Raw genomic sequence first — 72,089 nt, 5'->3', positions numbered from 1 at the left:
GGTTATTCAGAGAATCAAATAATAGTGGTAATATCCAGCATTAATTAGGAAATTAAAGGTACTTGAAACTGAAGTAATACTGTAATCACGAGATACTTCAATCTCCAATTAGACTGAACAAGTCAAATTAGTACAGGACAAATTCTTGGAATATTTACAAGAGTGTTAAAAAGCAAGGGCTGTTAGGATGGGAAACAACCTCTTTCCCCAGGCCATGAGACTACTGGACTCTTTGTCACCACACAGGTCTCACCACATATGAAGATCCAGTAGCATTATACTGTTTACTGTTTAACCTATGATGTAAATGCACCTTACTATTTATTGAGTTATTTGTGGTAACATTACTTTATGTGTCGTGTGTCAGTTATACATACTGTGTTGTGCACCTTGGTCCAGAGGACCATTATTTCATTTGGTGGTATATTTGGTAGAAATGACATTGCACTTGAACTTGAAGATGATTTTATAGACCAGTACCTGGGAAATAACTATGGGGAAGGTTATTCTAGATGTAATATTATGAAATGAGAAAGGATTGATTAATAATCTTGTTGTAAAGTTTTGTTAGCATAGAGCAGGGTTTCCCAACCTTTTTTATGCCATGGACCCTTACCATTAAACAAGGGGTTTGTGGACCTCAGTTTAGGAATCTCTGGCATAGGGAGACCAAAACATCACAGCATGATTTAGTTCACTTACAAACAGGACTTTTAAGTTAGCTGAAAGTATCAATGAAGAACAGAAGCCAAGTGACTGGATTTGAAAGCTAAGATGATGACCAGTTAGTGACTGGCATTCAAAGGACAAACATAATATGCAAATAAAACCCATAAACTCAGCATGAGACATGATTGGTCCATAGCTGACTGGTGAAATTACAGATAATAATAAATTGAAGGGAGCCAGAAATAGCAGAATGGGAATATTTCAGAACTCAACAAAGAAAAAACAAAAATATAGTGTTAAGAAAAGGAAAAAAAGACATGAGAAATATAAGAAAGTCAGTAAGATTCTTCTGGAGGAATGGAAAAGAAGAGTCATGAGGGCAAATATGGTACCTTATAAACAGAAACAGGAGAATGTATAATGTATGATTTAAAAAATGAAGAGGAGTTAAACAATATGTTGTCTTTGTGGAAGACCTATACTTCAGAAGTACCAGAAAATTAAAGGTCTGGTGAGAATAAGAAAGTGAAGAAATTAGTCCTAGTAAAAATAGTAATGGAGGGGGTGATGAAAATGAAAACTGATTTTGAAGAATTTTGGAAGAAGTTGATGCATGGCCTTCAATCACATATCCCTACAAACATAAAGACTTCTTATTTCCACCATGAATCACAGCATCCATTGCTATAAACAGAGGGAGACATTTGTCCTGTTTAGTTGTTGCTGGCATTTGTAAGACCAATCCAGGTATGTCCATTTCTTTGCTCTCCTGCTATAGTGCTACACTTCCATTTCCTTTATGAAAACTAAATTTGAATTAATGCTTACCAATATTCTGAAAGATCTTTTAACATTGTGGCATATCACTTTATATAAAAGATGTGTTCCTTACTAATGCTCTCCATTCATTAAGTAAATGTACTCTAACTCAGAAAACTCAATACCATAAAGAACAAAACAGCTTACTCTTTTGGCATGAAGCCTATCTTCTAAAACATTCAGTTTCTTCATCACTGCTATCCTGTAGCTAGAGTATGAAAAGTCAATGAAATGCAGTGCAGCTAAACATTAAGGTTTCTTTGTAGCACATGATAGTCGACAATCTCATTCAGAGATAAGTATGTTTCACTAAGATCATGCATGTAGACTTGGGACATTATTATGTTACTTCAAAAGTGCTATGGCTGTAGTTTCTCATTGGGTCCGTTGATTAAGTCTACAGAGTGTAATTAAAGAAGCAGAAGATTTATTTTGCATGACATTGTGCAATGTGAATGACCTCTAAGATGTGCACCCTTCAGCAATAATTTGAATGAGGAGACTTATTGCCAGGCATCCAAATGTATGGCCTCCGTCAGTCGTGCGCCTCTGGTAGTCACTGGGAGTGGCTTCTCCAGGGCGTGAGCCAGGGCAGAGTTGATATGGAGATCCATTTGTGGGACCCCTGCCCCCCGCCCCCCCATGCTGATGACAGGTCCAAAGGAATGACGAAAGTCGATAGAGTTTGGTGTCAGCAGCATTGCAGGAGTTGCCGTGCCAATGCTGGGAAGTCAGCCGCCTTCGGGACTCCAACTCTGGATTTTTCCTCAGGGTTTACTCCCAAAATCTTTCCCATGAGCTGGTATAGCTGCAAGGCAGTAGAGGTTTGAAATTGGAGTTTTCCCTCTCCTACATGAGCTACCATTCATGGTTAATGAGCCCCATCTGCCCGGAGCAACTGGTTTTAAGGTGCCAGTGGCCCGCCTTTGCCCCTTCTCCTGTCAGTGAGAACAGCTCCGCTGGGCATAAAAACTATGCTACACATGAAGGCCAGGAGTTGGACTTGGTTGTCAGAGACAGTTTGAGACAGATGCCACGAAGAGCATTTGTTTATCAGTGGGAGCTCGTCCCCACCACCACCCTTCAGCTATGACTACCCTTGGAGCCCATGCATCCAAATGGTTTGACAGTATACAATGGGGTGGTGTGGATTGCAAGGAGGATTCAAAGATTTCAGGAGGATATCGGTGGGATAATGAGTGAGAAGGACTTGACAAATAGGATATAATGTACAAAAATGTGAAGTCACCCTCCTAAGCTGAAAAAGAAGACAGAACTGATTGTCAGATGATGCAATAGCCACAGCTCTACACACTATCCGTACACATCTGGAGAAGAAGGATGCTGTTCTTGGACTTCAGTTCAGCAGTCAAAACCATAATTCTCTCCAGGTTTGACAATAAGCTCAGAGACTTTGGCCTTCACCCTGCCTTGTGTAGCTGGATCCTTGACTTCCTGTCAGATCACCAACAGGTGGTAAGAGTGGACTCCCTCACCTCTTCTACTCTGACCCACAACACAGGAGCCCCTAAGGGCTGTGTACTAAAACCCCTCCCTTACTCTCTGTTTACCCATGACTGTGTCGCACCCACAACTACAATCTGCTAATTAAATTTGCTGACAACACTACACTGATTGGCCTAATCTCAAATAATAATGAGGCAACCTACAGAGAAGAAGTCATCACCCTGACACAGTGGTATCAAGAAAACAACCTCTCCTCAATGTCACAAAACAAAGGAGCTGGTTGTGGACTACAGGAAGAATGGAGACAGATTAACTCCTATTGACATCAATGGATCTGGGGCTGAGAAAGTGAACAGCTTTAAGTTCCTTGGTATACACACCACCGAGGATCTCGTGTGGTCTGTTCATATCGGCTGTGCAATGTAAAAGGCACAACAGTGCCTCTTTCACTCAGACGGTTCAGGAAGTTTGGTATGGACCCCCATATACTAAGAACTTTATATACGGGGCACAATTGACAGTATCATGACTGGCTGGAGGCAGATACTGCCTGGTATGGGAACTGTACTTCCCTCAAACACAGAACTCTGCAGAGAGTGGTGCGGACAGCCCAGCACATCTGTAGATGTGAACTTCCCACTATTCAGTCCATTCACAAAGATGGGTGTGTAAAAAGGACCCAAAAGATCATTGGTGACCTGAATCACTCCAACCACAAACTGTTCCAGCTACTACCATCTTGGAAGTGGTTCCGCTGTATAAAAGCCAGGACCAGCAGGCTCTGCGACAGCTTCATCCACCAGGCCATCAGACTGACTAATTTGTGCTGATACAATTGTATTCCTATCTTATATTGGCTGTCCTGTTTACATACTATTTATTATGAATTACTGTAAATTCCTCATATATATGAAAGATGTAAGTAATAAAGTCAATTCAATTCAATTGATGGTAGTGATAAGAAGATGGTATGTCCTTAGTGATGGACACAGGTACCACGGCAAGTGGCATAGTGAGCATAGCACTTTACAGTACCAACAACCCGGGTTCAAATCTCACCGCTGCAGTGAGGAGTTTGCTTTCTCCTCATGACAACATGGATTTTCTTTGGGTACTCTGGATCCCTCCCATAAAACAACAATTTACTAGTTGGTAGGTTACTTGGTCATTGTAAGACGCCCTGTGAATAGGCTAGGAATAAATAAATGGTTGCTGAGCAGTGTGGATCGAAGGGCTTGAAGGGCCTATACTGTGCTAAATCTCAATAAATAAAAGAAATATAGAACCAAATGTAAGAGCCTTAGGATAAGGACCCAGCCATTCAAGACTGCAACGTATAAAATAATCACTCTATGGGAGATGACATTTAGAATTCTCTACCCAAGAGGACTGTGGAGGTTCAGTGGCTGTGTAAATTTGAGACAAAGGCCAACAGATTCTGGGAAATTAAGCAAATTGAGCTACATGCGGTTAGTACAGGAAGGTGAAGCAAAAATAGAAGATCAGCCATGATCCTGTTGAAAGCAAAGTGGACACAAGGGAATGGACAGGCTACTTCTGCTTCCATTTTTTATGTTCTTATGTATTATTCAATAAGATAGAAATGATCTTGCAGATGAAAAACTAAGCACATGGGCAAGAAACATCCCAGGCAAAGGTACTACCTTTTTCAAGGGCAAGGTCACACACTAGTGCCACCAGGAAGTACAAAGATGAAAACTTTGATAAGCTGGCTCAGGAAGTTTGAACAAAAACTGGCCAGAGTATTTAAGAGTGAGGAGCTATCCCTCTCCATCTTGGCACAGGGACTTGTACAAATCATGGGATCCACCTTTTCCAGCATACTTTCTGTCTAGCTTTTGTGGTCTGGTTACTTTTTTCAGAACAGCTATGGGATTAAATGGCAAACAAATTCCACAGTGCAATGAGAGTGGAACTTACAAACCACAACATTTATTTGGAAAAACATACTTTCCTTGCAACATAACCTGTATCTGATAGCCTACTGCAAGTGTTTCTTACTGCAAAGATCATATCTCTGGACACACCTTGGCAAAGAACTTAACTGCACATCACAACAGACTTTTAATTTGTTTATGGATCAGTGAAATTACTACTGCAAACCGGAAATAAATTGAACAAACCTTTGATTACTGTTATCTTCCCCACACCTCATTACTAATTTACCATTGGCCTTCCCAGTTGCTTGTTGTAAGAGCAAAATAACCTTATAATTCATGTAACTCAAATATATGATCCCTCACATATTTAAAGGTATTTAAATACCAATAGTATTTGTTGGTTTTTTCCTATTTAAGGTTTTTTTTTTCATTTTCTTCCTACCAAAATGGATAATAATTCAGCTGCCATCTTCAAGCCAAATTAATTAAATCTACATCTCTCTCCAGTGACTTTGTTCTTTTCCATTTAGCCTTGTATCACCTGTGGTTCAATCCCTCTATTCTTCTCGAGTATCACAGGAACTTTGAAGCCATCTGTGTGTGTTGATAGTGTCTTCATTTAAAGTCTTTTCTGATATATTCCAATGATGCAATTGTAATTTACTAAAGTGTTAGCCTAGATTATATACTGGAACCTCTGCAATGAGACTTGATCACAGGACTTTCGGACCTGTAGTCATAACTGCAACTACTTGATCATTACACTATCAGCGTTCCATAATAAATATGTGAGGATCCAGGGAAAGGAGCACATTAAAAAAAAACATTGGACATTTATCTGATTCCAAAATATAATTATTTATTCCACAGTATTGTTTCTGTAACAGGTCATGTAAAATTCAGGGACTTGTTTGATCCAAGGTAGAAAGTATCAGTCAAGTTTTCTCTAGCAAATAACAGACACTAAGGTGACAAACTGAACTCAATTAAACTGGGAGAGTTAAAGCTCTTAGATTCATGATTCAAGATTGAACTTAATTAATTACTTAAGCCCATCATTCCTATTGGGACACAGACTACCAACAGCAGCTCGCCAGAGTCCGCTGTCCTTCACTGATAGAAGTTTGACTGGCAAGAGTCAGCATACATAGCTGTGCCAACATAGTATGCCTACAGAACAACACCGAACAACAGCAAGTAACAAAACAACAGCAGCAGAACAAACTCAACTCTTTCCTTCAGCCTACCTCCCCAGTACATCCACAGACCTTTAACCCCACGACAGGCTATCTTCAGCCTTCAGTAAACATGGACTCAGATTTGGTCTTTCAGCCATTGGTCTTTGACTTTGCCAGTGGGCTCACAAAGAGTCACAGACTCTGCTCCAGCAAATGGGTCTCAACTTCTGAACTTCCGATTTGACCCTCAGGCTTTGATTTCTCAGATTCAGATTCAGTTTATTGTCATTTAGAAACCACAGATGCGATTCAGTTAAAAAATGAGAAAATGTTCCTCCAGAATGATATTACAAAAGCATATGACAAAACAGACTACATCAGAAAATCCACATAACATTTGGCAACCCCCAATCCAGAGTCTGGAGATGCTGCTGCGTATTAATATTGCGCTACCATCTTAGCGCGTTCCCCGGAAAGGAGCTCCAAATCCACCAGACAACCAAGACCAAAAACTAAAGCTACCAGACCTGCACAAAACCACATAGTTACAACATATAGTTACAACAGTGTAAACAATAGCATAATTGATAAAAATCAGACCATGGGCACAGTAAAAATAGTCCAAAGATGTTAAAGGACTATAAGTTCAAAAGAAATCATCACACAGTTTCCACAAGTCCCCAGGGTCCCGACAGACTTGCCATCCCACGCCGGTGGTAGAAGGGAATACCCCCGTTATGGACTTCCATGGCACCACCCGACTCAGCCTTGCAGATGCAGCACACCAATGAAAGCTCTGTCGAACCCAGCCTCGCAGACATAGCACACAATGAAACCTCCATTGAACCCAGCCTTGCAGACACAGCACACACTGAAAGTGACCTGATCGTAGCAGACTCTGAGTCTGTCGAACCTCCGAGCTGACCATCCCCTCCGGCATAGCTTCTCCGAGGACCATCCTCTGCCGAGCATATTAAGACGGCCCCACCAACGGCCATCAGCAATGCGACCCCGAAGACTGGGGGCCTGTTCTTCTCAGCAGAGTCCCAGACCTCACAGCAGCAGCTGCAATGAAGAAGGTCTTCTTGGAGATTTCCCGATGTTCCTCCATGCTCCCATGTCCGTTTTCAATCGATTATGAATGCGTACGGCACCCCACTTCACAAATAACAAATAATCAGCTCCGGAGTGGCCGCTGCAAGCTGTGTTGCGCCGCCATCTTGGAAAGATTTTGGCATCATTCCCAGAATGCACCAATCACCGAGCATTAGGATACAATCTCCAGACTATTCAATGATAGAACACTGGGCCTCAATCTCCAGTCTCACTGATCTGCAAACCTAGGGGTTCATCAGAACTTGTTCCTCCTGCTTGTTTGTGATGCTGTCATTGCAACTCACAAACAACTTGCTGAACTGAGGGGACCCTCATCCATTTTTTGCTGGCCTGACATCTGACCAAGATGTAACACAAAGTACAAGAAGTAAAAGGTGATGCAGGAACCAACCAAAAAGGCATTAACTCGTGTTAGTTCTGTTGTAAATATCACAAGTGAAGTCCTCCAAAGGCCAAAGCTGGAGCACATGGAGCACACTGCCTATTGCTTGATATATTGGACAGCATTCCAAGACCCTATGTACAATACCATTCAATAAAATAATAAAGTCACCTAGAACCCAGGGCTATCAAAAATTTTACCTACACCCTTTGAGCTCATAATCCAAGAAATTGAATCAATATAATCCATATTAAAATAAGATAATTTCTGCACAGAGCCCTAGTTATGAGCCCAACAGTGAGAACTCTTATAATTTTTATGATGGTTTTGTCTACAGTTGTTTAGAACCTGGATTATTCCGCCTTCCTGAATGTTAAAGATAGCAGAGAAAACAGCATCAGAGTCACTCCTGATTTTTAAGTAGTGCAGTGCCAATGTAAAGATGCAGCCCATGAGATAAGCAGAGAAACTGTGGGAGAAACTCGTGCTGTGTTTCCATGTCACTTGATGAGAGCACGCCTGATTCCCTACCTGCTTACGAACAATTGTCAGGTGCTAAAATGCCCCAGTTGCTATCAAGATGCTGCAGTGTGCAGCCAAACTCTCACTGCATTAGCTAATCAGAATCGTCACATGCGAGTAATCAACAGCATTATGTTGTTGCCACTGGGATTAAACCTCAGAAGCAGCAGTGTTGATAGAAAAGCACCAAATGCTTGCAATTCTTTGTATACAGCTTCAGTTCTAAGGCACCTCCTCAGCATTATAAATGAAACCTTTCTGTGATAGAAAAAAGGTCATGAAGCAGCAAAACTACAATGTCGGATGAAGAGCTCTCTCATATTAGCACACCAAGGTCAAAAGAGAATCATTCAAAGGGAGTAACAATCACGGATTTTCCTTCAGACATCCTAACAACTTTGCCTGTTCAAAAATCTGAACTGCTGAATAGTGGTGTTTGTGATTCTTGCTTGAACTTCACTTGATGGAAACAGGGTTATGCAGGTCACACCTGATTTACAGCTTCCTCAATTTTCCGGTCTTTAATTTTAATGAAGGGAGCCAGGATCACTGGTGAATTGGCAATGCTGACCTCTATACTCAATTCTGCCATCCACACTCCTGTAATCTCAAAAAAAATAATATTTGAACTGATTTACTTGCTGGACCACTTCATTTTCAGAATCATCTTTGAAAACTTGATCCAGATAACAGCTGTTGTAAGATACCCAATTGCAAAATAAATGCATTTACCAGTGATCTGTCATTTCAACTCTCCATTACATTAGTTTAGAATTTTATTAATTTATAATTATTTACAGATTTAAAATTAATTAGCAATAGCATTAAGGTACTACAGGGCTTAGGTGTTCTAGGATTGATAGAAACCTATGATAACATTTTTCTCTATGATGTGCAGTAAAATCCATACATTGCAAAGATGTCAAGTCAATATTTCCAACCTTTCAATAACTAAGTAGGTTTACTAATACATTGTTTTCCAGATATTTATTAGCTTAAATTTCCAGAATATAAGCAATATTCTTTAAGAAGCTTACATGCTAACATATATACTTAATCATCTTTGGTCCTCTGGTACAAGTTTCTTGTTGAAATACGTACAACAGAGCATAGCTTTTTTTTTATTAACATTGTACTAAAATTTAATGTGACTATTGTGGCAATTACGTAACTCTCCAGAATGTTTGCTGTAGTTATTTGTTTATCTCAGGAGATTGGGCAGTAGAAAGATATCCCATTCCTATTATAAAAATGATAATTTTACTACAAAAGCTACTTCATTTCATGAAATCCCTCGAGACACTTGAACTGCTAAAAATGCAGAGATCTGTCTTTTGAGGTTCATTTGCTATATTAAGTACACCCAATGTGGTGGAATGTCATGTAACATTTTATGGGCTTATTTTAGACTATAAAAATATAAATATTACTTTTGAAATATTCAATAGGTGTCCCTTAATCTATGAGAAATATTGTGCAGATCAACTGGCTATCGGGATCATTGCTGTTTAGAGTAACATACTTAGTACAAAATAGTTTCTGTATTCATCTAGATAACTAAAGGCTCAGAACAAATTCACTGCATACAACGTTCCTTTTATTTATTTTTACAGCTGTGCAGACCAAACATTTCTCTGAGCAGGAAATTTTTACATGGCCTGAATATTTTTAAAATGTTCATTGAAACCGAATGTTGTTTTGTAATATGTGTGCCATCAATATTTAGAATGAAAATTGAAAAATCACATACTTTTGATTTCATTTATTAACTGCAGGGAGTAATGAAACAGAGTACAACAAAAAAAATCTTCCAGGTTTCGTAAATTTTTCTCTTCTGCCTTTAGTCCAACTGCATGGCCATGAAGGCTATGTGCACGTGAGCATTTCAGTTACTGTGCAGTAGCACATCCACACAGCTTAAAAGGGAACAATAATTGCATATGAAGTAAAACGCCACAACAAATTACAAAAAAATAAAATTTTATTTCAGAACAGTGTGCATGCAAAACAGATTTTCTCATTCAGTATTTTTATTAATATATAATAGAATATATAACAAATACAGAGTATATATATATATGTATATAAATTACTAACAGAATACAGACAATAGAAAAATTGAACCGTATAGGACTGAGTAACATACATGTATATAGTACTCCACTAATGATTACTATACTGCAAATTTATAAAGAGTATACATTAGGAATTTTATATATATATAAAAAAAATCTAACCCCTACCAAGAAAGCCAATGGGTAAGAACAAGAAATATTTTTAAAAAGTGTCGCTAAGTTGTTAACAAAGAATAACATAATTAATAACATCGACATAGAAAAAAAACTCACAAGTTAGAGTAGTAGTTCATAAAAGGACCCCATGTCGTATAAAAGTGCTGTACTGAATTAGAAATAGTGCACCAAATCTTCTCCAAACTAAGATGAGTCAGTAGGAGAGACTACTTCTTTCCATTTAAGCAAAATCCATCTTCTCGCCATAAGTGAGATAAAAGCTAGAACATACAAGTCTGAGGGAGTTAAAGTTATATCTTGAGTTCTGAGAATACCAAAGAGAGCAGTAAGAGGATTAGGTTCAAAGTTAGTGTTAAAAAGTTGAGAAAAAGTAGAAAATCCATCTTTCTGAATTTTTTCTAAACTGGGACGTAACCAAAACATTAACAAATTAATGAAGCATTGGCTGAATTACATCTGTCACAAGTTGGACAAATATCAGAACAAAAACAGGATAATTTCTCGGATTTTATCGGGTTAACTTTTAGGTTTCGGTTATTTGAATTTACGAATAATTTTGGTTGCATTCAACCAAACAATCTCCAGAATAAATACAAAGATAAACAGTCTTACTGTAACATCAAGATAAAATATTATGGTTATGAACACAAGAGTGAAGGTGTTATACTTGAACGAACACAGTACATGAAATGAGGGAGATGACCTTGTAGCCTGGTTAGAAATTGACAGGTATAATGTTGTAAGTATTACCAAATCATGGCTGAAAGAAAATCATAGTTGGGAGCTTAACATACAAGAGACACACTGTATCTAAAGGACAGGTGGGTAGGTAGAGGGGGTAGGGTAGCTCTGTTGGTAATGATACTATTTCTGACATGTTTTTCTAAACTCATTATTTAACCTGCGTACATTCTCTAGTTTTATTGAAGTGTTGGTCAGAGAAATGTGCCAAGCCATATGTCTATAATGTTGGCAGAATGATGAAGCTCAGCTGAAGGCCTACAGAATCTCCTGGTTGTCTAGTTTTGAATTCTTTATCTTTTAAGGCTCTTTCCCATTTCCCTCCACATTTCATGACATGAAGCACGATGGAAGTCATTCTCATTATCAAAATGGGAATTCTTACCAATAAATAATGGTGTAGAAGTTGTTATCAATAGTATTATGAACAAATACATCTGGACTAAGTAGATAGGTTCAGTTAATGTGAAGGCCTTTGGTTTTCAACCCCAAATTTGGCAGCAATTTTTATTGAATGCTAGGCCATTTCAGTTAATGATGGAACTGCTATGTCACTTTTGGTCTGAAATAAATATTAAGAACTACCAAGACCAATTCTTCCTGAGTATAAAGTAAATTATAGAGTGAGAGGGATGTAGTTTGATGCCACAGAGGAATAGAACCTGTGCTGTAGTATTCCATGACTCTACAAGAATCAGAGATATGAAGACAAGAGCTTTCACTGTGTGCTTGGCTGAGAATTCCTACTGTTTTATGTTCAAAACCTAAAGCTTTATAACTACTAGCTGGGAATCAAGGGATTTAAGTTGGAAGAAAGTGGGTTTGAGAATGACTTTATTACACTGATTGCAAAAATACAGGCTGATTCCTCGGTGTAACTTGAGGGTGTTCTTAGTCTTAATAGCTCCTTTTACAATTGGAGCCTTGATTTCCTCACTTGCAGACCTCAGTCAGTTCGGATTGGCAACAACATCTCCTCCACGTTCTCCATCAGCTCAGGTGCATCTCAAGGCTGAGTGCTTAGCCCCTGCTCTACTCACTTTACGCTTATGACTGTGTCTAAACTGAGCTCCAATGAGTGTTCAAGTTTGCTTGAACCACAGTCATAAAATAAATCAAAGGTGGTGATGAATCAGCATATAGTAGGGAGATTGAAAATCTGGCTGAGTGGTGTCATAGCAACAACCTCTTACTCAATATCAGCAAGACCAGGGAACAGATTATTGACTTCAGGAGAAGGAAACCAGCTAGTCCATGAGCAAGTCCTCCTCAGAGGATCAGAGATGGAGAGAGTCAGCAACTTTAAATTAATCATTGTTATTATTTTGGGGTTCCTATTCTGGGCCCAGCATGTACATGTAGTAATGAAGAAAGCATGGCAGTGTCTTTACACCCTTAGTAGTTTATGAACATTTGGCATGACATATAAAACTTTGACAAACTTCTATAGAAGTGTAGTAGAGAGGATATTGACTGGCTGCATCATAGCCTGCTATGGAAACACACATAATGCTCTTGTACAGAAAGTCCTACAAAAAGTAGTGGATACAGCTCAGTCCATCAAGTTTAAATCCTCCTAACCATTGAGCACATCTACATAAAACGCTACTGCAGGAAAGCAGTATCCATTATTAGGGATCTCCCCACCCAGTACATGTTCTCTTCTCACTGCTGCCATTAGATAGAAGTTATAGGAGTCTCAGGACTCACAGGGCCAAGTTCAAGAACAGTTATTATCCTTCAACCATCAGGCTCTTGATGCAAAGGGGATAATTTCACTCAACTTCACTTGTGCCATCATTGAAAGGTTTCCACAACCTATAGACTCACTTTCAAGGACTCTTCTTCTCATGTTCTTGACATTTATTGCTTATTTATTTATTGTTATTATTGCTTTCTTTTTGTATTTGTGTGGTTTGTTGTCTTTTGCTACTGGTTGAATGCCCAAGTTGATGTGGTCTTTCACTGATTCTGGTATGGTTATTATTCTATCTTGGATTTATTGATTATTGAGAAAATGAATCTCAGGATTGTATATGGTGACATATATGTGCTTTGAACTTTGAACATTGACCTCCCTCATTCTTCTAAACTACAACAAAATCAGGCCCAGAACCACCAAATGCTCATCACACATTAACCCTTCATTCCTAGACTAATTTTTGTGAATTTAATGCCATCAAATCTTTTCTGAAGAAAGGGGTGCAAAACTGATTACAATACTCTGAGTGTGGTCTGACCAACCTTGGTGGTGTAGTAGCTTAGCAATTGGAGCAACGTTATTACAGCTCAGGGCATTGTGGAGTTCAGAGTTCAATTCTGGTGCCACCTGTAAGGGGTTTGTATGTCCTCCCTGAGGAATTTGTGGGGTTACCCCAGGTACTCCAGTTTCCTCTCACAGTCCAAACATGTACCAGCTTAACTGGTCATTGTATGTTGTCCTGTAATTAAGTTAATTGAGTTTGTCATGGGTCGTTGGGGCAGTGTAGCTCAAAGAGCTGTAAGGTCCTACTCCTTGCTATATAGCAAAATAAAACAATTAAATAAACAGATACACATTTTAAAAATTTATAATAAATAATTTAAAATTAATTTATAATAAATAAATTATAAAACATGACATCCTTTTGTCTAACATTACATTTGTCTTCTATACCATTGACTCAACTTACAATTTAATCTTCAGGGTGTCCTGCATTAGTACCCCTATGTCCCTTTGCACTTACAGTTTCTGAATTTTCTCCCCATTTAGAAAAGAGCTATGCCTTTACAAGTGTTCCCTGTTTTTCAAATGTTCGCTTTACGACATCTCGCTGTTACGAAAGACCTACATTAATTACCTGTTTTTGCTAACAGAAGGTGTTTTCACAGCGCACACGCCAAGCAGCCGAGCTCCTCCCCGGAACTGCATTCTAGCCGGCACCGCTTAAACACGTGCCTGTGAGCATCTGTGTTTTATGTCGATTTATTTTATGCATCCATTAGCAAGATGAGTTCTAAGGTATTGGAAAAGCCTAAAAGAGGACGTAAGGGCGTTACACTTAGTGTAAAACTAGACATAATAAAGCATTTCGATCATTGTGAACGAAGTAAGGATATAGGGAGTTTGGCTAAGGGTTTGTGGAAGTTGGCAAAGATGATGTTGAAGATGTTTTGGCATCCAATGACCAAGAACTGACAAATGAAGAGCTGATGAAGAGGAAGGGTTAACAATTGAAGCCGAATACAGTAGCGAACAGTAGTAGAAAGTGAAGTTGTCCGGGAACTGAACGTGAAGCAACTATGGGAGATTTTCGCTGCAAATGACAATGCTGCAATGATTGCAGAAAAGTATGACTTTAATTTTGAAAGGGTACGTCGGTTTAGGGCATATTTGCAGGATGGTTTGAGTGCTTACAAAGAAATGTACGATAGAAAAATGTGCAAGGCTAAGCAGTCAAGCATACTGTTGTTTTTCAGCCTTCCACATCAGCCACAGAAAACGCGGAAACTCGACCTTCGACATCGAGGCAGGCAGGCATAGAAGAAGGTGACCTGCCTGCCCTGATGGAAACAGACAATGATGAGATGATACCCCAGTGTCCTACCACCCCAACCTCCGACGACTCAGCCTAACACACCATCTTCAGTGTGCTCACTGTCTTCCCGATTCCGGTAAGTGAAACTACACTGGGTGTACATTATTTCTACTTTATATAGGCCATGTGTTTTTATGTGTTATTCGGTATGATTTGGAAGCTTCATAGCCTAAAGGTTACTGGAAAGAGTGTTTCTGCCAAGAGCGCTTGTGCTGAGTCTTTCTGCTGAGAGCACTTGCACAAGATTTTTGCTACGGTGGACAGTGCTGCAATAATTGCAGAAAAGTATTCCTACTTTATATAGGCTGTGTATTTATCAGATCATTCCTGCTTTTACTATATGTTACTGTTATTTTAGGTTTTATGTGTTATTTGGAATGATTTAGTAGGTTATTTTTTGGGTCTGCGAACACGCACAAATTTTTCCCATATAAATAAATGGTAATTGCTTCTTCACTTTACGACATTCCGGCTTATGAATCATTTCATAGGAATGCTCTACCTTTGAATAGCGGGGGAAACCTGTATTCGTTCTACAAAGTATATCATCACACTCTTCCTTACATTATATTCTATCAGGCATGATCTCTGCCTAAGGAAATCATACTGAATTTGGCTTCTTTTATCATGTGCCTCCAAGTATCCCAAAAACTCATCCTGAATAATGGACTCCAACCTCTTCCCAAAGTTGATAAATTGTCACTCAGATATAAAGGCTGTGGACTGCTCCATGTTGTTCTGACCAGTATTGCCAATTTCAAATTTTGAAGTACATTTATTATCAACCATTACACAACCCTGAGATTCATCTCCTTACAAGCAGTCACAAAACAAAGAAACCTCAAAAGAACCCATCTTAAAAAAAGACTTTCAAGCACCCAATGCACAGAGAGAGAAGAAAACAAATCATGTGGACAGCTTCAGAACTGAAGATTTACAAAAGAGCTGAAGCCAGGCATCACTGCAGCTGGAGCAGACCACAGCCTCAGTTCAGTGAGGAATTGAGTAAACATTGCAGAGCAGCGAGCAAGATGGAGCAGAACTGGGCAGAACCATACAGAAGTAGCCAAAGGGTCCTGACACTCTGACCTTTTCTATTTTGCTTAAATTGTCCAAATTTTGGGTCATTCCTTGCTCTGGAACTGCTCTGTGCAGAAACCCTGCTGCCAAGATTCTTCCCTTACCTGACCTTTCCAATGCAGCCTGGCACTTGAAAGGATCAGACATTGGGACTCTCCACGCTGTTGGGGAAGCCATGGCTCTGCCTTGACTTTGCTTTGACTCAATCTCCAATTTCACTTGCCTTAACTATGCCTTCCCTGCACCTCCACCTCTGCTACCACCATCACTCACCTTTCCAATGTTAATGGTGATCATTATTAATGAAGTGTTACTCATAAGGTATTTAGTAATTTGTTTTGTTTTTCGCTGATGAAAAGAAGTCGCTGGGTATCACCAGCACTTCTTAAACTGGAATATTTGTGTCTTAGTTTACATTACTGAAATAAATTATATACACAGAAAGTCTTCAAATGCTGGAAGTCTTTGAGAATCACACATAAAATCCTGGAGGAACTCAACAAATCATGTATTATCTATGGAGGGAAATAACCAGTTGACACTTTGGGCTAGACTCTACAATTGTTGGCTGTTGCATTTCCAACATTACAGCAGTGATAATGCAATAAAATACAGTATTTTTAAAAGGTTCTTACCTGAGTGTGAAGTGCTTCAGGCGTTTTAAAAAAATTTCTTTATTTTGTTGGACTTAATGTGTCGGTTTCCTCTATCAGGCTCAACTTAAGGTCACACAATTACAAAGCCCAATGGCAAGTTTCTGTGTATTCAGTATTTGATTACTTCGATGGCTGATGAGTCTGGGGCAGATACCAAAGACAGTCATTCATTACAGCTGGCTAGGTCTGCTGAGAGTCCCTGAACCAGCTTCTCAGACACTTTGAATGCCAGATTCCTGGTAGAAGACCAGGGCCGGAACCACATTTTTCAAACCAGAATGGTCCAGGTGTGGTGAGCAGTGATCCCAGAGCCAAAGAGTATTTGTCCAAATGTACCATCTTTAGACCTGTAATTACTTCAGATAGACTTTTCATTCCCTGAAGGCAACTGCAGTATAAAAATGGGAGTGGCTTGAAATGATCATGTCGCAAGTCACTTATGTGTTTACGTGGTCTGTTCTTTGTCAGCTGTATGGAATTAAAATTTATATTTTTCCTTTATGTACCATTAAAGATTGGATTGAAAGACTAGGAATCAAGGTAGATAAAACAGAAAAATAAAGAAGAAAGCCAAACTAGTTTTAAAATCATCCTTAAAACATGATATTCATATCAAATCCAAATAGGATACAAACATATTTTTGCTGATGCTAAGATAATGAAATTTTTCTATCATCTATACAATTCCCAATACGTACAAAGCTCCAGCGTGAAGCTACATATAATCTTGCACTAATTACAACAGGCACTAATTGGGCGACCTCACTCAAAGAAGCTGTCGGAACAGATGATGTGGGAAATTAAAATTTGCACAAGCACAGCAGGGGAATTTCTTCTGAGGATCCTGCAAGGTGTGCTCCTAAAGCAACAGAAGCAGCACTGTACAGCACCCGACCTTGAGTAGCGAAACTGCTTTATTCCCAATGTTGACACATCTCATCTCAACAGGCAGAAATCTCATATGTGTGAGTGATCTTTAAAAATGAAAGGTAACAACTTTGATTCTCTGATGTATAAGTGTGAAAACATTATGGGTTTGAAAGTGGATCCATTAGCACTTGCTTTTTTATGCACAAAATATGCACAGAAGTGACATGAGATTGTGAGACTGTGCTAGCGATTGTATTTGGGTGAAACTGCACACATTAGGAAATTAGCCTAGGTCATCTGCAATCAATTCACCTTGCAGAGTAAATATTTTCCTGGTCTTAGTGCACTTTTATTGATACCATGAGCTGCATCTGTGTGTTTTCTACCTGGTTGGCATAAACTGGAACTTAAAGTGTAACCCTTAGCTCTTGCTTAAAGCTCAAGGAAAAATTAGGAGTATATCCTGCTGAGATTGGCAAAAGGTTGTCAATTAAAGGATATCCACTCTGACATCCATATTTCGCACTCTGCTTTAGTTTCAGAAGCTCAGGAGATTTCACACTTCATCCCTGGCTGTTCCTTCACTGATGCAGCCTTTTTGCACTAATCGCGTCAAAGTTTTGTGCTGCCATCTCTGCCTCATTGATCATTTTGCACCTCACAAAAATCTGGGCTATTCAACCATGTAATTCGTTCAAGGCAGAGCACTGACTGTATGGAATGCAGCACACTGAAAATTGCCACTTCCTTAGTATAACATGACATGTCCTCGACGCCATGACAGCTTTAATGCAGCAGTTCTGCAATGCCTCGAGGAGGGGTCCATTACGTTCTCAGGCCCAACCCAGTGATCAAAGACAGGAGCTTCACATGTCATCTTTCGTTGTGAGTAGACAAGTCACATTTTAGTAATGAATCTCGTTGTTAATCACAGGTTTGAATGTATATTTGGCAATTTTCAGAATAGAGTGGACTCCAGGTAAGTGGCCATTGGTTAAAAAGGCAGCTGCTTATTTAGAACAACTCTTAAAGAACAATTTAATTGAGAAAACAGCCGGGATTTCCGTCATTTACTTGGAACACGCTGCTGCTCAACTAGGACAGGAGAGTGTTGCTGAACAGTTTCTAACAGTTGCATACGCTTGTGTGGCTGTCTGATACTACACTGTGCTTCGAGGGAACAGGTTTTAAATGGATTTGGTTGAATGTGTTTGTGCTCAGAAAGCAGTGCCACTGGTTTTGTCACTGATAGTTGGCAAGAAGTAAGCAACAAATCAATTCAAAACCGTTTTGCTCACTGCAGTTTCAAACATTCAGCATGAAGATGCCAGAAGTGGCCGGGAGTGAAAATGAAATGATCTCAATACTTCAGTAAGTTAGGAACTATGAATAACTAGAAGGAATCAACATCATCTTGAATGTTACAATAAAACTGAAGATTTGGAGGATGCAATCATCGAAAACATTATATGAAGACAGTCCATTATCTGCACTTGCAGTCTGCGCTGATTATGTTCATCTATAGTCAATCAAAATAATATGGCTGTGTATACCATGTGAATTCCTCCATCAATAACTATTAGAAACTAATACATAGTTTTATATTGCTGTAATGGTATTGGTTTATCAATTCTTATAACATTTTAACTATTCAAATGAAAATTTAGCTAATTGGGCAGCCTGCTTAATTGGTCCCAATTAAAATGTATTGGTCCCAATGTGTCCCAATTAACCAGAATCCACTGTTTTTCCTGGAATCCATAGATCATAGAGCAGTACAGCATAGGAACAAGCACTTCCACCAAAAAATGTGTTGAACTAATTAAGCTAATGACACCTGAATGCACTAATCACTTCTTCCTACATTATAAGACCATAGGATATAGGAGCAGGATTTGGCCATTATGCCCATCAAGTCTGCTCTGCCATTTCATTATTGCTGATCCATTTTTCCTCTCAGCCCTAATCTCCTTCCTTCTCCCCATATCCGCTCAAGTCCTAAACAGTCAAGAATCTATCAACCTCTGCCTTACATACACATAAATACTCAGCCACTACAGTTGCCTGTGGTAGCAAATTCCACAGATTCACCACTCTCTGGCTAAAGAAACTCCTCTTCCTTTTTAAAAGGGTTTTAAAATTTTAAAAGGATACCCCACTATTCCAAGGCTGTGTCCTCTGGTTTTAGACTCTCCTACTGTAGGAAACATCCTCACCACATCCACTCTATCAAGGCCTTTCACCATTTGATAGGTTTCAATTAGGTTGTACTTCATTCTTCTGAATTCCAGTGAGCAGACCTATAGTTTCCTTTCTTCCGCCTCTCTCCCTTCTTGAAGAGTGGAGTGACATTAACAATTTTCCAGTCTTCCGGAAGCATTACAGAATCTAGTGATTCTTAAAAGATCGTTACTAATGACTCCACAATCTTTTCAGCCTCCTCTTTCAGAACCCTGGTTTGTATACCAACTGGTCCAGGTGACTTATGTATCTTCAGATCTTTCAGTTTCTCCTGGACCGTCTCTTTAGTTATGGTAACTTCACACACTTCATAACCCCTCCACCTTACTGCCAATGTCTTGCACCGTGAAGACTGATGCAAAATATTTATTCAGTTTGTCCACCATTTCCTTATCCCCCAATATGATCTCTCCAGCATCGTTTCCCAGTGGTCCTTATTCCACTCCCGTCTCTCTTTTATACTTCATGTATCTGAAAGTGCAGAGGAACTTAGGAGTCCTTGTGCAAGATTCCCAGAAGGTTAACTTACAGGTTGAGTCTGTGGTAAAGAAGACAAATGCAATGTAGGCATTTATTTCAAGAGGAATAGAATATAAAGGCAAGGAGATTTTTTTAAGAATGTCGCACCAGGCAGCCAACCATTCTTGTCTGGCATGTGGTGTCAGGATTGGTCTCCTTTTTGATTAACCAGGTCACGGTATGAACGTTCCTGACTCGACCCTTGTTCTTTTTCCAAGGCCGAGTGGCTAGCTCGACGCTCAACCCGGCACGGATGGAAAGCATGCTCGGGGGTGGCCCAACTTGGATTCAAACTCGGGAGCCTTCACTCCGGAGTCCAGCGCTGATGCCATTGCGCCACCAGCAAGAAGATAATGCTGAGCTTGTCATAGTCCAGATCGGTTCACCTTTAAATTTAGTTAGGTTGTGTTATGATCCGGACCATTGGCTCTTTGTTCCCTTCTAATTCTGTTTCACGTGTCCCTTGAGCTTGGCCATTAAGTTAATCTACTCTCGACCCGAACCGGCAGCTTATAAGCCCCTGGCTTTAGCCATTCAGAGTGAGAGTGTTAGGAAGTATTAGCAAGTCGCCGTCGCTACCACTAGCCAGACTTCTCTAGCCTGCATCAGAGTGCCGGCCATTCGCCTTCCTTCACCAGAGTGGGTCTGGGCAAGGTCAAACTGCCAGGGGTGAGTTGAAGGCGGAGTCCTGGCTCGATGTTCATGCCCAGTGTCCGTGTCTGTACCTCGAAGAAGAGTCCAGGCTCGGTGCCTGAGCTGAAGGCAGAGTCCTGGCTCGACGTTCCTGTCCTGTGTTTGGTGTCCACGTTCTGGCTACGGCGAATCAAGGTCCTAGTCTCCAAGTCCAAAGTCTGCGGCGATCCAAGTTCCCAATGTCCAAGCCCAAGGTCCGCGGCGGTCCATGTTCCCAGTTTCCAAGTCCAAGTTCTACGGCGATCCAAGCTCTAGTCTCCTAGTCCGAGGTTCCTGTTCCTCTTTGTCCTCCTTGATTTCCCGGTTCTCTGTGTAGCGAGTAATAAACGCTATTTTACTGAACCTAAGAAAGACATGTTTGTGTCCTGCTTGTGGGTCCTCTCCCAGCACCCTTGTCCCCACCTTATAAGAAACTAGTCAGGCTTTGTTATTATAGGAGGACCAGGAATGAATGCAATACTTTAGATGTAAGCTAACTGGAACTTCATAAAGTAGCAACATAACCTGTTGAATTTTGAACTCAATGCTCAACTAATAATAGTAAGCATGCCTTATTCTCACCCTCCCAACTTGTGTGGTCACTTTCAGGAACTTTTAAGGACTAAGACTTCCTCCCCTAATATTCATGTCATAAAGAGTCCTGCCATTAATTGTGTACTGTGTACCATGTCTTTACTATGTTTCCCAAAACACAATATCTTGCACTTCCCTGGATTAAGCTCCAGCAGCCATTTCTCTGCATACTTCTGAAACTGATAAACTGATCTATATCCCACTCCATCCTTTGGCAGCCTTCTATATTATGCAAGATGCCATTGGATATCATCTGGAATCCTATTCTTATTAGCCTGACATTCAGTCTATGTTAAATCGATCAAAAAAGATGAAATCCAAATTTTGATAATATTGCCAAAGCATTTTCTTTTCTTTTTTTTTGAGTCACCATATTTTTTAATCCTTAAACATTGTTTTTTTTTCCCTTGCAGACATTGTAAATGTTACTTACTTCAATATACTCTTGTTATTTTGGATAATAATAATAATAAAAAGATTTGAAAAGACAAAGCATATAGAACTGGATCAATAACTTCCCTTAAATGTTTTATTTTCAAGATTCAAGATTCATGTATAAATTATACAGCTTTGATATTTGGTTAAAAGGCTCTAAAAGTAATCCAGATAATTACAGGCTGGTGAGCCTGACACAAGTAGCAGGTAAATTTTTGGAAGGTATTCTGAAAAATCAGATATACAAGTATTTGGACAGCCAAGGGCTGATTAAGGATAGTCATTATGGCTTTGTGCATGGTAGATCATGTTGAACGAATCTTGTAGAGTTTTTTGAGGAGGTTGCCAAGAAATTAGATGAAGGAAAGGCTGTGGATGCTGTATATATGGACTTTAGTAAGGCATTTGACAAGGTCCCAAGTGGAAGGTTAGTTCACAAGGTTCAGACACTAGGTATCCTTGGAGAGGTTGTAAACTGGATTCAAAATTGGCTGTGTGTGAGAAGACAGAGAGTGGTAGTAGCTGTTTGCTTCTCAGACTGAAGGCCTGTGACTAGTGGTGTGCCTCAGGGATCTGTGCTGGAACCATTGTTGTTTGTTGTCTATATCAATGATCTAAATGATATTGTGGTAAATTGGATTAGCAAGTTTGCTGATGACACTAAGATTGGAGGCTTTGTGGACAGTGAGGAAGGCTTTCAAAGCTTGCAGAGGGATCTGGACCAACTGGAAAAATGGGCCAGAAAATGGCAGATGGAAATTAATGGAGACAAGTGTAAGGTGTTGCATTTTGGAAGGACAAATCAAGGTAGGATATACACAGTAAATGGTAGGGCACTGAGGAGTTTGGTGGAACAAAGTGATCTGGGAATTCAGATACATAATTCCCTGAAAGTGGTATCAAAGGTAGACAAGGTTGTAAATAAGGCTTTTGGCATTCTGGCATTCATAAATCGAAGTATTGAGTATAGGAGTTGGGATGTTATGATGAGGTTGTATAAGACATTGGTGAAACCAAATTTGGAGTATTGTATGCAGTTCTGGTCACCTAACTATTGGAAGGATTGGTAAGATTGAAAGATTGCAGAGAAGATTTACTAAGACATTGCTGGGTCTTCAGGAGTTGAGTTACAGGGAAAGCTTGATCAGGTTAGGACTTTATTCCTTGAAGCATGGAAGAATGAGGGGGATTTGATAGAGGTTTACAAAATTATGAGGGGTATAGACAGAGTAAATGTGAGTAGGCTCTGTCCACTTAGATTAGGAGAGATAAATATGAGAGGACATGGTTTTAGGTTGAAAGGGGAAAGGTTTGGGGGGACATTAGGGAGAACTTCTTCACTCAGAGAGTGGTGGGAGTATGGAACGAGTTGCCATCTGATGTAGTAAATTTGTGCTCACTCTTAAGTTTTAAGAATAAATTGGATAGATACATGGATGGGAGAGGTCTGAAGGGTTATGGACTGGGTGCAGATCACTGGGACTTGCGGAATAAAGTTTCAGCACAAACTATAAGGACCGAATGGCCTGTTTTCTGTGCTGTAGTGTTCTATGGTTCTATTTGCTTGCTCACCGGTAGCCACAAAGCAAGAAACCCAAAAGAACCCAATTAAAGGTAAAAAAGAATAAAAATAAAAGCCCAACACCCGATGCACAAGAGAAAAAAAAAACAAATCATGCAAATAATTAAAGTGAACAACAGCATTCCGAACCAAAATTGAGTCCTCAGATCCAAACCCTGGAGTAGGTCCGTTTTCTTGCTTATCAGTTCATCATATTAATGGGCACAGAGCCCAGCAGCTGGGTCAGTCTTCATAGCCTCAGTCCTATGGAGGTGACCATTACAGAGAAGGAGCAAACTCAGCTCTCACTTCTGTTCTTGACACCCTGTAATTACTTTGAAATTTATTGTGAAAATTTCTGGCACCAGAAATCAGAATAATAATGTTAAACTCTAGAGGTATCTAAGCATTTGCCGTTTGAAAGGGTTTTCTCTCAAAGAACATTGCTGTATTCAGCTTCCCACAGACTGGCTCACACCCACAAGTCAAATGCACATTCACATTAAAACATCCTGTATCAATATTTAGAACTTAAAATTTTCCTACACTAAAATTTAGCATGAAAACGTTTATCCAAGTTGATATATTCCTTTATTTAAACTGAGCAGATAATGCATTCAAAATGAACTTCCATAGCTGATTTGACGGCAAGATTGAGAATCACATTTTGATCCAACATTCCAGCTATTCTAAGAACATACATCAGCGCTTTATTCTTTTGTAGGAAAGTACAGTAAAATTTTGCAAGCATTTTTTTTTTGCATAGCTATATCAATTTTTTTCCCCTGAAACAATGCTTTCAAAGGCCACATTAAGCATTTGGTGTGTACACTGTAAAATGTGTCTTGTTCTGTTCAGTCTGAAGCAAATATTGAATGCCTTTTTTGTTTAACCCTGAATGTAAAGGGGCAATACTTTAGCATTTCAAAATCAATGACAATAACATTTTAAAAGAATAAGGGGAATACTATCTTTGTTTATTCTTGGACATCAGCCAGTGGAACAATTTGGGATTGAAATACAAAATTGATGTAGGATTGAAAATAATTAATCCTTTAGAGAATACTGCTATTTGTAATTTTTTTGACAAAAATCAATATAATTGGTTTGCCTATATAGGCTTTCATTTGTCGTCTCCTCTGGGTCAAAATGCTTTCAAAATTTACTTTTGCCTTATTGATTACTTATAATTTCTTCAGTTAATAAAGATACCGATATAGTAAAGGAGGAACTACTGTACATATGTGTAATACAGGTTTATCATCCTTTAGAAAACACAGATAGAATGTCTTCTCATGGAGAATAATCTTCAAAGTAGTCTCACTGACTACTAGAATCAACTTTAGAGTTCAGTTGATAGAAATATAGAAAATCTACAGCACAATACAAAGTTGTGCCGAACATGTCCCTGCCTTAGAAATTACTAGGCTTACCCATAGCCCTCTTTTTTTCTAAGCTCCATGTACCTATCCAAAAGTCTCTTGAAAAACCCTATCATATCCACCTCCATCACTGTTGCTGGCAGCCCATTCCACGCACTCACCAGTCTCTGCATAAAAAAACTTATCCCTGACATCTCTTCTGTACCTTCTCCCCAGCACCTTAAGCCTATGTCCTCCTGTGGCAACCATTTCAGCCCTGGGAAAAAGCCCCTGACTATCCACACGATCAATGCTTCTCATTATCTTATACACCTCTATTAGGTCACCTCTCATCCTTTGTTGCCCCGAGGAGAAAAGGCCGAGTTCACTCAACCTATTCTCATAAGGCATGCCCCCTAATCCAGGCAGCGTAACTCTCCTCTGCACCCTTTCTACGGTTTCCACATCCATCCTGTAGTGAGGTGACCAGAACGGAGCACAGTACTCCAAATGTGATCTGACCAGGGTCCTACATAGCTGCAACATTACCTCTCCTAAATTCAATTCCACAATTAATGAAGGCCACGATTGATGAATACACACCGTATTCCTTCTTAACTGCAGAGTCAACATGCGCAGCTGCTTTGAGTGTCCTCAGACCCCAAGATCCCTCTGATCCTCCACACTGCCAAAAGTCTTACTATTAATACTATATTCTGCCATCATATTTGACCTACCAAAATGAACCACTTCACATTTATCTGGGGTGAACCCTATCTGCTACTTCTCAGCCCAGTTTTGCATCCTATCAATCTCCCACTGTAACCTCTAACAGCCTTCCACACTATCCACAACACCTCCAACCTTTGATTTGGAAGAATTTTGGAAATATTTGACATGGTCACCTCATATAAATATTGAATGGCAGGTAATAAATTTGTGCACTAAATTGTTCCCAATGCTAATTTTGAGTTTTAAATGCATTTTACAATCATATAGATTGCTCCTATCCAGAATAAGGCATCATAATTTTCATCTTCAACTTGAAGAAGTGGAGTAGAAATTAGGGCTCATTTTTAGCATATTTCAACCAAGGAAACCTATTAACCCTAATTGTGTGAACTAATACCTAATAACACTATGTGCACTCAACAGAAAGTCCTGATTCAGAATTAACTGCTGCTGAAGAAGGCAGTAAATTCTTTGCAAATATGTCTGCAAGATGTCCTTCCAGATATTATTCTGTGATAAGTGTGCTTACTCCACTCAGGATAGATCATCATGGACTAACTTAAGGATCAAAGTATGTTTACCTGTGGAACCCTTAGCAACAAGCACCATGCTTCCCTCCTCATCCCCACCCTGATTCTGCTGTAGGCTGATAGAATGCCAACACCCAAACTTGCAAGAGTGATTCATCTGTGTTCACAAGCTCTTCAGATTGTTTAAAATTTGACAACTTTGAAGGACATTCTCCTATATATCAAGCTATTGACCTGGCTTCCTCTACATCACCATAATGCTTGCTGATGTTGTTTTCATTGTTCACATTTTACTTCACTCAGTTTTTTTTCAATGATACCTGCTCTTGATTCTACTCTCAGTGGTACTCCCTTCATCTAGCGGGCAGAATCGGAGCGGACAGCGGAGTGAGAGGCAGCAGAGTGGTAGGGCTTTGGCTCAATGGGCTTAGGTGGCAACAGGACGAGGCGAGGTAGGAAGTATGAGTGTGAGGCCAGTTTTCTGTGCTCAGTGTTAAATGTGGGGGGTCCTGGAGTCTCCCAGCCTCCCAGACAGCCTTATTTGCACCAGGTGTGTTGAGCTGCAGCTTCTGAGGGGCCAAGTTAGGGAACTGGAGCTACAGCTCGATGACGTTTGCCTAGTCAGGGAAAGCAAGGAGGTGATAGATAGGAGTTACAGGCAGGTGGTCACACCAGGGCCACGGGAGACAGACACGTCAGGAAAGGGAAGGGGAAGAATCAGGTACTAGAGTGTACACCTGCAGCTGTACTCCTTGATGATAAGTAATCCTGTTTGAGTACTGTTGGGGGGGACAGCCTATCTGGGGGAGGCGGCAGTGGCTGTGCCTCTGGCACAGAGTCTGGCCCTGTGGCTCAGAAGGATAGGGAAGGGAAGAGGAAAGCAGTAGTGATAGGGGACAATATAGTTAGGGGGTCAGACAGGTGGTTCTGCGGACGCAGGAAAGAAACTTGGATGGTAGTTTACCTTCTAGGTGCCAGGGTCCAGGATGTTTCCGATCGCATCCAAGATAACCTGTGGTGGGAGGGAGAAAAGCCAGATGTCGTGGTACATATTAGTACTAAACGACTTAGGTAGGAAAAGGGAAGAGATCCTGAGAAAAGACTATAGGGAGTTAGGAAGGAAGTTGAGAAGCAGGACTGAAAGGAAGTAATCAGAATCAGAATCAGACTTAAATCGCCAAGTACCTGTGCACACACAAGGAATTTACTTCCAGCAGATGTTGTCTCTCTGCTCATAACAATAATAATGACAAATATAAATGAAAATATAGATTATACATACAGGTAGTGCAATCCAAGAAATAGTTAGCCGACAGTTAACCGGCAGTTAACTGTTCAGCAAAGTGACCGCAGTAGAGAAAAAACTTCTCCAGTGCCTATTAGTCATAGTCTGGAGGGTAATCTTGGGATTACTGCCTGTGCCATGCGACGGTAAGAATAGGAATAGAATGAGGTGGAGGATAAATACGTGCCTGAGGGATTGGTGCAGGGGGCAGGGATTCAGATTTCTGGATCATTGGGACCTCTTTTGGGGCAAGTGTGACCTGTACAAAAAGCATACGTTACACTTGAATCACAGGGGGGCCAATATCTTGGCAGGGAAATTTGCTAAGGTTACTGGGGAGAGGTTAAACTAGAATTGTTGGGGGGTAGAAACAGAACTGAACAGACTGGGGAAGAGGAAGGATAGGCAGGTGATACACAAGGGACGCTCTCAGACTGAAGGCTTGAGATGTGTCTATTTTAATGCAAGGAGTGTTGTGAACAAAGCAGATGAGCTTAGAGTATGGATCAGTACTTGGAGATATGATGTGGTGGCCTTTACAGAGACGGATGGCTCAGGGACAGGATTGGTTACTTCAAGTGCCAGGTTTTAGATGTTTCAGAAAGGACAAGGAGGGAGGCAAAAGAGGTGGGGGCATGGCACCGTTGATCAGAGATAGTATCACGGCTGCAGAAAAGTTGGAAGCCATGGAGGGATTGTCTACGGAGTCTCTATGGGTGGAGGTTAGGAACAGGAAGGGGTCAGTCACTTTGCTGGGTGTTTTTTATAGGCCACCTAATATTAACAGGGATATCGAGGAGCAGATAACAAAACAGATCCTGGAAAGGTGTAATAATAACAGAGTTGTCGTGATGGGAGATTTTAATTTCCCAAATATCTCCGTAGATATTTCCTAAATATCTTCCTTGGCATCTCCCTAGAGCAAAGGGTTTAGATGGGGTACTCAGGAAGGTTTCATGACACAGAATGTAGATAAGCCTACAAGAGGAGAGGCCGTATTTGATTTGGGAAATGAACCTGTCATGTGTCAGATCTCTCAGTGGGAGAGCATTTTGGAGATAGTGAACATAATTCTACCTGCTTTGCAATAGCATTGGAGAGAGATAGGAACAGACAAGTAAAAAAAAACATTTAATTGAAGTAAGGGGAATCATGAGGCTATCAGGCTTAAACTGGGAAACCAATGTTCTCAGGGAAAAGTACAGAAGAAATGTGGCAAATATTCAGGGGATATTTGTGTAGAGTTCTGTATAGGTACGTTCCAATGAGACAGGGAAGTTATGGGAGGGTACAGGAGCCGTGGTGTACAAAGGCTGTAATAAATCTCGTCAAGAAAAAAAGAAAAGCATACAAAAGGTTCAGAGAGCTAGGTAATGTTAGAGATCTAGGAGACTATAAGGCGACTAAGAAGAAGCTTAAGAAGGAAATTAGGAGAGCCAGAAGGGGCCATGAGAAGGCCTTGGCAGGCAGAATTAAGGAAAACCCCAAGTCATTCTACAAGTATGTGAAGAGCAAAGGTATAAGACGTGAAAGAATAGGACTTATCAAGTGTGACAGTGGGAAAGTGTGTATGGAACCAAAGGAAATAGCACAGGTACTTAATGAATACTTCACTTCAGTATTCACTATGCAACTGAAAAGCTTGAGCATGTAGATATTAAAAAAGAGAATGTGCTGGAGCTTTTGGAAAGCATCAACTTGGATGAGTTGCCGGAACCAGACAAAATGTAACCCAGGCTACTGTGGGATATAAGGGAGGAGATTGTTGAGCCTCTGGAAGTGATCTTTGTATCATCAATGGGGACGGGAGATGGTTCCGGAATATTGGAGGGTTGCGGATGTGGCTCCTTTATTCAAGAAAGGGAGTAGAGAAAGCCCAGGAAATTATAGACCAGTGAGTCTTACCTCAGTGGTTGGTAAGTTGATGGAGAAGATCCTGAGAGGCAGGATTTATGAACATTTCAAGAGCTTTGATATGTTTAGTAGTCAGCATGGCTTTGTAAAGGACAGGTCGTGCCTTATGAGCCTGATTGAATTTTTTGAGGATGTGACTAAACACATTGATGAAGGAAGAGCAATAGATGTAGTGTATGTGGATTTCAGCAAGGTACTTGATAAGGCACCCCATGCAAGGCTTATTGAGATAGTAAGGAGGCATGGGATCCAAGGGGACATTGCTTTCTGGATCCAGAACTGGCTTGCCCACAGAAGGCAAAGAGTGGTTGTAGATGGATCATATTCTGCATGGAGGTCGGTGACCAGTGGAGTGCCTCAGGGATCTGTCCCGGGACGCTTACTCTTCGTGATTTTTATGTGAACTGGATGAGGAAATGGAGGGATGGGTTAGTAAGTTTACTGATGACACAAAGGTTGGAGGTGTTGTAGATAGTGTGGAGGGCTGTCAGAGGTTACAGCAGGACATTGATAGGATGCAAAACTGGACTGAGAAGTGGCAAATGGAGTTCAACCCAGATAAGTGTGAAGTGGTCCTGATAGAGGTGTACAAGATGATGAGAGGCATTGTTCGTGTGGATAGTCAGAGGCTTTTTCCCAGGGCTGAAATGGTTGCCACATGAGGACACAGGTTTAAGATGCTGGGGAGCAGGTATGGAGGAGATGTCAGGGGTAAATTTTTTACTCAGACAGTGGTGAGTGCATGAATGGGCTGTTGGCAACGGTGTTGGAGATGGATACAATAGAGTCTTTTAACAGGCTTAAATAGGTACATGGAGCTTAGTAAATAGAGGTCTATAGGTAAGCCTAGTAATTTCTAAGGTAGGAACATGTTCGGCACAACTCTGTGGGCCTAAGTGCCTGTATTATGCTGTAGGTTTTCTATGTCTCTATGTTTCTATCTCTCAGTGTTGCCTCTTCCCCACATCCCAACTACTCCAACATATTCAGTACCTGAAAGCAAGCTTATGAAGACAGGACAAATGACTGACTGCGCTGGATTCAGTGATGGTTGACAACCCCAGTAACATTCGGCTGTAGTGCTGAAGACCTGAGCTCCAACACTATTTGTCTCTAGACAGTTACAACACAGCCCTGAAATACCTTGCCTGTGAATCCAATTTGCCCTTTCACCACCCCATCAGCTCACACTCAGTCATGAACAAGTTGCTGCTGGAGAGAATGACTGTTCTATCAAATACTGCTGCTTAGCTAGAACCATCCAGTTTTATATCTTATTATCACATTGATTGAAAAAAACAGGCAAAAAGGATGAATTTCAGAGGTGATGCTAGTGGGACTACTTTTGGCATTAAGTCAGCACTTGACAGAGTGTGACTTTAAGGAAAATAGAACATAAACTGGAATTAGAGAAAAATCGCTCAGCCAATTAGATTTGTGCCTAATACAAAGGAAAATGGCTATATTTTTGGAGGTTAATCATCTCAGTCCTGACATTGCTGAGAGAGGTCTTCACCACAGTATCCTAAGTTTAATAATTTCTGCATCTTCATCAATGACTTTCCTACAATCATTTCCAACAGAAATGAAATATTCACTGCTGATTACACAATGTTAAATTCATTTTGTAATTCCTCATGCAATAAAACATTTTGTGTCTATATGTAGCAAAACCTGCAAAATTTTTCATGCAAAAGCTGATAGCTGGCAAGTAACATGAATGTCACTAAGGTGTCAGCAATGACCATCCATAATCAAAAGAGTTTAATCATCTTAAGATTCAAAGATGAGACTTGTCAAAACTTTCTCAACATTCTGCAAAACCATTGATCCAAAACTTAATTAGGCGAGCCACACAAATATTGTGGTTGTAAGAGCAGGCTGGATATCCTTTTGTGAGACTCACTGCATGACTACTTCAATAAATATTTTCTATTCCTATAACTTACAAGTCAGAAGAGTCAATACCTGCATGAATGAGTGCAGAAGTAACAAGTCTTAAGAAAATCAAACTTATTCAAGAATATTCCAAGACTAATATCGTCAACTATTTTGTCAATGACATTCCTTCCATTTTAAGGTCAGGAGTCAGGATATTCAGTTGGTGAAAGGCCCAGGCATCATTCAGATGTGGGCAAATAATCGGCAAGTAACATTGTGCTATAGAAATGCCAAACAATAATCTGAACAAGACAGAGTACAAGCTCATACCCTTTACGTTCAATAAGAATCGTACAGTGTCTTGCCATCAATATTCTAAGAGGTCACTATCGAACAGAAGCTCAAATATACCAACCTTATAAATATTGTGACTACATAATCAACTCAGAAACTGGGTACCCTGTGCTTGTGATGCACTTCTGACAGTTATCTATGATTGAAAGCACTCCACATACTTAGAGAAGTAGAATCAAAAACTCTAAAGAAGCTCAACATCAATTGTTTGATTGGCACTTCATTGATCACAACAAATATTCATTTCCTTCATTGTCACTGTGCAGTGGATGCAAAGTGTATTGCAGTCACTCATCTAAGCTGTGCTTTACACTGCTAAGTACCCCACCACAGGCAGATTTTCCTCCAAGCTGCAGACTGCATATCGCCAATTGGAAATATATTACTGTCCCTTCATAGTCACTGGAACTGCCTTATGTCTATGTCTTAGAACTGCCTACTCAAGAGAATGGTAGGGTTATTTTCACCAGAAAAGTTTGCAACAGTTTAAGGTAGTTCTCCATTGTAGTCTCAAGGATAGTTAGGGATGAGTGAAAAATGTTGATCTGGCCAGAACCATTCTGATCCTGAAATATTTGTTTTTTTTAAATAAATTTATAAATTTATATACCACAAAAACATATCCTTTGGTCCAACTTGTCAATTGCAATCAAAGTACCTTCCTGAACTCATACCATTTGCCTGCCTTAGACCCTTATCATTCTAAATTTTTTCAAGTCATGTATTGGGAAAAATGTATTTTGAAAATTGAAATTGTACTCATATCTATCACTTCCACATAACCACCGTCTTCTGTATGAAAGCATTTCTTCTTAGGTCACCGTTAAAACTTTCCTCTGAAACAATGACATCTAGTTTTAAACTCCCCTAAGAAAAACTATAAACTTTTACCTTATCTAGGACATAGAACATCACAGAATAGCGCAAGTCATTCGGCCTATGATGTTGTGCTGAACCTTTAACCTACACTAAGATCAATCTAACCCTTCTGTCCTAAATAGGCCTTCATTTTTCTTTCAATCATGTGCCTTTCTAAGAGTTTCTTAAATGCCCCTAATGTATTTGCTTTTAACTGCATTCTTGATAGGGAATTCCATGCACTCACTAGTCTCTCTGTAAAAAACTTACCTTGGATATCACACCTATACTTTCCTCCAATCACCCTAAATTTATGCCCCTCATATTAGCCATTTTCATCCTGAGAAATATCTCTGATTATCCACTCAATCTACGCCATTTATCATCTTGTACAAATCTATCAACTAATCTGCCGTCCTCTTTCATTGCAAAAAGCATTGAGAAGAGAAAAAGGGGAAGTGTTGCTAGCTTGCTCAACCTAGCCCCATGCTTTCTAATCCAGGAAGCATCCTGGTAAGTCTCCTCTGCACTCTTTCTATAAAGCTTCCATATCCTTCTGATCATGAGGCAAACAGAACTTCACACAATTCTCCAAATTGTATCTAACCAGCGAATTATGAAGTTGCAACATTAACTTTCAGCTGTTGAACTCAATCCCTTAAATAAAGAATTGCAACAGACATGTTCTTTCTTAACAACCCTATCAACTTCTGCTCCAACTTGGAAGGATCTATGGATATAAACCACAAGATTCCTTTGTTCCTCCACACTGTTAAGAATCTTGCCATTAACTGTATTCTGCCTTCAAATCTAACCTTCCAAAGTGAATCACTTCACACTTTTCTGGATTGAATTTCATCTGCCACTTCTCAGCCCAGCTCTGCATCCTGTTAATGTCCCATTGCAACATTGGACAATCCTCCACACTATCCACAACTCCTACAAACTTACTGACATCTGCAAGCATACTAACCCACCCTTCCACTTCCTCATTTACAAAAATCACAAGAAGTATGAGTCCTGGAATTGATCCCTATGGAACATCTGTTACCAGGTTCCGATATGGCCCAAGTGCGGAGTGAGAGACGCTGAAGCAGGTCAATAGTTCACAGACTTTAATGCGAACAGTGTTAAAGGGTAAATAAAACAATAAAGACTAGGCCAAACAGGGCCGTAAATTAAAACTCTCAAAAGGAAAATGAAGCCTACACTGCAGCTGAAAAGAATATCTAAACATTAAATGAATACCGCTAGTCTTCAGAGTCACTTGACTTGAAAGTCCAATTTCTCAGTGAAAGCCGAATGTCAAACAGTAGCACAGTTGCTGTGCTCTGTCCAGCTCTCGACAAGCACTATGGCAACAAGTATATAGTTAAATACCATTATGATTAAATAGTAATTAGCTAACACATGCAAATTCACAAGCGCAATTGCTGTATCTACGGCGTTGCTGAATCCGTGGTTGCAATAGTACCCCCCACTCCCAGGCGCAGCCCCTGAGGTGCCACAGACCTGTGTCCGCTGGAAGTTACTGATCAGCTACTTGTCCAAGATGTCCTTCACCAGGATCCTAATACGTTCTTCTGGGCCATACCCTTCCCAACCACGAGGTACTGGACCTTACCACGTACCCGGTGAGATTCCAGGAGGCGCCGCACAGTATAGACAAGGGAACCATCTACCAGGAGAGGAGGAGGGGAAGGTGGGGTGACTGGGGCCAAGGGAGAGGTAGTAACCGGCTTGAACTGGGAAACATGGAATACTGGGTGGATCTTCAGTGATGCTGGTGGTGCCAATTTCCCATTCTCACCTTTCAAGGGAAGATCCCTTGATGCCAACCGAATCTCCTCTCCTGGCTTTAATAGCCTTACCTGTCTACGGAGCCGATCAGCCGCTGGGAATGCTGTTTCTGGGCGAGCAGCAGAGAAGCCCTGGATCATCTCCAGGTGCGCTTGTAGCGCTGGATCAGCTGTTCAGCAGCAGGGACTCCTATGTCGATCTCCTGATCAGGGAAGAGTGGGAGCTGGAATCCCTTCTGGCATTCAAAGGGAGGACAACTGGAGGATATTGTGGGTGATCTCTGCCCAAACCAGCTGGGAGCTCCAGGACGTGGGGTTGGAAGAGGCAAGACAGCACAGGGTTGTCTCCAACTCCTGGTTCACTCTCTCAGTCTGGCCATTAGATTGGGGATGAAAGCCAGATGAGAGGCTGTCTGTGGCTCCTACAGGAGAGCAGAAAGCCTCCCAAAAGTGGGAAGTGAACCGTGGTCCAAGACCAGACAGTATGTCTTGAGGAAAGCCATGGAGCCTGAACACATGTTGAATCATGAGTGTGCTGGTCTCTGGATGGAGCTTGGGGAGGGCAATGAACTGGGCAGCCTTGGAAAATCAATCCACAACAACCAAAGTGGTGGCGTTTCCATCAGACAGAAGCACACCAGTAATGAGAACTACTCAGAGGTGGGAGCAGGGGTGGTGGGGCACAGGCAGTGGACATACAGACCCGCAGTATGCTGGCATGATGTCTTGGTCTGAGCACAGGTGGGACAGGCAGATACAAAGTCGTGGACATCTTGGGACATAGATGGCCACCATAATTGTCCCTTTGTAACTCCTGAGTCCGTTAAATTCCTGGATGTCCAGCCAGATGGGAGGAGTGACCCCATTCCAACACATTGGAACGTACTGCAGCAGGGACAAACAGCCAGGTGGAAGATCCCTCATCCAGGTCTGGATCTGATTGTTGGGCAGCCCTCACCTCTGCCTCTAGTCCCCAGATCACCGGAGCAGTGATACACAAGTGAGGAAGAACGGGCTCTGGATCGGCATTGTCCTCAGATCCATCGAACTGCTGGGAGAGAGTGTCGGCCTTTGTATTCTTGCTGTCGGGATGGTAAGTGAGGACAAGATTGAACCGTGTGAAGAAGAGAGCCCACCGGGTTTGACGAGAGTTGAGTCTCTTAGCATCCTGAATATAGGAGAGGTTCTTGTGATCTGTCAGACCAAGAATGGATGCTCTGCCCCCTCCATCAAGTGTCACCACTCTTCCAGGGCCTCCTTGACAGCCAGAAGCTCCCGGTTCCCAATGTCAAACAACGGGAAAGAAAGGCACAAGGATGCAGCCGGCTATCCGCAGACGAGCACTGAGAGAGACAGCTCCAATGCCAACATCGGATGCATCAACCTCCACAATGAATGGCTGAGATGGGTCTGGGTGTTGCAGAAGTGGGGCAGTGGTGAAACGTCACTTTAGCTCTGAAAATGCTTGGTCGGTATCGTCCGTCCAATGGATTCCTGCCTAGGGCTTCTTGCTGAGTGCATTAATTGGAGCCACGATAGAGCCAAAATTCTGGATGAAGTGGCGATAAAAGTTCACAAACCCCATGAAGCGCCGTACCTGTTTGACCGTAGATGGTTTGGGCCACTCTGTAACTGCCTGAACTTTACTAGGGTCCGTTTGAACACTGGTTGGGGTAAGTATATAGCTCAAAAACAACACCTGATCTTTATGGAAATCACATCACATTTTTTAGGCTTGGCATACAGATTATTTTCAAGAAGGCATCTAAGTACTTTCCAGACATGATGAATGTGCTGCTGATTATTATCTACATAAGGATGTCATCTAAATACACAAACACAAACTGGTTCAACATTTCCCTGAGCACATAATTCACCAAGGCCTGGAATGCAGCAGGGGTGTTGGCCAGACCAAAAGGCATCACCAGGCATTCATAGTGGCCATTAGAGGTCCTCAAAGTTGTTTTCCACTCATTCCCTTCCCTTATGCAAATCAGATCGTAAGCATTGCACAAATCAATTTTGGAAAATACTGTTGCTCCCTGGAGATGTGTGAACGCAGACGCCAGCAAGGGAAGAGGGTGGCGGTTCTTCACAGTGATGTTGTTCAGGGGCCAATAATCAATGCAGGGACAGAGCTTGCCATATTTCTTGCTCACAAAAAAGAATCCTGCTCCTGCTGGCAGGTTGACGGATGGATAAACTCCATGCTGTATGCCTCCTTAATGTCTTCCTCCATGGTCACCGTTTCAGGATGAGAGAAGGAAGAGAGCGAGCACCTGGGAGGACTAGTGCCAGGTAGGAGGTCTATGGCACAGTGGTATGGTTGGAACGGGGGCAGGGTGGTGGCAGAGCAAGGAGATCCACATTTAGCTGGAATTCCAGACAGGTCCACATCCTCAGCTGACACAGGAGGGGATTCATGGAATGGAGCTTGAGCTGGACCCAGGCAGGCAGACAGGCATACCGATCCCTACTCCTGGACCTTCAGAGACCAATCGATCCGTGGGTTATGTCGGGATAACCAGGGGAGACCAAGTACCAGTGGCAGTTCAGGTCAATTAACCAGATAGAAAGATATTTCTTCATGATGGTTGCCTTCAAGCACCATTTGTAGGGGTTGGGTTGAAAGGTGGATCTGGCCGGTTCCCAGAGGTTGATCGTCCAATGCTGGATGTTGATCTTTTCTCTTAATTCCTGAGTTGTATCTCCCCATCTTTGAGTGAGAGAGATGTCCATAAGAACCCCAGCTGCACCAGAGTCAATAAAACACCTTAAGTTCATGGGTCTGAGACCTTCACGACAAGGAAGCTGCGAGTATTACAGAATTAGGGGAAGCTGACTGAAGAGAGAACCGACCCGTCAGGGTTCCCCTCCCTGCTGATGGGTATTCTCCTTTACTGGATGCTTGGAAGTGTCCTGGATCACCACGAAAGAGGCAGGATCCTATTCTCCAGCGCCTCTCTCATTTCTTCTGAGGTAGGCACATGCACCCTCACTTGCATAGGCTCCTCTATGGGCTGGGTGCTGGGTGGTGAAGGAGGGGGAGAGGGGGAGGAAAAACGGTGATCAGATGAGGAAGGGGGAGTGGATAAGGAAAGACGGTAATCTGGTGGCACATAGGAAGTTTGAAACAGTCTTTCCCTGTGCCATTCAGTTACCCGGTCGTCAACTCAAATAGCCAGATTAATCAGGTCATCCAGGCTATTCTGCTCATCCCAGACAGCGACCTCATGCTGGACCCCCGCATTCAGTCCACTCTGGAAGGCAGTGATGAGAGATCTCTCATTAATCCAGTCTCTACTGCAAGGGTACATTATTTGACTGCACAGGCTCTCACCGTTCCTCTGCCTTGGTGCAGGTCCAAGAGTCGGTGGGCAGCCCCTTGGAAGATCAAAAACCCTCCTTAACTCTGCCATGAAATGTCGGACTGACTGGGCTGCGGAGGATTCCTTGCTCCCGTAAAGCGTTGAACAGGCTGAGTAGAAGTCTGTCATGAAGATTGACCATGTACGCCAATTTTCACACATCATCACCAAAACGACCAGATTGCGTTTGGAATGTCAGTTCACATTGGGGAATAAAATTCCTGCAGCCATCGGGATAAGCAGAAAATCTGCCTGGTCGTGGAATACTCGGTTCCTGACCGGTCATGGGAGTTGGATCTAGTCTGGGTGTGGGAGCAGGAGCATTAGAAGCAGAGATTGCCCTGGCAGCAGAAAAGGAGGATGTATGAGATGTTAGGAGTGGGACTGAGGCAGCCTGAAGCTGCTGAATTGAGCTGGCAAGAACATTAATGGCTGTTCACAGTAAGTTCATGGATGGTGGCTGTGAGCGCGGAAATCACAAACATTTGAGTTTGATTGTCTGTGGTGAACGGTTGAGCAGTTGCAGCTAGGAATGATACCTGATCTTCCAAATGAGACTGGGCTTGTCGGCACAAGATTAGCTGCCTCACTGCCTCTGTAATTTCACTGATAACAGATTCCATTGCTGTAGCTCGTGTCCTACCTGACCAATGAATCTCACGGCCAAGGTCAATTGCCCTCTCTCTGTTGGGTCCATCTTTGTTGTTCGAGACTTGCTGTTACCAGGTTCGGATATGGCCCAAGTGTGGAGTGAGAGACACTGAAGCAGGTCGATAGTTCAGAGACTTTAATACAAACAGTGTTAAAGGGAAAATAAAACAATAAATGCTAGGCCAAGCAGGGTCATTAACTAAAACTCTCAAAAGGAAAACAAAGCCTACACTGTAGCTGAAAAGAACATCTAAACATTAAATGAATACCACTCGTCTTCAAAGTCAATCGACTTGTAAGTCCAATATCTCCGGGAAGGCTGAATGCCAAACTGCAGCGAAGCATTGCTATGCTCTGTCCACATCTCGACAAGCACTATGACGACAAGTATGGAATTAAACACTATCACAATTAAAGAATAATTAGCTGACACGCGCAAATTCACAAGTGCAATTGCCGTATCTACTGTGCTGCCGAATCCGTGGTTGTGAGAACTTCACTGTTACTGACCTCCAGGCAGAATATGCCCCATCTGCAACCATGCCCTATCTTCTTAGGCAAGCCAATTCTATATCCACACATCAAATTTCCTTGGATCCCATGCCTTCCCACTTTCTAAATGGCCCTACCATGGGAACCTTATCAAAGTACACTTACCTAGGCCCTAGCAATTTTATATACCTGGTCACCCCTCAGCCTCCTGTGCTCAAATGAAGAGTCTCAACAACATCCTTGTGAAACTTTTCTTTGGCCCTTTCCTCTAGTTAAGCAACCAGAACATACTTCATAGCCCAAATGCAGTCTCACCAGCATCTTGTACAGTTGTAACGCGACATCCCAGTTCTAATATTCAGTGCTCTGACTGATGAAGGAAGCTTGCCAAATGCTTTATTCACAAACCTGCCTACCTGTACTGCCACTCTCAGGGAACAAAGTTGATCATGCAACATTTTACATGTAGTAGTAGATAATAATCATTCATATTAAGAGAGAAACAGATAAACATTTGGTAAAGCAAAAACAACCGAGAGACTAAAATAGCCAAAATTCAGCTTGAGGAAATTGCTGTATTTGAGGCTAAACGCCTGGCTGAATAGTCTCATACAAATTATTTGAAATCTACTTTAGTTATATGATTATCTATTCTTTAGTATGCGTTGCCATTTCAACAATCCTTTCCTGAAGAAGTAACTCCTGAACAAAGGAGGTAAACGTCAGCCTTGGCATTAAGTTTATGAACAGCATAGTTACATTTTTTCATCTGCTGCTTCTGATATAAACTTCATTGGATGATAATTCTGAGGTAGTACATTATCTACCAGTCAATTTCTTTGAAGGAACTAGCCTAGATCACAATTGGCAGGGATAAATGAATCATGAGGCCTGCCAGCATAACTGGCACACTTATCTGTGATATTCTTGACATCTTACAAGACCAGCTCATTCATCAAGTGGAAGCTTTTCTCTTAATGTAGTCGCAAACATGCTTAACAGGTGCGTGGATCGGTGGATGACTACAGGCAATTTCCAAGATATTAATAAACTCAGCATTGATAAAGAGCACTAGTTTCATTTTCTCTGCCTTAGGGAATTTCTGAAATAGGTTTCAAATGGTATCTGTTAGAGACAAGTTGCAAGCAGGTGAAAAAGTGCTATTTGATGCCATTACTTACATGAAAAGGATCTACAAGTGCTGGTGGTATAAAAACTGAATATATTGTTGCTTTCACCTTCTTCTCATTTGCACTCTCTTTTGGGAACTTTTTTTGGGAACAAGTACCTGGAGCTGAATGAAGTCCCTACTATGCAAAGGCCAGGTCATAGTTCTTTATTAATTTATCTTTTTGCTTGGAGAATCTATATTATTTGATTGAAAATTTAATATTTTTTGACTAATTCTTTGCTAAAAGTTATTTAAAGTGATGTCTTCATTCATCATTATCTAACTTATGTATCATCCTTTCTAAAAAGCAATTCTAGATAGAAAAATTCTGTTTGAGGCATGTAGACAAATCTTCAAATTCTTTGGTACATCTTATCAGCACACTACCTTAACAGAATACAAATTACTTTTCTTTTCAACTTACTGCTATTGTTCAACACCAATTATATATTTCACAGAGAAGCCATAACCACAGAACAATCATTCAGTGGCTAAGTTTGACAAAAACTTCTTTATGTGCAGTTTTCTCAAAAAGCTCCTACAGATCTTACTTTCCCTGAAGTGGTAGAAGGTCCAATACTTGTTAGTTCACTATTAGTATGTTGTTCTTAATATTCACTACATTGTTGCAAAGAAAACTCTTTTTGTGAAAATGCTATATATTAATACTGATGATGAAAACATACATAATTTTCTTTGGTCTGAAGTCCGGTGAATATACTTCATAGCTCTTGTATACGTGTGTCCTCACCAGTCCTCAGAACATATGAATCAAACTTGGGAAGCAGAAATATATTAAGGGGCTTGATAAGAATGTATACAGGGAGGATGATTTCCCTGCCTGATGGTTCTAAAACTAAGGTTCACAGACCTTAGACCGAGGAGCTAACTACCTAGGACTGAAATTGGGAGAAGTTATTTTCCTTGAAGATTGTAAAACTTTGTAGTTCTGTACACGAGAAACTTGTCACCAATCAGAGGTTTGTACCTTAAAGAAACTAAAGCATTTGGGAATAGTGTGGGAAGATAGAATTGAAGTAGATTAGCAATGAATTTATAAAGTGCATATTCCCACATATGATGCTTTTAAACAGGAAGTTCAACCAAAAAAGCTGCTTTCATTACGAATATCACTAAGTTCTTCTCACCATTCAGAATTCTGATCATAATACTCAGCAAAGATGTTGGTGATGGCTGATCCCATTCCCATATTCGGTAGATTCATATGTTCTGGAATCTTTTGAACCTGATCAATATCCAAAGTAACAGTGTCCGTACATAATGATGCAAAAAGGACCTTGAAAATGTAAATTGGGGAATTAACACAGATTTAGGGTCATGATGCAAAGCTACTTAGAGCTTATCACAAAGGGAAAATCTGCAGGTGCTGGATATCAAAATAATACACACAAGTTGCTGGAGGAACTCAGCAAGGCAGGCAGCATCAATGGAAATGAGTGTACTGTTGAAATTTCAGGCTGAGACTCATCGGGACTGGGCTGATGATGTGCATTGACCATTAAGATGTTCTGAAACTTCAGTGATACAACCTCAAGAAAGCTAGGGAGCCATTTTGTTGCCTTTTTCTGTTCAGCTGGAGGCTGTTGATTCTGATTTCCACCTTTAGAATTGCTTCTTTTTTCAATCCAAATGCAATAATGAGTTCTACACGTATGCCAACCTAATATTCAGTAACATAACTTTATGAGCCACTGAAGAGCAAGCTGTTTGAGGGCATCTAATTTGTGTCTGTAGCATGATGATTTTGAAACTCATATAACTGAGAGACCCAATTCAGATTAGTCTTCAGGCTCTCATCTTCAGATAAGCATTGATATGCTACCCTTTAATATGCACATTTTGTGGTTTTATGGGATTGTTATTATTAAGTTAGTATGAGAAGGCCTGCACCATTGAACTGAAGGTAAAAATTAAAGTCTTAACAAAGCAGTCTTCGAATTTGATTTCCAGTAAATATATATCTGGAACAGAAAATGAGTACAATTAATAATGGTGGCAATGAAAACATTGGATTGTCTTTAAAAAAAAACCCATCAAGACCATTAATGTTTTTCCTGGAAAGAAATCTGTCAGTTTCACCAGGTAAGGTGTAATGTAGTTCCATATGAAGCAATTGGAGAATCCCGGACAGCAGGCCTTTACCCATAATATCCACATCCTATACACAAGCTCTTTAGTTTCCTCTCTTATTATGATTGAGAAATAACAATGAAACATTTCCATTTTTTCTTTCTGAATTCTGCATGTATGCCAACCGAATATATAGTAATCTAACGCTGAGCCACAACATGGAGGACAGTTGCACCCCATTTAAAATTGAACAGTTTTTCATTTTTTCTGTTTTATTGCTCTTGAAAGCACTGGCCCGTACAGAAGTAAACATTTATACCTGCTGCCCGGCCCCACTCCCATCTGTCACTGAACCAGTGTGGACCTGAGTAATAAGCATTAGCCAGCTATTGGACTGCGGAGCCATCTGGTGTTTGGGCAAGAAACACTGGTCATTGATCAGTGTAGCTCTCTTGTAACACACTGCACTTACTCCCTAGACCACTGGGGGAGCTGCAATACATTAAATGTGGCCATTTCCACTTCGACTGCATGCATTCCCACGTCGCAATTTACTTTGCTCAAAGCCTTTGTAATAGCTCTGTAGAGGTTATAGGTCAAAGATCACCGTTTCTATAGGTTCAGGTTTTTATTAAATACTTAAACATATGTGATTTGTAATTTGAGACTCTTTAAATGGATCCAGTGAGTAAAATGAAACTCTAGGAAGATGTCTTGAGCTGATTAACCTTAAAGATCAAGCGCCATGTATCCAGGCATTTCTCATGTATTTATTCTGCCTCTGGTCTCTTTATTAGTTTTTCAAGGGAAAAAAAAAACCATGTCATTTGGTGAAAAAAAAGAAACATTCTGTCAGTCTCCTAATTAGCAATAAATAGTCAGGAACATCTTAGACAGAAAATACATCACAAGTCACCACAATCAATCACTTTATTTGGGAAGATATTTGGAAGAGGGTGGCTTATATGCCTCTTTTTCACATTTGACAAAATAAATGAATGAGCTTAAAAAAGCTATTGTAGAGGAAAATATTGTAATATATCTTTATAAAGGTAGAAAATATCTTTCTATTATGCTACACATATCAATTTCCAATATTGGCCTGAATCTCTTACCGTAGAGACATTATTTTATCTTTACTGAAAAAATATGTATTTTTTGTTTCATTGGTGGGTTTTTGCATGCTGTCACTATTAACACATGCATTTCTTAAGAGTGCTCAGATTTCCTCATGTATCCAAAAGTGTACAAGCTTCCACTGGAGATTAATTGGCCACTGTATATTGCCTCTAATGTGTAGGTTATTGTTCCCCAACCTTTTTTATCCCAACGCCCACCTAAAGCAACTTCATACTTGCCAATACCACTCTTCGGCACAGTATACTTTCTGGCACCCTTATAGTGTAAAAACATTTCTACCATACGTTAACATGAGAAAAATAATTCTGCTTTACATTTTTATTTGTCTTTAAATCCAGTAAACAGTATCTGTGCACTGTACAGCAGCTTCAATATCAATGTGATCCTTGAGCTTGATGGCTTTCAGCAAGAGTTGTAATATCTGGTTCAAGCTGTGACAGCAAAAGCCTTAAGTTCCCATGTGTAACAATGTCCAGTGGTTTCTATTTTTTGTCAGTATGTGGTTCAATGCACAGAAGCCTCTTTCAACAAGGTAGGAGGATGGAAATGCTTCGTCTATTTCGAAGAGCAGTGTAACTCTTCTCCAAAGACCAGGAAACTTCAAATGACAGTGTAGGAAAACCATACCATAAAAGTCAACATTTTTGAAAAGCATTTTTGCTTCTTCATCATTCTGAATTTCAATAATTTCTTCTTGTAAGCTCTCTTTTTGTTTTTTCATCATGCAAAGAAATGAGTTTGTTACACAGTCCAGAATTCCCAGATCATTCAAATCTTTGAATCAGTTCTGAAAATTCTTCTTCAGTGTCTCAGGTGTAAGCAGTACTCTTGTAGATCAACTTCTGTGAAAGAGAGTGCCATACTTTTCATGCAGGGAAACTGAGAACATTCTTCTCCCAATGTTTTGCTAATATATTCCTCGTTTTTCAATAAAAGATGTTGCTGATGAATTACACAATATACTGCAAACAGACAATGGAATTTGTTTTTCATTAACACCACTAAACCAGTATGGCGACCTCTCATATATGGAGCACCATCTGTTGCACAAGATTCCTAATTCCTTATTTTCCATAGAACACTACAGCACAGTACAGGCCCTTCAGCCCTCCATGTTGTGCCGACCCATATAATCCTTAAAAAAAAGTACTAAACTCACCCTACCCCATAATCCTCCATTTTTCTTTCATCTGTGTGCCTGTCCAAGAGGCTCTTAAATACCCCTAATGTTTTAGCCTCCACCACTATCCCTGGCAGGTCATTCCAGGCGCTCACAACCCTCTGCATAAAAAATTTGCCCCTGATGCCTCCCCTAAACTTCCCTCCCTTAATTTTGTACATATGCCCTCTGGCGTTTGCTATTGGTGCCCTGGAAAACAGGAACTGACTATCTACCCTATCTAAGCCTCTCATAATCTTGTAGAAATCTTCAATATACATTTTGAGTTCGTTGTAGATTGATTCTTCGTTGATATTTGTTTTTAGCTTTTTACCAAAGAGAATTTCTTCATAAACTTTTCCATTTTTTATAAATCCTAACAATGCCATTAGCAATGCTTCATTGTCTCACACAGTTGACTCATCCAGTCGTATCCCAAGTTCTGTTTTTTGTAGCTCTGTGCATAATTGATACTCAATGTCTTCACTCATTACAATATGACGAGCTACAGAGTTATTACTCAGAAGAATTGATTGTAAAATACTGGTATCCATTTTGAGAAGAGTGGTGAGTACTTCTGATACAGCAGCTATTATTAACCTTACACCAATTGAATGAGATTTTCCACACTTACGTATAATTTAGGAAATGCTATAAGAAGCAATGAGACCACTATCAAAACCATTTTTAGCTTTCTTGGCAAATGACTTGAGTGTGCAATGCTTCCCAAATGCTTCTTTTATTTTCTACAACTGGGTAATGCCATAAGTGGTCTTTTGAAGGTTCTTTTAGGGAGGTGCTCCTGCAATCTTGATGGCTTCATGGATTCATTATACAGAACAGTGTTACAAATAAGGCACATGGGTTGCCACTGATTTGACGGGAATGGAATAAAGCCATACTCCAGGTATGAGAGTAAGTGGTCGGTTCAGCATGGACTAGAAGGGCCGCAATGACCTGTTTCCTTGCTGTAATTGTTATATGGTTATATGGTATGTAACATTGTAATGACACACATCCTGTAGATTCTATTTCTTAGCAGGATTGGAATTCAAGGCTTCACTATCTTCACCATCTCATTGAGATCACACCGTACATAATTATCCATTAGTAACGGGGCTAAATTAAAACTAAAAATTAACACAAACTGGGAACATCTATCAGATGTTGACAATGACAGTGAGTTCACATGAACGGAATGATGGTGGTGACACACAAAAGATGAAGATGATCACAACAATGAAAATTACGTTGACAAGGATTTAGCATGGAATATGAACGTTAGCCAGAATAGAGTTGGTGTTCGGCAAACTGCCTTTATACTATTCCAGTTAGTACGATTGACCAGTCACGTAAGGTCTCATAAATCCCAAAGATAGTTTTTGACCACACATATGAAGCTGAGGTCACTTTGAACACCTGAAGAGGAATTCTCGTCGTCAGCAGGTTCACTGATTGCCTCTATTTCTCTGTTTGGTTCCAGAAAGTGCTGTATCATTGTGTGACCTGTTTTCCACAGATCTGTAGAGAACGCTGAGAGCCTGTACTTGACTTACCCAATGTTAAATTGCATGAACCTTTCATGCCACAAGTCAAGGGGAACTTCTGAGCACCCAGGTTGCTAATTTATGTAACCCCAATAATGTCTGCTTGGTCAGTAAGGTCAGATGAGATTGTTGAGTTTCAGACACCTTCTGGCGACAAGTGCTCACCACCCACAGAGCTCTGGTTCTTCCTGTGTTCCAGTGCCTCATCCTTTATTGTGGAAGTGCCTGCTCTACTATCTGGTCAGGTCTCGTGCTTCAGGTTAAGGTGCCATTTACCAGCCCTGCCAAGAATCTTCAACACCCCCCAATGACTTCTATTTCCCTAATGTACTCTTAAGACATGTAACTGCCCCTGTTAGGATTCACTAGTGTCAGTGATTGGTGAAATCTAACAGGACATTATAAGAATGTGGGAAGAATATACACATTATGATTGATGTTTGCATAAATAGATTCCTTATGATTGGCATGGAGTCAGCAGACTAAAGGGCCAGAGACTGTGCTGTATCTCTGCATAATTTTATGACTCAAGTGATTTTCTGCTGTTTTAAGCAATGCCAATGTGAGATATACACAGATTAGCCACATTTGAACATATTGTTCTTCTGCTATTTTAATGGTGGCCTGAAATCATTAAATTTTAGCAGGTTAACATCCTGGAGAAGGTACAACAAGAAGGCATAGATAATGTGTAAAGTATCTGTCCAAAAATTTTGACTTCAGTGGGCTGCGTTCTACAATAGTAATAATGGTAGAGTGTATATCAGGATAAAATAGATAATGTCATCTGCTGCCCACACAGGAATAGTAAGCACTTGTAGATTTGAAAATTACTGTCACAGATACCTAGTTTGCCTGTGACTCTATCCTCATTGAGGGTTTATGCTGAAATGAACTGAATGTGTGACCTTGCTTTACTTGTTTATTAACTCTAAACTGTAGGTGATTATACAAGTTGGCTAGTGATTAGAGTCTGGGTGAACCAGGGGTTGATACCTGGGGGTATCATGGCAAATACCAGAGGCTATAACTTTAATTTGATAAGAAGAAAGTACTGGGGGGGGGGGGGAACAACAGAGGTAAATATTTTACACGAAGAACAGTGCCAGTAGTGGTGATAGAGGCAGATGCATTAGGGGTATTTAAGAAATTCTTATCTAGGCTGTTACGTACCCCGTAACTGGGTCACTTACCAGCAAAGATAGAGAGGTCCGTTGAAGTCTGATGGTACTATTTTAACAGTATTTATTGATAAAAATACACAAAATAATATCAATGCAAACATACAGATAATATACGTCGTCAATACTAAATCTAAACGCATGGGTATAATAATAATCAATAAGAAATAGCTCTATCGTTGTCTAGGGGATAATGTATTGTCCGATGGAAATATAAAAGTCACTGTTAGTTCGTTCAAGCTGCAGCGTTTTGGTTTGAGAGAAAGACGGGTTTAAAACTTGCCCAGGCCTTTTATGATGTCAATCCTTCGAGTCGTTGGGAGTTGGTTTCCCCGTTGTTAGCTAAAAGCCAGTCTCCCGTGGTAAAAGCCACCAGTTCCAGGCAAATGGAACCGAACGCACGTGGCCTCCTCCCACTGGCTTCCGCTATTACAGGATCGCTAGCATTTCTTCTGGGGCATCTGAGGGGCTGTTCCCACAGACCCTCTTTTATCCTGACTCACAGGGTCTCAGATGTCAGTCAGGTTGGGATGATGCAATCCCTCCCTCAACCAGCCCACTTTGCCTGAGGGCTTCCATGTAGCACAGTATTGTAATACACAAATTTGTCTTCAAGAGGCAATGGCCGTTTCCCATAGCTTTATATCGCCAGGGGAACGAGACATTCCGCACGTCTCTCTCTCATTTCCTGGGTCTCCTGGACTGACTCAATAGTGATCTTGCAATTCTCACAAAGGAGGGGGCTACCCCGCACCCTTCGGCCCCTCAGAGCTGTGGTACATTCATAACGAGGCTAATGGATGATAGATAAATGGAGAGTTACTCAGAAGGGAAGGGTTACATTGATCTTAGAGTAGGTTAAAAGGTCAGTACAGCATTGTTGGCCAAAGGACCTGCTCTGTGTTGTAGTGTTTTGTATTCTATGATCAATGTTTTCTATGAGATCACTGGAGAGGATCAATGTTGCTAGTTGGGGAAGAGGGATCCTGAAGTAGGTACAGTAAGTAATCAGACTTATCGTTGTGTGTGGTCCCTGTCCAGAATTCCATCATGTTTCATAATGTCATTACGAAAACATAGTTGGTCGAGTAATAACCAACAATGCTCCAGATAGAATATAGTGGAACATGTCTGATGCAAGATCATGTTACCACACAACGTCAATTCATATTGGGAAGATTTTCTGGAAAAAAGGCAAAATACCCCAATATCAAGTTAGTTCTACAAAACTGAGTTATGGGCTAGGAACATTGACGTCTATCTACAGCTCTTTCATAGACAGAGGAGTAGATAAACACCTCTGATTATGTAGTACTCTTTCTGATTCACAGTTGCAGCTTAGATATTTGTGCTGAACTTTCTGAAGTGGAAACTTGAATCAATGGCTTCCAAACTCAAAGATGAAAATGGTTACAGCTGAGTGCCAGCATGCTAAAACTGATCACTCATCATTTCTGAACAAGCTTTCTGACCTGAAACGCTATTCTACCGTATTTGTTCATTCTGATGTGCATTTGTGCATATTTTTCATGTATTTAATGATAATGAGGTGGCTCAAAGTATGGCTGGGACTTGGGAATGTGCCACGGATCACCATACCTTGCACAAACCCCTCTGGCTTTCGGCACATCGTGTCATTTCAGATTTTACAGTACTTCCTAATTTCAGCAGTTTGTGCCAGAAATTCATTTACTGTGGAAAGTCTACTTAGGATCTTTGCCTAGATTTGGAATGAATGTTTGATTTGTTAGCACACCACTTTAAGGTTCAACAGTACTGGAGGCTAGAGGAAGCAAACTCAACTGAACGCCCATTGTCAAGTGAAAGAGAGTCCATAAGTGTGGGGATAATTCAGTGACGGGGTTAGTGTAAGTGAGTGATGTTATCCCCTCTGGTTCAACAGCCTGATGGTTGAGGAGTAATAACTGTTCCCGAACCTGGTGATGTGAGTCCTGAGGCTCAAGCACTCCTTCCTGTTGGCAACAGTGAGAAATAAGTATGACCTGCGTGGTGGGCTCCTTGATGATATATGCTACTTTCCTGCAACAACACTCTTTGCAGTGTTGGGGAGGACATTTCCCATGACCGAATAAGCTGTAGCCCTAAGTTTTCATAGGCTTTTCCATTCAATGGCATTGTCGTTTCCATGACAGACCATGATGCAACCAATCAATCTACACCCTACCCCAGAAGTTTGTCAAAGTTTTATATGACATGCTGAATCTTCGCAAAATTCAAACAAATTAGAGGCACTGTCGTGCTTTCTTCATAACGGCTCTTAGAAGCTGGACCCAGGAAAGCATCTTTGAAATTATCACTCCAAGGAATCTGAAGTTGCTGACTCTTTCCACCTCTGATTGTCCAATGAGGATTGACTCATGATTCTCTAATTTCCTCCTCCTGAAGTCAATAATCAGTTCCTTGGTTTTGCTGACATAGAGTGAAATGTTATTGTTGTGGCACCGCTCAGTCAGATTTTCAAACTCCCTCCTATGTGATGATTTGTCACCACTTTTAACAGTGATGTCATCAGCAAACTTACTAAATATGGTATTGGAGGTATGCTTAGCTTCACAATCATAAGTGTAAAGTGAGTAGAGCAGGGGCTAAGCACACAGCCTTGTGGCACAAGACAGAGATTGTGGAGAGGATGTTGTTGCCAATCCAAACTAATTGGGGTCTGCAAGTGAGGAAATCAAGGATCTAGTTGCTCTAGGAGGTAGTCGGGCCTAAATCATGAAGCTTATTCATTAGCTTTGATGTTGAAAGTGTTGCGACACTTGTGGCCTACTCTGCACATTCTCACTGATCTGATTTAACATAAATGACATATTTTACTGTATGTTCCGATGTACATGTGACAAAGAAAGCTAATCTTTAATCTGAATTCACAATGGTTGGCACTCCTCGGAACATAGGAGAATTTAGCAGCTCAAATTTAGTTTTTTTTTGTAATTTGTATTTTATTGAAGTTTATCATCAAACAAACATAAAATGTATTTCAGATACTGTACATACTTATCATATAAACATATTTGTCACAAATCTCCACATAATAATTATCTGAGGTATACACTTATAGAAAGGAGAGGAGAGAAAGAACAATCAAAATAAGAAAACTATGTACAAAGTAGGGAGTGGTCTTTTTTTTTACAACATGTTCATTGACTTGTGAGAATAAAATCAGGCCTATGAGGTGTTATGTAGTTAAACAATTTTTCCTAATATGAATCAAATTGTTCCAACTTATGATTAACGGATGCTGTTATTCTCTATATTTTGTAAATGTCCATTGTAATTTCCATTCATACATTTAAAGTTGGGCTCTCGTGTGTAACCAGCTCCTGGTCTTTTTACCAACCACCAGCAGTACATTCATTAAGTATTTATCTCTTTTCAACCATTCTTAAGGTATATACCAAAAATATATGGTCTTACTCTCTGAGGGTATTTCACATTTAAAGATGTCTTGTAGGGCATTGTGTATTCCATCAAGGCAAGTACAAGTCTAATAGAGCTATTTAGAAAAGCACATAATTCAGACAATGGTAGTAGAATAATTTCAAGCATGTATAAGGGTTTGTCATATCTTAAAACACATTCGACTTCATACATTAAAACAAAATGGGAGAAGGAAGGAGGGATAATTATATCTGAGGAAGAATGGACAATAATATGGAGATATCAATGGAAGTGTACCAGTTCACAGAAATGGAAGGAGTTTGGGTGGAAAAACTCAATAAGATATTTTATTTCAACCTCTCAGAAATCCCATTATGATTAACATCCCTGTTGTTTGCTGGAGAAGTTGTGGAAATCAAAATGTAAAACATTATCATATTTTCTAGGAATGCCCCATTATCAAATTTAGCTATTTTTAATTGTTTTTTTAGGTTTGTAAAGATGGTTTGCATACCGAGAGGGGAATTAAGAGTTAGGTCAAGTTTAGGAACAGTGATGTGGGAGAATTAGAGATCAGGTTGTAGTCCACATTTGAAGACTAGCAACACAGACATGAGACAGCTATGTTTGGATGTTGGGACAGCTATGTTTCGATGCTAGATCAGCACAGAGTGGCTGAAAGCCCCTTGTCGGGCAGTGAGTTGTCAGCAAGTTCTGAGTTGGAGTTCCATTGTGAGCAGGAGAAATTAGTTCCAATGACCCTTTGGTTTGCAAATTGATGAGATCAGAGTTTCAGGCCGAATGTCCAGAGTACCATTGTCAATTAGGCCAAAGTTCGAGGCAGTGTGCTGATGATCAGTGTGTCCTGGGATTGATGCCAAAAATTAAACTGGAGGTCTGGAAATTGATATTCGGTCATTGGTGTGTCCTGGAATCAATACTGGAAATAGAATCAGTAGTCTGGATGTCAAGACTGTCTGGCTGGAGCTGAGTCTGAGAATCGCTGTGAGTACACTGGGGAGGTTGAAGCCTCATGTCTGCAGGCTCTAGTCCTGGGGTTAAAGGGCTGTGTAAGTGCATGGGTGGGAGGTAGGAAAAGGGATTGTTTTTCTGCTGTTGTTTTGTTGCTTGTTGTGTTCTATATTGTTCTGTCAAGCATTGTGGGTATTCTCTGATGGCACCGAAATGTGTGCCAACACTTGCGTGGATGCCTCCAAGATACTATTGAGTGTGTTGTTTGTTAATAAAAATGACATATTTCACTGTATGTTTCGATGTACACATGATAAATGAACTTAAATCTTGAATAACACAACCCTATTTCTATGGTACTGATTTTTAAAGAAATATTGTACTATGAATAACATCATTTCATGAGCGTCCAACACAAAAGTTGCATCATCGACACAAGTACCTTGGCACTTGATGCACCTACTCAAAATTCCAACTCATAGATTGGAAAGCAAAATCTAAACCTCATCTGTGCAGTTGAAAAAAAATCAGCACTTGTAAAGATCTTCAAGTCCGTATGATTCAATGAGAATACTTATTATTGTGTATGGACTTCACCTGCTGGGCATTGCCTACTAAGCCAGTCTGCTCTCTAAAGCTGCAGAGTCTTTGTGGAGATTTGTCGGAATGATTAACAGAGAATACCCTTCTATTAGTTCCAAATCTGCACACTAAACCAATAACTTTTTGGTTCAGATGCCTTTATTATGACCCCAATTTAAAGATTATCTTATTGTGTGCATCAATCTCAGTTTCTGGATCAGTATGAACAGTTATGAATTTGGCTACAATACATTTTTCTTGGGCACAGCATAGGCATAGCATGGGCACTCGGTTGCAGTGAATTTGAAGAGTATGTAATTGCAATGGAGCCTTCTCCATTGTGATCCTTTAAATTCCTCTTTCAGTAAGTAGAGCTGGCAAATGGATGGACATGTGACTTGCCTGACCATTACCAGCACAGCTGAATCTCGCATAAGGATGTCATAGGAGAGGGAACCATTAATTTGCAATGTATAAATTGCACTCCTAATTCCAATAACACAGCAGTTAAAATAATCAGCAAAATGCTGAAAGAGCTCAATGAGTCATGCAGCATCTGTGGAGGGAAATGGATAATCAATGTTTCAGGTCGTGTCCTTCCATCTGGACTGAAAAATGAAGGTAACGTAAGCATTAAAGAGAGATGAGGGGAAGAGGTGGAGCAAGTGGTAGTGGACCCAGGTGATAGGCAGACAGGAGAGAGAAGGGTGGAAATTGTGACAGAGGCTGGGAAGAAATAAATGGAGGAAACAGAGCTATAGAAGCTAACAGGAAAGAAAGGTGGAACCTGGAACTAAATGAGGGAGGTGGGTGGGAATATGCAAATGATAGCAGGAGGGGACTGAGTGCGCGAGTGATTGAGTTTGCTGTAGTAGCTGGGATTTGGCTAGCTAACAAGCTTCTACCAATTTATTTTTTGGAAGCATAAACTCTCCTATTCTGTTCCCTAATCCCCATGAATCTTGGTGCGATGATTTTGTTGCATTAATTGGCTAAGCACAGTCATGAAATAAACATTCATGTTATATTTCCTCTTTAAATAACACACTCATGGTCGTTAGTTGTAGATGAATCTTGATTATAATCTATAAGATCATTTACTTAATTTACAAGCATTTGAACTATGTATTAAAATTTGGACCCAGTTTTCTTGAATTTGAAATGCAGAGGATATTAATTTGATTCACAACTATCCAGAATGCACTGATATTTCATAGTTACTCTGAAATCCAGAACAAAACTAACAGCTTGATCATGTCCCACACCTTGACTTCCCATAAGTGAGTGCAGGTCAGAGCTCTCCCAAAGTGTGAGTTATAATGTCAAGGCCTCATTTACTGAGGAGACATTAAAAGCCAAGCAGAATATGTGTGGCTGGAGTGTCACACATTCTTTCCCTGAAGAGCATAAATGATTCAGCTGGATTCTTGGCATGATTTAGTCTTTTTTCCTTGGTGACAGTCAAGACACTACCAGAACCTGAATTCAATGTCATAGTTCCTTGTAATGAAATTTGAAGCCACATGCTGAAGACAGTGTTCGACTATGCCAAAACACAAATGCTTTGCCAAACATGTAAATTTCATCTTGGGCATTTTTGACAATGCTTGTTCCCTGGAAAACATATCAATTTCCCTCTACCCAGTTTAAAATTTTACCCAAAGGTTAAAGTGCCCATTTTTGAAAGCTCCTCATTTTCAATCATGGCAATAGGTAGCAGAGAACATAGAACAGTGCAGTACAGGACTCAGCTTATGATGTTTTTCTGATATTTTAACCTACTCGACAAACAATCTAACACTTCCCTCCTATATAGCCCATAACCTTTCATTTTTCTTACATTTCCATGCCTGTATAAGTGTCTCTTAAATGTATTTAATGTATCGCCCTCTCCTTCCACTACTGGCAGTGTGTTCCAGGTACTTACCACTCTCTATGTAAAACCTACCTCTGACATCTCCCCTAAACTTCCCCGCACTTTCTATTGAAGGATGTTGCATGGTACAAGCCATGCTGGCCTGGAAAAAAGGTGCTGGCTTTCCTCTCTGTCTATGCCACTTACCATTTTTTATTTATCTATCATGCCTAGCTTGTTCAACATTCCCCATCTGCCTTTCTAAACCAGGCAGCATCCTGGTAAATCTCCTCTGCACCATTCCAAAAGCCTCTCCATCTTTCCTATAACTAGGCAACAAGAACTGAATACAATACTGGTCTAACCTTAGTTTTATTGAGTCGCATCATTACCTCATGGCTCTTGAACTCAGTCCCTTGACTAATGAAAACCAACACACCATCAGCCTTCTTAACTCCAAAATCTCTCTATTCCTCCCCACTGCTAAAAATACTGCCATTAACCTTGTACTCTACTTCAAGTTTGACTTTCCAGAGTGTATGAATTTGCACTTTTCTGGATTGAAGTCCACCTGCGTCTGCTCTGCCGGGCTCTGCATCCAGTCTATGTTTTGTTGTAATCTATAGTAACCTTCTACACAATCCATAACACAACAAAATTCCATCTCATTTGCAAACATGTTATCTTTTCCCTTCCATTTCTTCATCCGAGTCATTTATAAAAAGCACAAGAAGTAGGAGTCCTGGAACTGATCTCTATGGAATATCACTGTCACAGAGTAGATTCCACTTGAAATACTGATCCCTGGTTGTTAGTCCACAAAGCAGTCCACTGCATTAATTGTGCACAAGAATCAGTTTTCCTTTTAGTTTGCATCCTTTCACTCTTATGATGTGCGTACATGATCAGAAGATTGAGGCATTCAGTTCCCCTAAATCTGACACAAATTTTCACAACAAATGCTTCATTCTTTTACTTCTTTCCTTGAATGCAGTTTTATGGAAGAGCATACAGGCATTAACTATAGGTTTTAGCCATGGATTTTGCAGTCAGCTATGTTATTGATCTAACATTCTTCCCAGGTAAACATTACTTTCAGACTTACCACATTATCCAGTAAATCCATTGTTTTAATGTAAAAATATAATAAATCTTTCCTCAGGCTTTCAAGCCTCTTACAGAATAGGTAACAGGGAATCAAGTTTTATGCTTTAACCTGCAGCCCTTTCTGAATGTCAGCCATTGCAGTAGACTCCAAATAAAATGTTAGCTGTGCTGTCTGTCCATTGAACATAACACATGGGGTATTGATCGTTCTGCATTGGTAGGATATAACGTCAGCCTTTTCTGTAATGGGAGAAGGTTGAAGATAGGAATATAATGGGAATGCTCCCACATGTACGTCACCAGCTACAGTGATGTGTGACTACAGGTTGTCCCAGTTCCTGGACCTTGTTACTTGTCTCCAGGGTCAGGTAAAGTAGCTGTTATGTTACTGATCATGAGATTATGTTAGCAGATTTACCATTAAGGTATCTTGGCAGGCTTTGCCTGTAGTGTATAATTTTCCTTATTAAGATCTGCAGACTAAGTGTTCAGTCGAATCAGAATCAGATTTAATAGCACTGACATATAGTCTGTCATGAAATATGGTATTTTGCCACAGCAGTACATTGCAATATAAAATAAAAAAGTAAGAAATATATATTTAATTTTATTAAATGAGTAGTGCTAAAGGAACAAAAACAAAATATAGTGGGGTTGTGTACATAGATTCATTGTCCATTCAGAAATCTGATACCAGCGGGGAAGAAGGCTTTCCTAAAATTTAGAGTGTGTCTTCAGGCTCCTCTACCTCCTCCTTGATGGTAGAAATGAGAAGAGGGCGTGCCCTGGGTGATGGGAGTCCTTAATGTCAGGTGTTGCCTTTTATACTACTCAACAAGCTGATCTATCTCTATCCTGTATGCCCCTTCGTCATCATGTGAAATTCTGTCAATGATAGTTGTATCATCAGAAATCTATGCTTAGCCACGCAAACATGTGTATGGAGAGAGTAGAGCAGTGGTCTGAGCATGCATTTATGATGTGAGCCAGTGTTGATTGTCAGCGAGTAGATATTATTTCCAATCAGCATTGAAAGTGGTCTCCTGTTGAGGAAGTCTGGCATCCAGTTGCAGATGAAGGTACAGAGGCTCAGGTTTTGGATCTTGTTGATTAGTACTGATGGTATGATGGTGTTGAATGCTGAGCTGTCATCAATAAACAGCAGCTTAGCATAGGTATAGCTATTGTCCAGGTGATCCAAGGTCAAGTAGAGAGTCAGTGGGATTTCCTCAGCTGTAGATCTATTGTGGTGATAGTGAAATTGCAGAAAGCCCAGGTCTTTGTTTAAGCAGAAGTTGATTCTGGCCATGACCAACCTCTCCAAGTACTTCATCACTGGGTGACAGTTGCTGAAGTTGCTGACCCTGCTGTTCTTGGGCTCTGGTATGATTGACATCCTTTAGAAGCAGTTGGGAACCTGCAACGGTAGCAGGAAGGGATTGAAGATCTCTAGCATTTGCATTCAGGAGTAATATCCGGGCTGAGAACTCAGAAACTAGGCAACAGCCTAATACAATCACAAAAAGAGAATCACACGCATGCACTAACAAACTTCATTTTCCTCTTAATGTCTGAATCATAAGACTGTAAAAGGTAAGAGCAGAATTGAGCCACCTGGCCCATAGAGTCTGCTCTGCCATTCAATCGCGGCTGATCCATTTTTTCCATCTCCTCTTCAAGCCCAGTTCCCGCCCTTCTCCCCGTAACCTTTGATGCCACGTCCAATCAAGAAACTTTCAATCTTTGCCGTAAGTACACCCAACGACCTGGCCTCCACAGCTGCATGTGGCAACAAATTCCACAAATTCACCATCATTTGGCTAGATAAATTTCTTCACCTCTCTATTTTGAAAGGGTGCCCATCTCCTATTTTGAAAGGCCACTATCTCCTTTCCATTTATTTCTCATCACTGATTTCCCTCCTGGGACTTATCCTTGCAAACGGAACAAGTGCTATACCTGCACCTACACCTCCTCCCACACTACTATTCAGGGCCCCAAACAGTTCTTCCAGTTGGCCATGTCCTCTTGTCCTAGACTCTTCCACCATGGGAGACATTCTTTCCACATCTGCTCTGTCTAGGCCTTTCAACATTCGAGTCGTCAAGTCAAGTCACTTTTTATTGTCACTTCGACCATAACTGCTGGTACAGTAGTAAAAATTAGACCACATTTTTCAGGACCATGGTGCCACATGAAACAATACAAAAACTACACTGAACTACGTAAAACAACACAAAAAATTACACTAGACCACAGACCTACCTAGGACTGCATAAAGTGCACAAAACAGTGCAGGTGTTACAATAAATAATAAACCAGGCAATATGCACAGTAGAGGGTAGTAAGTTGGTGTCTGTCCAGGCTCTGGGTATTGAGGAGTCTGATGGCTTGGGGTAAGAAACTGATACAAAGTCTGGTCATGAGAACCCGAATGCTTCGGTGCCTTTTCCCAGATGGCAGGAGGGAGAAGAGTTTGTATGAGGGGTGAATCAAAAGGTTTCAATGAGATCCCTGCCCCCCATCTTTCTGAATTCCAGTGAGTACAAATACAGAGCAATCAAACGTTCCTTGTATGATACCCTTTCATTTCTGGAATCATCCTTGTGAACCTCCTCGGAGCCCTCTGCATTATTTAGAGGGAGTTTTGTGTTACTCAGCGTCAACTCTAGAAGCCAAACTGTGTAGCATGTTGCATAAATTGAGAAGAAGGCAATTGGAGCCTTCTGTTACACTTAGGAGAAAATATGCAGATTCTGAAACATAGAACATAGAAATGTACTGCACATTACAGGCCCTTCGGCCCACAATGTCGTACCGACCATGTAACCTACTCTATAAACTGCCTGGAATTTCCTTACCGTATTGCCCTCTACTTTTCTAAGTTCCACGTACCTATCTAAGAGCTCTTAAAAGCCTTGGAAATCCAAGTAACACACAAGATACTGGAAGAACTCAGCAGACCACACAGCTTCTCCAAAAAAGAGTAAACAGTCAACATTTCAGGCTGAGACCCTTCATCAGGACTGGAACAAAAGGTGAGAAGACAAAGTAAGAATGTGGTGGGAGGGGTGGAAGAACCTCAAGGTGATAGGTGAAACTGGGAGGAGGGTGGGGTAAAGAGCTGGGGAGTTGATTGGTGAAAGAGATAAAGGGCTGGAGAAGAGGAAATCTGATTGGGGAGGACAGGTCCATGGAAGAAAGAAAAGGGGGAAGAGCACCACAGAGAGGTGATAGGTAGGCAAGGAGATAAGGTGAGAGAGGAAAATAGGAATGGAGATTGGTGAAGGAACAATGGTGAAGGGGGGGGGGGGTGGTGTTACCTGAGGTTCAAGATGTTGAAGGCTACCCAGACAGAATATAAGGAGTTGCTCTTCCAACCAAAGTATGACCTCATTATGACAGTAGAGGAGGCCATGGAATGACATGTTGGGATGGGAATGGGAAGCAGAATTAAAATGGGTAGCTTCTGGCAGATCCCCCCTTTTCCGGCAGATGCTCTGTAGGTGATCAATGAAGTGGTCTCCCTATCTATGTTGGGTCTCACTGATCTACCGGAGGTCACTCTGGGAGCACTGAATACAGTAGATGATCCCAACAAACTCACAGGTGAAGTGTCACCTCACCTTGAAGAACTGTATGGAGCCCTGAATGGTAGTGTGGGAGAAGGTGTAGGTGCAGGTATAGCACTTGTTCTGTTTGCAAGGATAAGTCCCAGGAGGGAAATTAGTGAGGAGGAATGAATGGACAGGGGAGTTGTGTAGGGAGCAAGCAGAAAGTGAAGGGACGGGGGAGGTGTGCTTGGTGATGCGATCCCACTGAAGATGGTGTAAGTTACAGAGAATTATGCGCTGGACACTTACTTCCCCTACTATGCAAAAATTTTGCCTACAATTTCCTCTGAAATGCCTTTTTGTGTAGCTGGTATTTTTGAGTCAATTTGGTTCACCTTACAAGACATTAAGAGACATTAATTATTATGAACATTCACAATATCCCTTTCTGGTGTTAAAGATCTGCACAACAGAAAAGCCATTTGCCAACTTGGCCATTCCATTGCAATTATGGAATGCATCCAACAATGTGAAAAAATGCAGCTTTGTGCAAGCAACATAACTGCTTTGTCTAACCTGGCCAATTATCTATCACCAGCTTCTTCTCAACCAGCAAAAAAGCTAAAAGAATACCAGAAAATATCATAGAATCATACACTACAGAAATAAAACTTTCAGCACCCCTAATCATGACAACCAACACATACTTTTCTAGATTAAGATCATGACTGTAAGACATACTGTAGGAACAGAATTGAACTATTTAACATATAAAGTTTGCTTTGCTGTTCAAACGTGGCTGATTTATTTTCTCTCTCAACCCCAATCGCCTGCCTTCTCCCTGAGGACCTTGATGCCTTTACTAATCAAGAATCTATCAAACCCTGCTCTAAATATGCCCTCCAGCAACATCTCTACAGATGTCTGTGGCAATGATGCATTACTCTAGCTGATGAAATTCCTCCTCATCTCTGTTTTAAAGGTTTTTTTTTATTCTGAGGCTGTGTCCACTGGTCCTACAGTCTCTCACTAATGCAAACATTCACTCCACATCCACTCAGTTAAGGACTTTCAATATTGGGTTGATTCAATTGAGATTCCCCCACCATTTTTCCAAATTCTAGTGAGTCCAGGGTCAAAGCCATCAAATAATCATCATATGACAAGCTTTCATGACAAGTGATAAGTGTGAGGTCTTGCACTTTGGCAGGAAAAATAATAGAGCAAGTTATTATCTAAATGGAGAGAAACTGGAAAGTGCTTCTGTGCAAAGGGATCTGGGGGTCCTGGTGCAGGAAACACAAAAAGTTAGTATGCAAGTGCAGCAGGTGGTCAAGAAGGCCAATGGAATGCTGGCTTTTATTGCCAGGGGGATGGAGTATAAGAACAGGGAGGTCTTACTGCAGTTGTACCAGGTATTGGTGAGGCCACACCTGGAGTACTGCGTGCAGTTCTGGTGTCCATATTTAAGAAAGGACATACTGGCTCTCGAGGCAGTGCAGAGAAGGTTCACTAGGTTAATTCCGGGGATGGGTGGGTTGATGTATGATGAGAGGTTGAGTAGATTGGGACTCTACTGATTGGAGTTCCGAAGAATGAGAGGCGATCTTATTGAAACATATAAGATTGTGAAGGGGCTTGATCGGGTGGATGCGGGGAGAATGTTCCCAATGATGGGTGAAACTAGGACTAGGGGGCATAATCTTAAAATAAGGGGATGCCGTTCCAGGACTGAGATGAGGAGAAATTTCTTCACTCAGAGGGTAGTGGGGCTGTGGAATTTACTGCCCCAGAGAGCTGTGGAAGCTACTACACTCAATAAATTCAAAACGGAGATAGACATTTTCCTGGATAAAAATGGCATTAGGGGATACGGTGAGCGAGCAGGTAAGTGGACTTGAGGCTAGGTTTAGATCAGCCATGTGATCTCCTGGACCAGTTTTCGATAGCCTGGATGGGTCGGAGAGGAATTTTCCAGATTTTTTCTCCTCAATTGGCAAATCAGTTTTTTTTTTCCCTGGGTGATCACATGGGTTTGGGCGGGATGAATAATAAAATAAAATGGGCGGCATGGTGCCCTGTTGGTTGGCACTGTTGCCTTGTGGGATTCGGTGATAACTAGAGTTAAGATTGGATCAGCCATGATCTTGTTGAATGGCGGAGCAGGCTTGAGGGGCCGATTGGCCTACTCCTGCTCCTATCTCTTATGTTCTATGTTCATTCCTGGGACCATTCTTGTAAACCTCCTCTAGTCCCTCTACAATGCCATCACATCTTTTGTTAGATATGGGGCCTAAACTTGCTCATAATACTCCAAATGCAGTCTTAGCATTACAGCCTTGCTTTTATATATCATAGTTCTCTTGAAATGAATGCAAATTTTGCATTTTCCTTCCTTATCACTGACTCAACCTGTTAAGTTTTAGGTAGTCATGCACTATGACCCCCGAGTTCAAGTGCACCTCTGATTCTGATTTCTGAATTTATTTGGAAAATAGTATATGCCTTTATCCCTTCCAACAAATTGCATAATCATATGTTTCACCACACTCTATGCCTTCTGCAACTTCTTTGGCTTTTCTCCAAGCCTGTCCAAATTCTTCTGCAGAGTCCCTACTTCCTCAACACGACCTGCCCTTCCAGCTATCTTTGTCTCATCTTCTAAACTGGCCACAAAGATATCAATTCGTCATGCAGATAATTAACCTGTATCATGAAAAGTAGTGCATCCGACACTGACTCCTGCGGAAAAAACACCTTTATGACCGGTAGCCAATCAGAATAGGCAACTTTTATTCCCAGTCTTTGTTTTCTGCCAGTCAGCTAACCTTCTCTCCATGCTGGTATTTTACCTGTACCATGACCTGTTATCATGTTTAGCAGACTCATGTATGGCATGCTGTTGGTGTCTTCCACAGTGAAGACTGACATAAAATACTTATTCAGTTTGTCCACCATTCCCATTACGACCTCTCCAGTGTCATTTTTCAGTGTTCCGAAGACCACACTTGCCTCTTTTTTACTTGTTATATATTTTAAAATACATTTGCTAAAACTCTTTTATATTATTGGCTGGCTTACTTTTATATTTCATCTGTTCTCATCTTACTGCTTTTTTAGGTGCCTGCTGTTAGTTTTTAATGCTTCCGAATACTTTAGCTTCCCACTAATTTTTGATATATGGCATGCATGCATCTACTTTTCTTCATTACTTCTGTTTTTGTGCTATCTTTGACCTTCTTGTCAGCCATGCTTGGCTCAGTGTCATTTTAGAATGCTTTTCTTTCTTTGGGCTGAACCAATCCTGTGTCTTCCAAATTACTCATAGAAGCTCCAGCCATTGCTGGTCTACCATCTTCCCTGCTAGTCTCTCCTAATCAATGTTGCCTCACTCCTCTCTCAGTCCTCTGTAGTTACTTTTACTGTAACTGTTTACAGTACTGTTTACTGTATCTTTACTGCTTTATGTAATAATGAAACATCTGATTTTTGCTTCTCTCTCTCAACCTACAAGGTGAGTTTTATCATATTATGATCACTGCCTCCGAAGTGTTATTTTACCTTAAGTCCTCTGATCAAATTTGTTTTATAATCTAATTTACTAGCACTAGAGCTATTTTCTCTTTGCCTTGATGATTTAAATAATTGTTTAGATACTTGATAAATGTTTTGGGAGTGTCTCCCTCCACAACCTCCCAGATCCCAATGACTCTCTGAATGAAACATTTCTCCTTAGATCCTCTCTAAACTTTTAATGATGCATTTAACTTTGTACGCATCCATCAGGTACCCACTAACACCCAACAACGCTCACTCCACCCCCCATCCCTTCCTCTTTTGAAAGAAAATGTCACTTCACTTTTTAAGAAAGGAAGAAGGCAGCAGAAAGAAATTATAGACCAGTTAGCCTGACCTCATGGTTGGGAAGGTGTTAGAGTCAATTGTTAAGGATGAGGTGATAGAGTACTTGGTGACACAGGACAAGATAGTACAAAGTCATCATGGTTTCCTTCAGGGAAAATCCCGCCAAACAAAAGTTGGAATTTTTTGAGGAGATTACAAGTAGGATAGAGTATATTTGGACTTTCAGAAGGCCTTTGACAAGGTGCCACATATGACGTGGCTTATCAAGTTAAGAACCCATGGTGTTACAGGATAGTTACTAAAATGGTTAGAGCATTGGTAGGAGGCAGTGAATGGGAATAAAAAGATCCTTTTCTGGTTGACTGCCAGTACCAGTGGTGCTCTGCAGGGGTCGGTGTTGGGACCACTTCTTTTTATGCTATATGTAAATGATTTAGATGATGGAATAGATGGCTTTGTTGCCAAGTTTGCTGATAGTATGAAGATTGGTGGAGGGGCAGGTGGTATTGAGGAAAAAAATAGGATGCAGAAGGACTTAGACAGATTAAGAGAATGGGCAAGAAAGTGGCAAATGAAATGCAATGTTGGAAAATGCATAGTCACGCACTTTGGTAGTAGAAGTAAATGTGCGAACTATTTTCTAAACAGGCAGAATATCCAAAAATATGAGATGCAAAGGAACTTTGGAGTCCTTGTGTAGAGGTTAACTTGCAGGCTGAGTCGGTGGTGAGTAAGACCAATGCCACGTTAACATTCATTTCAATACAAGAATAAGGCACTAGTAAGGCCTCACCTTGAGTATTGTAAACAATTTTGGGCCCTCATTTTAGAGGAGATGGTTGGTATTGGGCAGAGTCCAGAAGAGGTTCACAAGGATGATTCAAGAAATGAAAGGGTTATCATACGAGGAATGTTTGATAGCCCTGGGTTTGTACTCATTAGAATTCAGAAGGATGAGGGAGGATCTCATTGAAACCTTTCAAATGTTGAAAGGCTTAGACAGAGTAGATGTGGAAAGGATGTTTCCCATGGTGAGACAGTCTAGGACAAGAGGGCACAGCCTCAGGACAGAGGGGAACTTTTTCAAAACAGAGATGCAGAGAAATTTCTTTAGCCAAAGGGTGGTGAATTTGTGGAATTTGTTGCCACATGCAGCTGTGGAGGCCAGGTTGTTGGGTGTATTTAAGGCAGAGATTCATAGCTTCTTGATTGGACATGGCATCAAAGGTTACAAGGAGAAGGCCAGGAAATGGGGTTCAGGAGGAGGGGAAAAAAAAAGATCAGCCATGATTGAATGGTGGAGCAGACTCGATGGGCCAGATGGCCTAATTCTGATCCTATGTCTTATGGTCTTATGGAAAACAAATTCAGATTGTCCAGGTGGTCTTTATAAGTAAAATCATGGTGAATCCCCTTTGCATCCTCTACAGTGTCATCACATCTTTCATATAGTTTGGTGACCAGAACAGCATACAGTACTTTAGCTATGGCCAAATGATAGTTTTATAACCTCCCTACTCTTACATTCTATGTATTACCTTTTGATGCCATTTGCTCATGTAACACTTTCACCACCTCATCCAGGTCAGGGATTCTTAGAATTTTACACCAGTTAAGGTCCTTGTATCCTTAATTCTCACTGGGCTGTACCATACATCGTCTATGTTCTACCTATATAAGTCTCCCAAAGTTCCTCACTTTGCACTTAACAGGTTTACATTGCTTTGCTCAGCTTACCAGCTACAACCCATAATTAAAAACCTCATGATCAACAACTCTGCTGACTCTTCTGTCATTTGCAAGCTTATTACAGCCATTTTGGCCCATTTTAGACTTGGTTACAGTCTTGACTTCAAAATACTTATGAATTAGTTTGGGCTTTTCAATAACCTTGTCCTTTAGAGTCATAAAGTCACAGAAAAGTACAGTACAGGAATGCATGTACCTATCCAAACATTCCTTAATTGTTGAAATCAAGCTCACATGCACAACTTATGCTGGCAGGTCATTCCTCATTATTACTACCCACTGAGTGAAAAAGTTTCCCCTCATTATCCCCTTAAACTTTTCATCTTTCACACTTAACCCATGATTACTGGTTGAAGTCACACCCAATCTCAGTAAAAAAAAACCTGCTTACATTTAGTCTATCTATACCCCTCATAATTGTGTATATCTCTATCAAATCTCCTCAGTTTTCTACATTCCAAGGAATAAAGTGCTAATCTATTCAACATTTCACTATAACTCAGGTTCTCAAGTCCTGGCAAAGTCCTTGTAAATTTTTTCTATGCTCTTTCAACCCTATTACATCTTTCCTGCAGGTAGGTGACCAAAATTTCACACAATACACAAGGCCCCAGTAATGTTTTATACAACTTCATCATAACATCCCATCTCCTCTAGTCAATACTTTGATTTATGAAGGCCAATGTACCAAAATCTTTCTTTACAACCCTATCTACCTGTGACACTACTTTCAATGAATTATGGACCTGTATTCACAGATCTCTTTGTTCTGCTGCACTCCTTAGTGCCCTACCATTCACTGTGCAAGACCTAACCTGGTTAGCCCTACTGAAGTGCAACAACTCACATTTGACTGCATTAAATTGTATCTGCCGTGTGTCCAGCAGGTTCAGATCCCACTGTAAGCCATGATAGCCTTCCTTTCTGTCCACCAAACCCCCAATCTTGGTGTCATCTGCAAATTTGCTGATCCAATTATCTAGATTATCATCCAGATCATTGAGATAGAAGACAAACAACAACAGACCCAACAACGATCACTGTAACACTTCACTAGTCACATGCATAAGTCAGACAGGCAACCATCAACTACCACTCTCTGGCTTATCCTATAAAGCCAATGTCTAGTCCAGTTCACTGCCTCATCTTCAATGTTAAGCAACTGAACCTTCTTGACCAACCTCCCATGTGGGGACTTGTCAAATGCCTTGCTAAAGTCCATGTAGACAACTTTCACTGCCTTGCCATCATCCATTTTCCTGGTAACTTCCTCAAAAATCTTTATAAGTTTGGTTAGATATGACCCACGTTGTACAAACCCTTATTCAGTCCATGTCCATCCAGATACTTATATATCTGGTTCCTTAGAATACCTTCCAATAATCCAATCAATTCAATTCAAGTTTAATTGTGTTTCAGCCATGCATAGATACCCATGAATACTGCCAAACAAGTTGCAAAACATATTACCGACAGTCACACAGCACAAAGTACACATAACACTTACAAAATAGCAAGCACATAAAAGTGCCAGTGAGATACAGCCATGTAATAAGAGTCCAGACTCAAGCATCAATGTCACAGAAATCTGCAGTTATTCGACCACAATAGCACTTTTCTTTTGCCAAACAAACACTGACTCCAACCTGGATCCTCGCTACACCGTACAGGTGAAGAGCACCAGCTCTGAAACCACTCTCCTCGTGGCTGTGAACAGGCGACACCAGAGCTTGAGACCCTGTGTCAATTGTATTATGCAGAAATCGGCAGTCAACAGCAATTGAGCTGATCTTCTGCTAAGCAAACACTGGGAGGTAGCACCGATTTCGGCCTGGACACTGTACCACGCCAACCGCGGTAGAGTTTATGAGCTTTGATGCCTCTCTCCTGGTGGCTGTAAGCAGGTGACACCATGGCTTGAGGCCTGGTCTCCAGTCAACTGAGACCATGCAGCTCACTGGCCATCCATCCCTGCTTTCAGTCAATAAATCAGAGAATCAAACAAGTTATTAATGTATAGCAGATTCTTGCAATAATGAAAAATGTGTTTAAATAGGACAGTAGCATCTTCTGTTCATTCTATAGAAGCTTCTGCAACTGGATGCACCACCATCTAACCGGATGGGTAACTTCAGTCTCACCAACCTATAATTTCCTGGTTTCTGAAAGAGTGGAACAACATTTGCTAACCTCCCATCCTCTGGTATCTCACATGTTGCTAAGGATAATTTAGAGTCTCGGCACTTGCTGCACTTGCCTCCTGCAGCATTCGAGGGAACACCCTGGTAGGTCCTTGGGACTTATCCACTTTAATATGCCTCAGGACAGCAAACACCTCCTCCTCTATGTAGGATCCATGAAGTCAATGTTGCTTTGCCTTATTTTTAAAGACTCTGTGTTTGTCTCCTGTGTAAATATAAATGCAAAAAATTCACTTAAGATCTCCCCTATCTTTTTTGGCTTGCCATTCTGATCTTCCAAAGGACCAATTGTGTCCCTTGCAATCTTTTTACTATTAACATATCGTAGGATTAACGTAGGATTCTCCTTCACCTTGTCTGCTAGGGCAAACTCATGCCTTATTTTAGCCCTACTGTTTTCTTTCTTAAGCGTTCTCTTGCACTTCCTATATTCAATAAGCAGCTCATTTGCTCCTGCCTGCCTATATCTGCAAAGCACCTTTTTTTTACATAACTAGGACCCCAATATATTTTGAAAACCAAGGTATCCTACACTTGTTATCTTTACCTTTTAATCGGACAGGCCTAACCAAGCTTTGTACTTCTAAAGCATCACTTTTGAATGACTCCCACTGACCAAGTACACCTTTGCCAGAAAAAAACCTATCCCAATCTGCAATTTCTGATCCTTCCTTATACCATCAAAATTGACCTTACTCCAATTTAGAATCTCACCCCCGGACCAAACTTCTCAATTTGCATATTTCCTTTGAAACTAATAACATTGTAATCACTAGATGCAAAGTGTTCCTCCACACAAGCTTCTCTCACCTGCTTTGTCTCATTCCCTAACAGTAAATCCAGCACCGCATGCTCTGTCATTGAGACCTCTATGTACTGATGAAGCAAACTTTCCTGAACACATTTGATGAACTCTATTCCATCTAGACCTTTAGTATGGGAATCCCCGTCAATATGTGGAAAATAATATCTTATGTTCTCTCTCTCCTTCTAATTTCTTTTTTATGTAGCCTTTTACAAGTTGTATACTTGTGAAACAACTCTCCTGTTTTCAGTTCTCTATTTCTACCATATTCTTCCTTATATTTTTCTTTATCCAGCCTTCAATAGCCTTTGACTTCCATGATTGCTTGGACTTCCTTGTGGAAGTATGTTGGCCCTGAACTCTCATTATTTTCCTTTTAAATGACTCCCTCAACAAGTCTATCCACCCACAATCTGTTTTGAGTTCAGCTTTTATGAGAACTACTTATAGTCTCACAGATCTTCACAGCTTTGAAGTAGATCTGGCTTGTTGTCTGAATAGCTGGTTAGCAGCCCCCCTTGACCTCCACACAGCATTCAACAGAATGAGACCCTATGGAACCTGAGGAAAAAATAAATCTAAAGCTACTGATAAACAAGGAGAACTTTCTAATGCTATGTCTTACTAGACAAGGAAATAGATATGCACATTAAACATAAATAATTACAGCTTCATTTTCATTAGATGTTTCAACAGTGGTCTTCTCAATATCATAAAGAGATGGGCCACTTGTTGTAATTTTATAGCACTGGATTCCATTTTTTTTAATATGAATTAGGCCTTGGAGTTAGACGCAACAAGCATATACTGTAGGCTTGGATAAGTACATTGATAGGCTACACTAGAAGATAATGACAAAAGAACTTTATATCAGTTTCCAAATGGCATCATCACTAAGGTACCAGATTTCCCAAAGAAATATATAAGCACATGTAGATTGAATTCTGTTTCTGAAATTCAGTCCTCCTTGGTTCAAGGAGAACCAAATTTCAGCAGTGGAGTACAATGAATATCTGCTACCAGATGACATGCCGAGCGCTATCAACCAAGGGTGAATTGCGAGATAAAGGGTATTTTCCATGTCTTTGGACAGTACAGTCCATATTTAGTTTAATATTGTATTTAAAATAATATCTTATTTAGTTGAATGACTCCTGCTTATTTCATTTTTATATATAATCTTTGTGCTTCAAGATAATATAAAAAAATGCCAATGGAACAGAAGATTTTAGTGACCCTAAACTATTTCAAATAAGTTACATGATAGAGGAGATCTATTATACGATACAGAAAAAATTGCTCAGCAAATAATGATTCAGTTTCATTTAGCTTTTTACAAGATGTGTTTACTAATATTATTATCCTTGTTAGGCATTTATATTTGCTCCTGTTATTACTATCTATGCAATCAACTAGTCAAACTAGAGTCCATCTTCTGGATAAATTGTAAAATATTACAGAAGAAATGACAATGCTTAGTTTTCTTTGCTTTAAGCATTAGCTATGCATTTCCCTCAAGAGGGAAAAAAAATCTTTGCTTTGTAATGTGGATGAAAGTTGATTGCAAAGCGTCCAGTGGTTATGTACCAGTGCAGCCAGACTTGTTTGGTATGTGGCATGCAAATAATACCAGGATTTTGCACACCGATTTGCTTCTTACATGGACAAGGGAGGCCAAAACAAATGTTTCAAGGCAGAGGATCTGATGAAGTACAAAAATGAAAGATAGAAGATGGAGAGAACAGAAGGATAAGATGCTCAAATACTCATTCATACATCCTCCAACATTGGCACACTGGGACTCTCCAGAAAGTAGGAATAGTCAAAGAGAGAATAGGAGATGTTAGACGTGCTGTATGACTGGTTGACTTATCCACTACAAAACAAAACAAACCAGGAAGGCTGCAGTAAATTTGCAAAGAAATATGAAGGACTTGTTTCATAAAATCCATTCAACTTATTATAGATGACCAGTATAATAGAAACAATTCCCAGCTCTCACTTTGTCCATTAAATTGCTACTAGGCTGTTCAAGCTGTTTTGGGATTTCTGAATATGTATTAAATGAAACACACACAAAATGCCCACAGAACTCAGCAGGATATGCAGCCTCCATGGAAATCAATATTTTGGGCTGAGATTCTTCATTGGGGCTGGAAAAGAAGGGGGAAGAAACCAGACTACGAAAGTGGGTGGCGGGAGAGGTGGACAAGGTAGAAGATGATAGGTGAAGCCATTTGGGTGGGGGAGGGGAGATAAAGTAAGAAGCTGGAAGGTGATACAGAAAAGGCAAATGATGGGAGAAGAAATCTGATAGAAGGTGAGAGTGGACCATGGAAGAAAAGGAAGCAGGAGTGGAACCAGAGGGAGGTGGTAAGCAGGTGATGAGAAGAGGTCAGAGGTTAGAGTAGGGGAATTGAGTAAGAAGTAAGGGGGAGTGGAAGGGTTACAGGTAGTTAGAGAAAGTGATGCACTTGCCATCAGGCTGGAGGCTACAATGATGGAATATTATTACTCCAATCTGAGAGTAGCATCATTAAAGCAGAAGAGGCGGTCATGGGCTGACGTTTTGGAATGAGAAAGGGGATAGGAATTGAAATGGTTGGCCACCAGGAAATTCCCCCTCTTTGTGGATGGAACTGAGGTGCTCAACATAATGGTCCCCCAGATTTTGTTGTGTCTCACCAATATAGAGGAGGCCACACAGGGGGCACTATATGCAGAAGATGACCCCAGGAGTCACACATGTGAAGTATTGCCTCACGTGGAAGAACTGTTTGGGGTCCTGGATAGAGATAAGGGGAAGGTGAGTGGGCAGGTGCAGAACTTCTGTCATTTGCAGGGGTAAGTACTAGGAGGGAGATTAGTAGGGAAATGGACAAGGGAATCATCGAGGGAATGATCCCTGTGGAAGACAGAGTGGGAGGTAGGTAAAGATATGTTTGATGATAGGGTCATGTTGAAGATGATAGACATTGCAGAGAATGATGTGTTGGTTGCAAAGGCTCAAGGGTGGTAAGTGCTCCCATTGCAGCCTCCTCTGCATTGCTGAGACCTGATGTAGACTGGGGGGGCCGCTTTTTCGAGCATCTTAGTTCCATCTTCAAAAAATGGAATTTCTCGGTAGCCAATCATTTCAATTCCAATCATTCCTGTTCCAACTTGTCAGTCCATGGCCTCCTCTTCTGCTATGATGAGGCCACTCTCACTCCAGAGGATCAACACCAGATATTCATATAGCCATGGCATGAAAATCGATTTCTTCAACTTCTGGTATGTTTGTTCCCCTCGTACTTCCCTCTTCTTAGTTTTCCCATTTTCCCCATTCTGGTCTCATACCTCTTCTCCTCATCTGCCTATCAACTCTCCCTGGTGCCCCTCTCCTTCCCTTTCTCCTATGATCCACTTTCCTCTTCTATCAGATTCCTTCTTCTCCAGCCCTTTGTCTTATTGACATCACCTCCCAGCTTCTTACTTCATCCCCTCCTCCTCATTCACCTGGCTTCATCAATCACTTTCCAGCTTGTCTTCCTTCCCTTCACCCTACCTTCTTATTCTGGCTTCCTTTTCCTTCCTTTCCAGGGCTAATGAAGGACCTCAGCCTGAAATGTCAATTATTTATTCATTTGCAGAGATGCTGCCTGGCCTGCTGAGTTCAGACAGTATTAATGTATGTTAAGACGTACAAAAAAGCTGGATGAACTCAGCAGGTCAGGCAGCATCCGTTGAAAGAAACAGTCAATGTTTCGGGCTGAGACCCTTTGTCAGGACTTAATGTATGTGACTCTGGATTTCCAGCATCTGCAGGATTTCTCATATTACGGTTTTAAATTTTACAAGTTTCACAAAATAGCTCATTAAGACCATTGATGTAAAGTTATAGCAAACAACAAACAAAACAAATAATGTTCTTATCCCTAGAACAAACAGTTTGATTAGATTTGGAAATCAGCTGAGAAAGACAAAATCTGGCCACAAATTCTATTGAGTAATGTAACCTTTACATGACTTATATAACTGAAATGTGCTTAACCTGTTAGATAGGCATTTGAAGAAATGGCACATAATGGTGCATTACAAATTGTTAAGACACTTCCATTTGTTATAACTTTCAAAATTCCTTTTAACAAAGTGAATAGCCCTCATTTCAGTTGCATTAATAAAACTTATAATGCATATCATTATTTAAACAAAATAAAAGGAACAAATGTGTCCCACTACACCACCTGTTCACCTGAGTACATACATGGATGAATTTATATTAGTGAATATGTAAGTGATTGTTCAATAGAGACTTGAAATATAACCTAACCAACATCATTTTAGTGTATCAATAGTGTGCAATTTTGCCATTATGCCCAAAATAGAAGCATTCCACCCTAACATTTGACCAATGGGGCAACAATGATGGTTTTTGAATGAATACCAATCTGGCCTTATTCGGCATTGTAAGCCATTCTATTCCAAGGAATTAACAAGGGTAATAAATGACTGGCTTTTCCAGCAACACCCAAATACTGAAAAATTATCTTTAAAATTAAGCAGCAAAATAATATTGGCAAATTCTCAGAGCTACGATGTTCACATTTTCTCACATTAATTTCCACATGCCATCATTTTCCTACTCATTTATTCCATCTGTATCCCTTTTCTCACTATTTGCATTCTTAACTTAGTTGACTTGGTTAAGCTAGTATTATCCATGAACACACACAAACTGCTGGTGGAACACAGCAGGCCATGCAGCATCTATAGGAAGAAGTGCTGTCGACGTTTCGGGCTGAGACCCTTCGTCAGGACGAGGAACCCTGACGAAGGGTCTCGGCCCGAAACGTCGACAGTGCTTCTCCCTATAGATGCTGCCTGGCCTGCTGTGTTCTACCAGCAGTTTGTGTGTGTTGTTTGAACTTCCAGCATCTGCAGATTTCCTCGTTTTAGTATTACCCATTATTGTTTTTGAATTGAATGACTTGCTAGGCCAATTCAAAGAACATTTAAGTGTAACATTGATAACTCCACGTAAAGGTGATATGCTTCTTTCCTTCATGATCATTAGTTAACCATATAAGGTTTCATAACAAGCCATGGTTTCATGGTCACCTTTGCTGATAGTACATATTTTAACCCTTTAACATTTTAGATTTATTTTCTTTCGTGGCATTCAAATTCTTAGACCTTAATAAGTAAACAAGCCTGCTGAACACTATTTGAATTCAAAAACTCTGCTCCAA

Source organism: Hypanus sabinus, chromosome 14, assembly GCF_030144855.1.
Source record: "Hypanus sabinus isolate sHypSab1 chromosome 14, sHypSab1.hap1, whole genome shotgun sequence".
Lineage (NCBI taxonomy): Eukaryota > Metazoa > Chordata > Chondrichthyes > Myliobatiformes > Dasyatidae > Hypanus > Hypanus sabinus.
Note: the sequence above shows the minus strand (reverse complement) of the source record.